The sequence below is a fragment of the Erinaceus europaeus genome, chromosome 20 (genome assembly GCF_950295315.1).
Source record: "Erinaceus europaeus chromosome 20, mEriEur2.1, whole genome shotgun sequence".
Lineage (NCBI taxonomy): Eukaryota > Metazoa > Chordata > Mammalia > Eulipotyphla > Erinaceidae > Erinaceus > Erinaceus europaeus.
Window position 1 is genome coordinate 9,434,157 of NC_080181.1, and position 60,948 is coordinate 9,495,104.

The window sequence follows — 60,948 nt, forward strand, 5'->3', positions numbered from 1 at the left end:
GTATAGGCTGCGACCTCCTGCCTGGATGGCAGCTGGCTGAGGCAAGGCTATTGTGCTGGGAAATGGGGCTGCTAGCAGCTCACCTAAAGACAGTGAAAGGAGAGTAGCTGGAAGGATGCCTGAGACCAGGGCAGCCTGCAGAGAAAGGCCCCATCAGACTTCCCCCAGGCCTCCTCTAGTACTACAGGCTCCCCAAAGACTCCAGGGGTTTACCTGCCAATTCCCTCCATCCTGAACAACTCTCTTCAAGCCTATATTTGGTTCTTTATGTCCCCTTCCCCATCCCAGCTGCCCTGACACCACACATCTAGTCCACATTCTTTGACCAAAGAGGTAATATAGTGGTAGAGTGCAGTACTTACATGAGTAAGGTCCAAAGTTTAATATGGAGTGGTGCTCTGTTCTTCTCTCTCATTCATTAATAAATGTTCTTAAAATAATCCACATTCTCGGGAGTCGGGCTGTAGCGCAGCGGGTTAAGCGCAGGTGGCGCAAAGCACAAGGACCGGCATAAGGATTCCAGTTCGAACCCCGGCTCCCCACCTGCAGGGGAGTCCCTTCACAGGCGGTGAAGCAGGTCTGCAGGTGTCTTATCTTTCTCTCCTCCTCTCTGTCTTCCCCTCCTCTCTCCATTTCTCTCTGTCCTATCCAACAACGACAACAACAATAATAACTACAACAATAAAACAACAAGGGCAGCAAAAGGGAATAAATAAATAAAATAAATATTAAAAAAAATAAATAAAAAATAATCCACATTCTCCAAGTCACCTGTTTTCCTTGAACATACTCAGAAAGCCTTTCCTGGGGGCTGGGTGGTGGAGCAGTGGGTTAAGCGCACATGGCACAAAGCGCAAGGACTGGCGTGGGGATCCCAGTTTGAGCCCCCCGGCTCCCCATCTGCAGGGGAGTCGCTTCACAGGTGGTGAAGCAGGTCTGCAGGTGTCTGTCTTTCTCTCCCCCTCTCTGTCTTCCCCTCCTCTCTCCATTTCTCTCTGTCCTATCCAACAACGAACAACATCAACAATGGTAATAATAATAACCACAACAAGGCTACGGCAACAAGGGCAACAAAAGGGGGGAAAAATGGCCTCCAGGAGCGGTGGATTCATGGTGCAGGCACCGAGCCCAGCAATAACCCTGGAGGAAAAGAAAAAAAAAAGAAAGCCTTTCCTATTTATATGATAATATATGAGAAACATGGACCAAGATTTAAGATTTTTTGTTTGTTTTTAAATTTCTGTATAATTTTTAAGCTTCATTTATTTTCATGAAAGACACCAAAACTCTGGCACTTGGCAATTTTGAAGATTGAAACTAGGTCCTCCCAGGTATCAGGCAGGCAAGTCTGGACTTGCTATCTCCTCAGCCCTATTTCTATCTTAACTAGATTACTTACATTTCCCCTGTTCTCCATTCCAGTTCTTTCTTACTTAATTGAAATGGCTTACTCCTCAAGGCACTTCTCTATGTTCCTACATCTGGTGATTTCTATCACTCTACAGCTGAGATAAAACCATTGGAGTCTTAAACACTAGGCACAGTGAGTGACCTCAGTGAGTAACAGAGATCTGGGGTTTTGAGGCCTGTGAGATGGCTTATCTGGGAAGGTACTGTCTTTGTCTTGTGAATAATTCAGGTTCCATCCTCTGGCACACCACATGGGAAAACTCAGCCACTGAGGGGAGCCTGGGTGCTGTGTTGTCTGTCTATCTGCCTGAAAAAGTTGGCCTAGAGTGGTAAGGGTCAGAAACACAGGGAAAAAGAAAACAAAAAAATGAAAACACATGAAGGGTTTTGTATGGTCCCACCTGGTCTTCCTCACCACTAGGAACCTGTGCTTCATGCTGGTGCTGCTGTGGACTCTCCATCCCAGGAGGCACCTGGATTTACCTTTTAGTCCTGCTGGTGAACTTATCAGTGCTTTGAGATTATGGCCATAGCACCCTTCTCAGGCTGACTAAGGAGATCTGGGGTGACAAGTAAAACGTATCTGCTCTTACAGAAGGAAATGGGTCAAAGGAGAATAGTCATGGGTCCAAGAGAAAGAACAAGAATAGAACCATTATACTCAGGTCCCCAAACCTCTGTCTTCTATTGTTAAAGTCCAGAGGTGCCAGCAGGCCGGGCTAGCTTCGTGGCAGTAGAGAGAGATTCAAGGACACACGGCTGGGCCGGGAAGCTGTATTTCTTTATTCATGAACAACGATTCATAAACTAAACCAAACTAATCACCACACAGATCTGTCCTGCATCCTTCTCTTCCAGTGGCCACACCAGAACTCTGGAACCACGTAGCATAGGGGGCGGGGAGAAAGAGAGGCGCAAAACTAGCAAGGACCAAACCAATTCTCCTGGCGGGGGGAGAGCAAGACCAAACCATTGTGAAGCATACAACAGTCTTCTCCAGCTGCCATGCACAGGGAGTCTCCCAAGTCCTTGTGGCAATCTCTCAGCCACAGTGATGCCATGCCCTTCCTTTGCCTTCCCCTCTAGTGCCTCTAGTGTCTAGTGGTGAAGTACTGTTAGCTGGCTGGCTTAGTTTGTCTCTGACATTCCCTCTTTATTTAAATTACCTGAACTTTGAAAGAAGTGATATGTTTAAAGTCTAAGCCTAATTAGGTGATGAGGGGCTGGAGGTAGAGGACGAGTTCTATCTTCTCTGTGTCTTCTATCAACTCCACAAGGAAGCCTAGGTAGCAGTCTAAGTGGCAAATGTTCCAGTGAACTAGAGAAGAGATGTTACCTGGGTATTATACCAGCCTACCTGGGACACCTCTAATCCAAAAATGAACACAGGATATTGAATGCACATGATAGGTATCCAGTAAATATGTATTGGGATAAATAAGTTCTTTATTTTTTTGGGGGGGGGTGGATAAGTAAGTTCTAATATCCTATATCATCTTACCATCTCTTTAGTATTTAGATTACCCTTACTCTGAGTAGACAGAGGCTGATAGAAACAGAAGAACTAAAATGAGTGTGGCTCCAAGAAAGAGTAAAATTTGTCTGAGAACAAGAGAAAAGTTGGGGCCTCTCTGAGTGCCCCAGACTCCCCATGTGTAATGATGACATAGGGGAGAAGAATGGCAAGCAAGAAAAGAGGGAACTATTTCCAACCAGTGAAGGTTTCTTCCACCTCTGTGATCCAAAGAACACCCAGGCCTGTTTTTGACCAGAAGACATGAGGTGAAAATTGCTTCTCAGCAAACCAAGTTTTTGCAGAGTAGGAGAACTTACTGTTTCACAGCTTTAGCCAAACAATGCTAGCTTGATCATCAAATATTAGAATTGGGAGAAACAAGCATTGATGCAAGTAAAAAAATATTCTGCTGCTGATTTAAAGACAAGTGAATCGCTAAATATTTTTATTAGCAGCAAATTTGCTGCTTGCTGGAACTAATTTCACGCCCTGTAGATATGGTGCTTAAGTTGGAAATGGCATTAAATTGCTCTCTCCTTGAGGCTGGTACGGATGCTGGTTGCAACAACCGCTAGGTGGCACAGGCAGGGAAGCTCTTCAAAGACCAGCATCTTTGGAGCCAATCACAGGAAGCAGGGGAAATTCCTCCCTCCACTTCCCTACTCCCAGAAATGTCTCAAATATCTAGAACTTTTAAAACAGGGAGTTGCCTAGAAAGGAACCTTCCTCCTAAGGCTCTTGAATTTCCCAATTCAATCTTTTCTCTAAGTTCCTATGACAGTTTGAGTTAGTCCATACAATGTGTCACTCACAAACTTTCTTGTGCCTTAGGGATGTGTCTTCAACTAGTACAGACAGCGCCCAAAAAGGAAAAATGACATCTCATCACCAGTCTTATTTATCTGGGATTGGTACAACTTGCAGGTCAAAGGACTAGAGTAAAAGAACTCAAAGAAAGTTCTAGAAAGGAAGAGACTAGGCTAGAACAAGGAGTAACAAAACATACAGAAGGCAGGGTGGGGGTACAGCATAATGGTTATGCAAACAGACTTTCATACCTGAGGCTCTCAAGTCCCAGGTTCAGTCCCCCATACTGCCATAAGCCAGAGTTGATCAGTGATCTGGTTAAAATAAATAAATAAATAAATACATACATACATACATACAGAAAGCATAGTGGACCTGGGATGAAAAAGCATGTGAGCAACCCTATGTGGAGACAAGGTAAAAAAAACTATGGCTCAGAGGCAGGCCAGAGCCAAATGACATTAAATGGTAATGGTCAGAGTGTGCTGCAGGTGGTCAAATGGACCAAAAGAATGAGGAGCACAGGTGCATAAGGGGGTGAAGGGGATGACAAGCTCAAAGTTCAAAAGAATAGTTAGAACACTTGTAGAAGCTGGAGAATAAGAAGAAGCATACACACACACACACACACACACACACACACACACACACAAGATGTTTCACAGTCATTTAGAACTACAGCCAAGATGTGTTCACCAAAAATAAGCTTTGTCAACTTGAATACATTTCTGTGTGCAACAGAATCATAAGGTTGATAAATCAGATAATGTCATTCTCTTGAAAACTTTTAAAAATATTTCTTTAATTTCTTTACTGGGGGGTTAATGGTTTACAGTTGACTGTAAAATACAATAGTTTGTACATGCATATACATATATATATAGTTGTTTTTTACCTCCAGGGTTATTGCTGGGGCTGGGTGCCTGAACTACGAATCCACTGCTCCTGGAGGTCATTTTTTTCTCTTTTGTTGCCTTTGCTGTGTATCGTTGTTGTTATTATTGTTGTTATTGCTGTCATCATTGTTGGATAGGACAAAGAGAAATGGAGAGAGGAAGAGAAGACAGAGAGAGAGAAATAGACACCTGCAGACCTTCTTCACCACTTGTGAGGTGACCCCCTTGCAGGTGGGGAACCAGGGGCTCAAACTGGGATCCTTATGCCAGTCCTTGTGCTTTGAGCCATGTGTGCTTAACTGGCTGTGCTACCGCCCAACCCCCTCATTAAAATATTTTTGTTTATGGGCTGGATGGTGGTGTACCAAGTTGAGCACACATATTACAATGTGCAAGGCCCCAGATTCAAGTCCTTGGTCCCCAACTGCAGCAGGGAAGCTTTGTGAGTGGTGAAGCAGTGCTTCAGGTATCTCTCTGTCTCTGTCTCTCTCTTTCCCTCCCTATCACCCCCTTCCCTCTCAATTTCTGGGTGTCTCTATCCAATAAATAAAGATAATAAGTAAATTAAAAATATATATTTTATTTATTATTGGGTAGCGACAGAGAAAAGTTGAGGGGAGGGGGAAATGGAAGGGGAGAGAGATATATATGCATCCCTGCTTCACTACTCATGATATCCCCCCTGCCCCCCCCCCCCCCCCCCCCCGCACACTGAACCTAGGTCCTTGTGCACTTTAATGTAAGCACTTAACCAGGTGCACCACCGCCTGGCCTTATTCTTGAAAACTTCTGATTTAGCTAAACTCTTCCTCCAGAAGAAAACCTAAATTCTGTGACATTGAATCCCAAGCCTTTCACAGGAGTCTCACTTCCTGGGCCCTGTTATTCTAGCACATCATAGTATTTGCTGCTCCTGAGCCAGTCCAAAGACATTCACTCTTCCATGGTAGACTTGTCCTGTTTCTTCACTCTGGAATATATTTCTTCTTTAAAAAAAATATTTATTTATTTATTCATGAGAAATGATAGGAGAGAGAAAGAACCAGACATAACTCTAGCACATGTCAGGGATTTAACTTGGGACATCATATTGAGAGTCCAATGCCTTAACCACTGCGCCACCTCCGGACCACATCTGGAATATATTTCCATCTCCATCTTTCACTTATCTCACAAAAATACTATGGAACTATGTCTCACAGTCCTGTTAAAATGTCATTTGTTGGGAGTCGGGCAGTAGCGCAGCAGGTTAAGGGCACGTGGCGTGAAGTCCAAGGACCAACGTTAGGATCCCAGTTTGAGCCCCTGGCTCCCCACCTGCAGGGGAGTCGCTTCACAGGCAGTGAAGCAGGTCTGCAGGTGTCTATCTTTGTCTGCCCCTCTCTGTCTTCCCCTCCTCTCTCCATTTCTCTCTGTCCTATCCAACAACGACATCAATAACAACAAAAATAATAACTACAACAATAAAACAACAAGGGCAACAAAAGGGAATAAATAAAAACATATTTTAAAAAATGTCACTTGTTTTGTAAAGCTCTCCTTTCCCTTTTTGTCCCATGAAGAAGTAATCTCCCCTTTCTCTGGGGTCTCTATATGTCTTGTTAATATTGATAATGTATAGTTGAATATAATGCAACAATATAGTATCTATTACATGTTATATTTAAAAATAAATACACTCAGTCACCAAAATAGCTCACTTGGATGGTATGCTGCTTTACCATGTACATGACCCAGGTTTGAGCCCAGCCCCACTGAACTGAAGGAAGTTCCAGTACTGTGGTCTCTCTCTTTCTCTCCCTCTCTTCCTCCCTCCCTATCTCTCTACATCTCTGTCTCATTCTTCCTTTTTTCTTTTCTTCTTTTTTCCACCAGATTTATTTCTGGGACTTGTCTGTAAGACTAATCACTGTTTATGGAAGCTATTTTTTCTTTTTCTTGATAGAAGGCAAGTGACAGAGAGGGAGACCAGAAGAGAGAGCAGGAGAGAGACAGGAGAGAGACTTGTAACACTGTTCCACTGCTTCTAAAGCTTGCCCCCTGTGAGTGGGGACAAGGAACTTGGATTGGGTGTTTAGGAGCAGGGTATGGAACCTGGGTCCTCAAGCATGGTATCATGTGCATTCTACTGAATGAGCCACCACTCTGCCTCTCTCTCTCTCTCTCTCTCTTTGAATTATTATTTTTCTTCCTCTTCTTCTTATTTATTAGTGATTAAATATTGATCTACAAAATTACATGTCAACAGGGGCATAATTCCATACTGTTCCAACCACCAGAGTTCTGAATTCCCGACTCCTCCACTACAGTCCACCACTGTCCTCCCAAGGTTGCAGACATGGGTTAACCATCATCTCTACTACTATCTGTCTACATTGGTACATAATTACCCCCTTTTTTTTTTCCAAGTTCAGTTCTCTCTTCCCCTCCAAGCCACAAATAACCCTATTACTACATCCAAATGCCCCTCCCTTTTCTTCCTCTCTCTCTGGGTACTGATGGAACTGTAGTACAGAGCCCTCTTACTCTTAGCCTCTTCCTCCTATCACTTCCCCCCTACTGGGAGTATGGATCAAGTTTATTTTAGGGTGCAGAAAGTAAGAGTTCTAGCTTCTGTAATTGCTTCTCCACTGGATATGGGCAGTGGCAGGTCAATCCATATTCCCAGCCTGTTTCTATCTTTCCCTAGCGGAGATACGAGGTTCCAGCTCACACTGGTGAGGTCGTCTGCTCAGAGAAGTCAGGGTACAATAATGGGAGCTACTTTCTGCCCTAACCCAACTTTCTTGCCCTTTTCTCTACTCTGACACCATTTTCTCAGATAATACTTTTAATCCAATTTCATCCTAGCTCTCAAACTCAAGCAAAAATTGTCATAGTTGTGGATCCCTAGAAACATACCTAAAATGGATTTCCAAGCTTTCTTCCACCCTAAGATCCCTAGTCTTAACTGCTCTGTTCCTAATTTTTGGTTCCTATTTATTAACTATTTTGTCTCATTTTATGTCCTGCCCTCTCTTTATTAATTTTTTAAATTTATTTTTGCTTCTAGGGTTATCACTGGGGCTCAGTTCTGGCACTACAAATCCACTGTTCCTAGTGACCATTGTCCCCATTCTTATTGGATAGGACAAAGGGAAATTGAATGGGGAGAGGAGATAGAGAGGGAAAGAGAAAGATAGACACTTGCACACTAGCTTCACCACTTGTGAAGCTTCCCCCTGCATATGGGGAGCCAGGGGCTTGAACCCAGATCCTTGAACTTAGTTCTATGTGCGCTTAACTAGGTGTGCCACTTCCCAGCCCCTATCCCTCTCTTTCTATTTGGAAGAGTCATCCCAAAGTAGTGAAGTCCTGAAAAATACAAAATAAGTAAATAAAATTATAAAATTCATATACTCTGGCACAAATTAGAAGCAATACATTCATTTACCCATATACTGATTTGGAACAGGTATAGATATCCTAAATGGTGAGCTCTCTATTTTTAATTTTTTAATATATTTATTTATTTTCCCTTTTTTTGCCCTTGTTTTTTTTTATTGCTGTTGTAGTTATTATTGTTGTTGTCATTGTTAGCTAGGACAGAGAGAAGTGGAGAGAGGAAGGGAAGACAGAGAGGGGGAGAGAAAGATCTGCTTCACTGCCTGCTTCACCACCTGCTTCACTGCCAGACCTGCTTCACAGCCTGTGAAGTGACTCCCCGCTAGCACCCGACTCCCTATTTTTCATTTTTAAAATAATTTTATTGGGGGTTAAAGGTTTATAGTACACTTGTACAATAATTCTGAACTCTTTCAAGTAAGAATATTAGCTAGGACACAACATAATGGTTATATAAAAAAAGACTTCAATCCCAGGTTCAATCCCTACCACCACCATAAACAAGAGATGAACTGGGATTGGGCAGCAGCACAGTAGGTTAAGTGCATATGACACGAAGCACAAGGACCAGCATAAGGTCTCAGTTCGGGCCTCCGGCTCCTCACCTGCAAGGGAGTCGCTCCTTGGGTGGTGAAGCAGGTCTGCAGATGTCTATGTTTCTCTTCCCCTGTCTTCCCCTCCTCTCTCAATTTCTCTCTGTCATATCCAACAACAATGACATTACTAACAATAATAATAATAACCACAACAAAAATAAAAACAACAAAGGCAACAAAAGGAGGGGGGAAAAAAGCCTCCAGGAGGCGTGGATTCATGGTGCAGGAGCCCAAGCAATAACCATGGAGGTCATAAATAAATAAATAAATAAATAAATAAATAAAATAAAAAGAGATGAACAGTACTATGGGAGGGAAAAAAAAAAAACCTTGATCATTTTATATTTCACTTATGTAAGAACCCAGCAGACAAGGTGAGAGATCAACAGTAAATATTTTTGAGGAGACTTCTGGAGGCGAAGCTACGAGCAGCAGCAGATCTGTTTCTCTCCTCCCCTCCCCTCCCCTCCCCTCCCCTTCCCTCCCCTCCCCTTCCCTCCCCTCTCCTCTCCTCTCCTCTCCCCGATCAACTAGGAATACCAAAGGAGACAACCTGGACCGAAACAAGACAGGACTAGAACGACTTCAGGAACCCACCAAATCACTGGTGAGCGCAAACACGTGTGGCTGGTGGACAGAGAGGAGCCTAGGGAGAGATTAAGTGGCTGTTAACAGTCTGGCAGTTTATCAGAGACACCACCTCCAGTCTGTTCCACCAACAAGGGGACAGCTGAAAGGAGGAGAGGACTCCCAGGAGACTCACCAAGTGCAACTCTGACTCTCCATTGCTACTACCCTCAGAATCTGAAGCAGCAGCAGGGAGGGACACCAGGGGACAGAGTTCTAACCAGGAAACTCAGGAAAAGATCTATACCTCGGTGGCATAGCTGAGGGGCTGAGAAAGTCTCTGCATAACCACTGGATTATCTCTGCCACACCCTGCTTTATCTCTTGGTCAGGAGTCAGTGATTAAGCTAAGAAGCCTACTTATAGTTTAAAAGCCCTCTGGCTCCCATAGCCTACAGGGAAGAAAAAGAACAAAAGAGACTTTTAAGCCACTGAGCTCCAAATCAGGGATTAAAATACTATTGAAACAACTGTTAACTTCCATCACTGTGAACCCTTTAATAACCTTACTTAGACACAAGTCAATCCAGGCAATACTGATCAGTAATTTGAAAAGTACTGAGAGAAGGAACTCATAACATAATATATAAAATGGTTAAACCAACAAGAAGAAATATTGGAAAAATGGACCAGGACAAGAGTCCAGCTAAAAGCCCCCCAAAGGGTGAAGCACAAAATAATGAGGTCAATATCCAAAGACTAGCTAAGGAAATAATCACAGGAGTGAGTAAAGAGTATGAAAGAATTGTAATCAGAAATACAAGAACAACAAATGAGGATATGAAAGAAAACACTAATTAATTATTTCAAGGTTATTAGAGAGCTAAAAGCTGAAATAGCTGAGCTAAGAACACAACTAGCTGAACAAGCTAAAACAGTATCAGAACAGGGTAACAAAATAGATAAATTCCATAAAACAGTAGAGGGAAAAGAGAACAGAATCAGTGAGGCTGAAGACAGAATTAGCAAGATTGAGGACGAATTATAGACAACTAAAAATGAAGTAAGAGATCTCAGAAAGACATTAAGAGATACTGAAAACAACAACAGAGTCCTATGGGATGACTTCAAAAGAAACAATATATGCATTATTGGCTTACCAGAGGAAGAAAGAGAGGGAGAGGAAGAAAGCATTCTTCAAGCCATAATAGCTGAAAACTTCTCTAGTCAAGACAACATCAAAGACATAAAGAATCAAGAAGCCCAGAGGGTCCCAAACAGAATTAACCCAGACTTAAAGACACCAAGACACATCCTGTTTAGAATTGCAAGGAATAGGATAAAGAAAGGATCCTGAGGGCTGCAAGAGAAAAACAAAGAGTCACCTACAGAGGAAAACCCATAAGATTAGCAGCAGACTTCTCCACACAAACACTACAGGCCAGAAGAGAATGGCAAGATATCTATCGAGTGTGCAATGAGAAAGGCTTTCAGCCAAGAATACTGTATCCTGCTAGACTGTCATTCAGACTAGATAGAGGCATAAAAACCTTCTCAGACAAGCAACAGTTGAAGAAATCAACTGTCACCAAGCCTTCCCTGAAAGAAGTTCTGAAAGGTCTCCTATAAACAGTCAGACCACCATAAATAGGCCATATATCAGAACACTCTAAAATTCTACAAGAATGGCATTAAAATATCTTCATCTTTGATATCAATAAATGTCAATGGCCTGAATTCACCTATTAAAAGACACAGAGTAGGAAGATGGATCAGAAAATACAACCCAACAATATGCTGTCTACAGGAAACCCACCTAACTCAACAAGACAAACACAGACTTAAAGTGAAAGGATGGAAAACTATCCTACAAGCTAATGGCCCACAAAAAAGGGCAGGAATAGCTATTCTCATATCTGACATGATAGACTTTAAAATAGATAAGATTTAAGGGAGTCGGGCTGTAGCGCAGCGGGTTAAGCGCAGGTGGCGCAAAGCACAAGGACCAGCATAAGAATCCCGGTTCAAACCCCGGATCCCCACCTGCAGGGGAGTCGCTTCACAGGCGGTGAAGCAGGTCTGCAGGTGTCTATCTTTCTCTCCTCCTCTCTGTCTTCTCCTCCTCTCCCCATTTCTCTCTGTCCTATCCAACAACGACAACAACAATAATAACTACAACAATAAAACAACAAGGGCAACAAAAGGGAATAAATAAATAAAATAAATATTTTAAAAAAAAGATTTAAAAAGATAGGAATGGACACTACTTAATGCTCAGAGGATCAGTCAATCAAGAGGACTTAACAATTATTAACATCTATGCAACCAATGAGAAGCCATCTAAATACATCAAAAAAGTAAATGTTGGTTCTTCGAAAGAGTAAACAAAATCGACAAACCTTTAGCCAGACTCACAAAACAAAAAAGGGAGACGACCCAAATAAATCGGATACTAAATGAAAGAGGAGATATCACAACAGACACTGCAGAAATTCAACATATCATGCGAGGCTTCTATGAACAACTATATGCCACCAAGCTAGAGAACCTGGAAGAAATGGACAATTTCCTAGATACCTACCAACTTCCAAAACTAAGTAAAGAGGAAGTAGATAATAAGAACAGGCCGATCACAGCTGAAGAAATTGAAAGTTATAAAAAATCTTCCCAAAAATAAAAGTCCTGGACCAGATGGTTTTACAAATGAATTCTACAAAAACCTTCAAAGAAGAACTAATACCTCTACTTTTTAAAAGTCTTCCAGAAGATTGGAGACACTGGAATACTCCCTGCCAGCTTCTTTGAAGCCAACATTACTCTGATACCAAAAGCAGAGAGGGACACAACCAAAAAAGAAAACTACAGACCAATATATCTGATGAACATAGATGCGAAAATATTGAACAAAATTCTAGCCAACCGGATACAGCAGTAGATTAAAAAGATTGTTCATGACCAAGTGGGGTTTATCCCAGGCATGCAAGCTTGGTTTAATATACATAAATCAATCAACGCGATCCACCACATCAACAAAAGCAAGACCAGAAGCCACAAGGTCATATCAATAGATGCAGAGAAAGCCTTTGACAAAATAAAACATCCCTTTATGATCAAAACACTACAAAAAATGGGAATAGATGGAAAATTCTTGAAGATAGTGGAATCCATATATAGCAAACCTACAGCAAATATCATACTCAATGGTGAAAAACTGGAAGCATTTCCACTCAGATCAGGTACTAGACAGGGCTGCCCACTATCATCATTACTATTCAACATAGTGTTGGAATTTCTTGCCATAGCAATCAGGCAGGAGCAAGGAATTAAAGGTATACAGACTGGAAGAGAAGAAGTCAAACTCTCCCTATTTGCAGATGACATGATAGTATAGAAAAACTTAAGGAATCCAGCATGAAGCTTTTGGATATCATCAGGCAATACAGTAAGGTGCCAGGCTACAAAATTAACATTCAAAAGTCAGTGGCATTCCTCTATGCAAACACTAAGTTAGAAGAAATTGAAATCCAGAAATCAACTCATTTTACTATAGCAACAAAAACAATAAAATATCTAGGAATAAATCTAGCCAAAGAAGTGAAAAACTTGTATACTGAAAATTATGAGTCACTACTCAAGGAAATTGAAAAAAACACAAAGAAGTGGAAAGATATTCCATGTTCATGGGTTGGTAGAATTAACATCATCAAAATGAATATACTACCCAGAGCCATCTACAAATTTAATGCTATCCCCATCAAGATCCCAAACACATTTTTTAGGAGAATAGAACAAATGCTACAAATGTTTATCTGGAACCAGAAAAGACCTAGAATTGCCAAAACAATCTTGAGAAAAAAGAACAGAACTGGAGGCATCACACTCCCAGATCTCAAATTGTATTATAGGGCCATTGTCATCAAAACTGCTTGGTACTGGAACATGAATAGACACCCTGACCAATGGAATAGAATTGAGAGCCCCAAAATGAGGACCCACACCTATGGACATCTAATCTTTGACAAAGGGGCCCAGACTATTACATGGGGAAAGCAGAGTCTCTTCAACAAATGGTGTTGGAAAAAATGGGTTGAAACATGCAGAAGAATGAAACTGAATCACTGTATTTTACCGAATACAAAAGTAAATTCCAAGTGGATCAAGGACTTGGATGTTAGACCACAAACTATCAGATACTTAGAGGAAAATATTGGCAGAACTCTTTTCCACATAAATGTTAAAGACATCTTCAATGAAATGAATCCAATTACAAAGAAGACTAAGACAAGCATAAACCTATAGGACTACATCAAATTAAAAAGCTTCTGCACAGCTAAAGAAACCACTACCCAAACCAAGAGACCCCTCACAGAATGGGAGAAGATCTTTACATGCCATACATCAGACAAGAGGCTAATTACCAGAATATATAAAGAACTTGCAAATCTCAACAAGACAACAAATAACCCCACCCAAAAATGGGGGGAGGACATGGACAGAATATTCACCACAGAAGAGATCCAAAAGGCCAAGAAACACATGAAAAAATGCTCCAAGTCTCTGATTGTCAGAGAAATGCAAATCAAGACAACAATGAGATACCACTTCACTCCTGTTAGAATGTCATACATCAGAAAAGGTAACAGCAGCAAATGCTGGAGAGGGTGTGGGGTCAAAGCAACCCTCCTACACTGCTGGTGGGAATGTCAGTTGGTCCAGCCTCTGTGGAGAACAGTCTGGAGAACTCTCAGAAGGCTAGAAATGGACCTACCCTATGACCCTGAAATTCCTCTCCTGGGGATATATCCTAAGGAACCCAACACATCCATCCAAAAAGATCTGTGTACACATATGTTCTTGGCAGCACAATTTATAACATCCAAAACCTGGAAGCAATCCAGGTGTCCAGCAACAGATGAATGGCTGAGCAAGTTGTGGTATACACACACACACACACACACACACACACACACACACACACACAAAATGGAATACTACTTGGCCAGGTTCCAGATGCCATCAGGATGCTAGCCAGGCTTCCCTGGATTGAAGACCCCACCAATATGTCCTGGAGCTCAGCTTCCCCAGAGACCCACCCTACTAGGGAAAGAGAGAGGTAGACTGGGAGTATGGACCGACCAGTCAACGCCCATGTTCAGCGGGGAAGCAATTACAGAAGCCAGACCTTCTACCTTCTGCAACCCTCAATGACCCTGGGTCCATGCTCCCAGAGGGATAGAGAATGGGAAAGCTACTGGGGAGGGGGTGGGATATGGAGATTGGGCGGTGGGAATTGTGTGGAGTTGTACCCCTCTGACCCTATGGTTTTGTTAATTAATCCTTTCTTAAATAAAAAAAAAAAAAAAAAGAAAGAAAATAACAAAAGAGTAACTTCTTAATAGCTACAAGAATTTTCCTTTAATGTATTTAATACCTTATAAATATAAATATAATAAATACCTTATAAATATAATAAGTAAAAAAAAAAAAAGAAAAGAAAAGGTAACAGCAGCAAATGCTGGAGAGGGTGTGGGGTCAAAGGAACCCTCCTACACTGCTGGTGGGAATGTCAGTTGGTCCAGCTTCTGTGGAGAACAGTCTGGAGGACTCTCAGAAGGCTAGAAATGGACCTACCCTATGATCCTGCAATTCCTCTCCTGGGGATAGATCCTAAGGAACCCAACACATCCATCCAAAAAGATCTGTGTACACATATGTTCTTGGCAGCACAATTTGTAATAGCCAAAACCTGGAAGCAACCCAGGTGTCCAGCAACAGATGAATGGCTGAGCAAGTTGTGGTATATATATATATATATATATATATATATATATATATATATATACACACACACACACACACACACACACACACAATGGAATACTACTTGGCTATAAAAAATGGTGACTTCACCGTTTTCAGCCAATCTTGGATGGACCTTGAAAAATTCATGTTAAGTGAAATAAGTCAGAAACAGAAGGATGAGTATGGGATGATCTCACTCTCAGGCAGAAGTTGAAAAACAAGATCAGAAAAGAAAACACAAGTAGAACCTGAACTGGAATTGGCATATTGCACCAAAGTAAAAGCTCTGGGAGAATACAGATCCAAGAAGGATAACAAAGGACCTAGTGGGGGTTGTGTTGTTATATGGAAAAATGGGAAATATTATGCATGTACAAACTATTGTATTTACTGTTGAATGTAAAACATTAATTCCCCAATAAAGAAATTTTAAAAAACAATAAATATTTTTCATATGGATGATATGGAGCATTAGGCAAAAGTGAATCTCTGAACACACCCAGACAGAAAGGAGAGCTCCATTGCTGTCTAAATAATATCTAGTTCAGAAGACACATTCATTAGTGACTTGATTTAAGACGTGCAAAGAGCATTTACCAAATGTGCAAGGAAACCCACTAATATTAAGGAAAGAGAATCAAAACTTCAAAAATAAATTTAATTAGCTGAACTCGAGTAGTCTAGAAAATATGCAAGGTAAAAGTTAAGTAAATATAAGGTCCTATATTTAGAGTTATATGAAAAATTGTATACTCAGTATGGTGGAAATTTCATTTGTAGTAATTCACATGCAGAAGAGTTCAAAGTTTTACTTAATTAAAAGCTTTCAAGGCAAACCATGAGTTATGAGCAAAGCACGACTAAGGATGGCAGTCTCTGGGACTTGGGGATGTCTGACCAGAGAGAAGAAATGATAGTGTCACTGTAGTCCTTGCATTTGAGCTCATTCTTTGTGTGCGAAATGATCTAGTGCTCAACTCTAAAGATCTTTTAATAAACCACAGTTCATCCAGATATTGTGACCTAGACATAAAGAAATCTAGAAATGGTAGGATCAACAAAGTGTGAGGCGACTTTGCACTTGATTTAGAAAATGAACAACTAGGGGGAGGTTTCATTGGTACCTTCAAATATGTCTAATGTGGTCATCTATTTATTACTATAGAGGGAAATGCTAGACATAACAAGGAGGAATTATGTGCAGAAAAGGTTTGGTTTTATGTAATAGAGAACTGCCTGAGATTTATAGTCACTTGAAAATGATGTGGGCAATTTGAGAGGCTCAGAGCTCCCTAGCCTAAACATCTTCAAGCAGAGGCCAGAAAACTAGATAAATGTCTATAGGAGATTATGAATGAGATTTATAACATATACAAAGTATAAATACCTGTTCTTGTAGACTTTCAGTGACTTCGCAGAACCTGCAGAATGTCAAGATTCCTTATTATTACATGCATATCCTTCATAACATGGGTCTTAAATCCCCTTTGCTCCTGCCCCACTTTATCTTCTGCCCTCAAGCCCTAGCACACTCCAGACTATATGCAGATCCCCTCCATCAGTGGTCTGCAAGTCAGTCTTATGCAGCTAAGTACTTGCATGAGATTGAAGTCCTTTTCTCTTTCCTTTACCTGTGGTCATTTCTCAGCCATTCATGAAGGCTCTGCTCCAGTGTTTCCATAAAAGCCTTCTGGGGAGACTAGGCAGTGGCACAACCAGTAAAACTCTTTACCATGCATGAGGACCTGGCTTCAAGCCTCCAATGCCCACCTGCAGGGGGGAAACCTCTGAGTGGTGGAGTAGTGCTATAGCTGTCTCTCTTCCTCTCTCTCTCTCTCCCTTGCTCTCTCTCCCAATTCCTCCCTGTCTCTATCATAATGTTAGAGGGAAAAAAGGCACTGGAAGGGATGGATTCATCATGCAGATAACATGCCCCAGCAATAATTTCTTTTCTTGGTAAAAGAAAAATCTTTCAGTAGTGCAAGCAAAGTAGCTCACTTGGGTAGGATGCTGTTTTTGCCATGTATGCCACCCAGATTTAAGCCCACCCCCCAGCGCATTGAAGGAAGCTCTGGTTGTGGTGCACCTATCTCTATCTCTCTCTACCTCTACCTATTTATTACTAGAAGCCATCCCAGATCCCAATACCCCCAAACTTATTTAGCACCCCAAATCAGGATCTGTTTCTGATGTAGCCTTTATAACACAGCTTGCTTTCTTCCCTTATTAGTCTCCAAAGTATAATGGGCAATTTGAAGAAAGGGACTGTTATCTTAGTTCAGAGTCCCCATTTCTAAAACACTGGATGTTGAGCAGCACACACTAGGGCCTTTGAAGGGAACTGCATCAGGTCTTTCTTGACCAAAGCACCAGGATGAATCTAGAATTTTCTGGGTGATGATCATCTCTAGAAGCAGGGGGCTTGTGGAAATGGCCAGATTAGGGAAAGACCACCTTTTCAAGTGTGGGTCACCACTTCCTTTATCTTTTTTTTAAATATATTTATTTATTTTCCCTTTTGTTGCCCTTGTTGTTTTTTATTGTTGTTGTTATTGATGTCGTCCTTGTTAGATAGAACAGAGAGAAATGGAGAGAGGAGGGGAAGACAGAGAGGGGGAGAGAAAGACACATGCAGACCTGCTTCATCACCTGTGAAGTGACTCCCCTGCAGGTGGGGATCCTTCTGCCAGTCCTTGCACTTAATGCCACATGCACTTAACCTACTGCGCTTAACCCGCCTGGCCTCTGCTTCCTTTCTCTTTAAGGAGTATGGCTTCTTTGCATCTTCTAGCCCCTCACCCATTTGTCACTCCCCTCCTTTCTGCTTCTGTCCCCTGATAACTAGCTCTCTGTCCAGCCCCCACCCCCACCCCCACCCCCACCCCAACCAGCCCAGCCTGGGAAGCTGGTTAACAAAGCAATAAAAGGATAATTCCATTTGCCTTCATTTATTTAGCAGGTTAACTGAGACCACATTCACTACTAAGTTTCCTAAAGGTTTCTGAGTCTATAACAAATTCCTATGCCATGATATTCTATATAAGATAGTCTACTGTGGTGCCCCAAAGGCTACAAAACAAGTTCTTAGATAGAAAACCTGAGAACTGAAACCTTCAAGGTTCTGTTCCTCTTTCAGCATGGTGGGTTAAAAAAAAAAAAAAAAAAAAGCAATATTTGTGAGACTGCTCTCTCAAGCCGAGCCCTATCTAGGAATCTGAGAGCCTGAGAGCTTCTGAGAGAATTATATTGCTAATCTCTATTTAGCTCTGAGATCTCCTTCCAAAGTAGTTGGTTGTTCAATCCCAGAAAATAGCACCAATCTATAAAAAGCCCTTTTTTATTTGGGCAGCTAAGAGCTCAAGTAAGATTTGTATCCATATTTGAAAATCCTCAGGTGCTGGGAGTGGACATGTCCTCTCACTGGAGGGCCTGGAGCTGTGGCTGCCCCTCCCACAGCCTCAGCTGGATCCTCTTCTGAAAGACCTGCAGTGAAGCCCAACTGTGAGCTTGGAGGTGTGACCCAGCTGCTTCTAGGGTGTAGTGCATTAAATATCTTAGAAGGAAGTCCAGGGTCCAGACCTGTAGCTGTAAGAAAGCCTCTAGATTGCTAACTCTGAAGTCCCAGGGTACTAATGCACTCCACTTTCTAGTAAAGCATCCTGATTACCTCCCTCACCCATAAAATGCTCCTACTGTGGCTCTAGCTGGGGGATATATATATATATATATACATATATATATATATATATATATATGTATATATATATATATATATATATTTTTTTTTTTTTTTCCAGCAGATGGCTGGTATTGGTCCTTCTTGCCAGGAAGGATGGCTGGGTTGTAAATCCAGCTTTGGATGGATGGGATGGGGGCAGATTCTCTTGGCTCTTTATATGCTAATGTAAAGAGGGTTTAAAGAGGAAAACAAAGGATAGGAGACTCAGGAAGCCCTTGGTTACCTGGAGAGGGTGGCCTGTCCCAGAGCAGAGAAACCTCACTTACAGTACAATGGAGGAGGCCTGACATGAGCTCAGGAGGGATCAGCAAAAGCCAGGTGGTGATTTGGCATCCCCAATCCTGAGTGGCCCCCTGCACTCACTGGCTTTTAGCACTTTCACTCTGGTTTCAGTGTTTGGCAGGTCAGATCATGGCACTCCTCTCCTCAAAAGTCCTCTCCAGAGTTGGAGAGATAGGCCACCAGATATGGAACATGCCTTGCTATGAATGAGGCCCAGGTTCAAACCCTGACACCATATGGAAGGTACCATGGTAGGGGGGGGAATATCCAAAGCTGGTGCCTGTCTCTGAATGAAACAGTGGGTTGGAGAGGTGAAATCACACATGTGTTAGGCCCCAGCTCCACAGCAAATTAATTAATTAATTAGTTAATTAATAAGTAAAGATCTGTCCAGTGACTTCCCTCATGATTCAGAAGAAAACTCATGCTAAGGTCGCCACCCAGCCAAAGCACCCTCCTCTGCCTTCAGTGATCATTGTACCTACCTACTATCTAGGGTCCTGAGGCTCACTTGACGCTTGCCTCTTTCTCTCTCACTTCCTTCAGGTGTCTGCAAAGACTAGCCAATATAAAATAACATCCCCATAGTCCTCCCCACTTTTAAAATTTTTTAAAATATTTATTTATCTCCCCTTTTGTTGCCCTTGTTGTTTTATTGTTGTTGTAGTTATTATTGTTGTTGTTGTTAATGTCATCCTTGTTAGATAGGATAGAGAGAAATGGAGAGAGGAGGGGAAAACAGAGGGGGAGAGAAAGATGCAGACCTGCTTCACCACCTGTGAAGAGACTCTTCTGCAGGAGGGGAGTCTGGGGCTCAAACCGGGATCTTGTGCTTTGCACCACTTGCGTTGAACCTGCTGCGCTACTGCCCGACTCCCCACATTTGACTTACTATTTCTCAGTGTCACAGTGGACCAAGTTTTATCTTGCTTGGGCAGTGCAGCACTTTGAAAACAAACTCTATGGCTCTCAACTGTTGTATGAACAGGTAAAAAAATCTAAAAAAAAAAAAAAAAAAGCAGAACTATGCTTCCTGTCTGGTCCATTTCTGAGTCCCCCAAAAAGCCAACTCTCCCCCTGCTCCAACACCAGCAGAGGCTTGGAATTCATGAGACAGGATATTGTCCAGTTGGCTTTCCGTTCCTTTGTCTGGGTCTGTCAGCTCCCAGAATCCAGACTTAATAATTTACTGTGGAAGACACTCAATACATAAACAACCAGCCTGGAGCTGTCAGCTCCTCACAATGGGCTGTCCGCCCACCTCTCCCACCCAGCAAGCTCCCCATCCTGGCTGGCTGGTTGCAGCTGAAACAATCCCATTTGCCATTTTCACAAAATTAGTTCCTCTGCAGTTTCTATTAATCAGAACGTTCTTGGGAGAGAATTAGACTGGGGTTTCATCATCAACTGAGTTCAACCGTTATATGAATCTGATGAATTCTGATCACCTCCACTGACTGACAGAGAAGGGAGGGAAAAAAAAAAAAACTTGGGTGAGCCTGAGAGCACTCCTCCCTTCCCATCAACTGAGGCCAGACAAACCCCAAATCAGGCCCCCCCAACACCATGTGAGCTGCTCTCACCTCTCCAAACACACAGGGACAGGCCAGGGCCACCACCTCTCCAAACACACAGGGACAGGCCAGGGCCACCACCTCTCCAAACACAAAGGGACAGGCCAGGGCCACCACCTCAGAGGGCAGGCAGGCCTCAGTCACCCCTCAGGGCCAGCGCTGACTCCCAGTCCTGCAGCCTTTCCCTCAAGTCCACAGACAGACGCCGATATTCCTTCCTCATCAGCAGGCAGCTCCACCAGGCTGAGCCTTGCAGTGGAGCCGGGCTGGATGTGAGGCCCCACCTGACAGGACAGAGACCAGCACAGCTGGGCCCGCAGAGAAGATGCTGGCTGTGCCATTCAAGCAGATGCATGAGTCGGTTAGCTTTTCTTCTCTCTCTCTCTCTCTCTCTTTCTTTCTCTCTCTCTCTTTAAGACTTTATTTATTTATTTGTTAATGAGAAAGATAGAGAGAAAGAACCAGACATCACTCTGGCACATGTGCTGCCGGGGATCGAACTCAGAACCTCATGCTTGAGAGTCCAAAGCCTTATCAATGCGCCACCTCCCGGACCACTCTTTTCTCTCTTCTTTTATTCTTTTTAATTTTATTTTATTTTCTCTCTCAGAGCATTGCTCACTGCTCAGCTCTGGCTTCTGGTGGTGCGGGGGACTGAACCCTGGACTTCGGAGCCTCTGGCATGACAGGCTCTTTGCAAGACCATTATGCTGTCTACCCCCTCCCCAGATTAGCTTTTCCAACCTCATACTTATTATTACTGTTATTGTTGCTCTCATTATTACTTAATGAGATAGGTGATGGGGAGGAGGATGGGGCGCCGCAGCATCTCTCTCACGCTTGCAGTGCCGGGGACTGAACTCAGGTCCTCGTGCTTGACAGCCCAACGCCTCCCCCACTGCACCGCCCGGGGCTGCGGCCCCACTCGCCTCACTGGCGTCCAGTGAGACGGCGACCTGCTGCGGCTCGTCCTCCCCGCGTCCGGACTGTCCCGTCCAGCTCCCCGCGCAGCCTGGGGTCTCGGCGCCAGGCCCCCGACGCCCCGGGCTCCCGCACCGCCCCCCACCCCCGCCTCCCGCGCCGAGCCCGACCCCGCGGGGCCACCGCCCTCTGCCTCGTAACACCCGCCGGAGGGGGGCTCCCCTGAACCCCGGCTTGCGCGTCCCCTTGCTCCCGGCCGGCGCCGCCCGCCTCCCCAGCCGCCCGACTGAGGCAACTTTTGGGCGCACGGGCCCGGCCTCGCTCGGGGGCCTCCGGGCGCTCCACCTGCCGAGCCCGGGCTCCCCGCGCGTCCCGGGCCGCGGGGACTGTAGGGGGGGCAGCAGAACGACGCGGGCCGCCCGGGCGCGCAGGACGACCCGGCGCGGTCACTGAACTTGTGCTTCAGACTCGGGGCCCTTCGGAGGGGGCGGTGAGGGGCCCTTGATGACTGGGCCTGGCCCCTCTCTAACTTACCCCCCAAAATCTGTGGCCCCCTTGAGCCACTGGGTCGAGGACTGAGCTGTCCATCAGACTCCGAAACACTGAACTTTGGGGCGCAGGGGAGGGGATGCCCAGTCTCTCGGCTTTGCGGCGAGGAGGCGCGGTCTCCATGGTAACAGCTGCGGCGACCAGGAGAAACACCTCTCTTCCGTCCAATAGCCCGCCCTCCGGCTGAACTATCCAATAGTAAGGAGAGTTACCTCGGCACGGTGTGATTGACAAGGGGGCGGGGAGAGGACAGGGCCGATAGATGGCGACCAATCAGAGGGCGTATCGGAGCACAAAGTACCCACCCACCAAGCTTCGCGTTGCCAGGAGCCGCAGAGAGCATCAGCCAATGAACCTCAAGATGGGCGTTAAAAGAGCGATGCTGATTAGCCAATCATGAATCTCCTAGATGAAATGACACTTGTGATTGGTGCTCAGAAAACCACCGGCCCAGTGAGCTGAACAAAGCCCGAAACTGAAGTGTGAGTCGGGGAGCCGGCTGAGGGGGCGCCAGGTTAAAGGGGACTTGGGGATCGGGGGTGATGCAAGTGAGGAAGGTGAGGGCGGCTGCAGAGCAGGGAGAAGGGCTGTGCACGGGGTTGAAGGGCCTGGGAGAAGGCACCCGTGCAGCGCATCTGGATGGGAGACCCGTGGCGGAGAGGGAAGGGGTGTTTTCCTTGGAAAGCGGACGCTCGCACCTGGCCGTCCAGTCTTCACCCGCCCTGCCGGGTCCCAGAAAAGACGACAGAGGCCCAGCTACTTGGGGTGGGGGGTGAGGAGTGGGGGTGCGGGCAGGGCCTCTGGGGGGCGCACCTGACTGAGGGCACCGTCCGGACAGGGCTGAGGGGAAGGGCACCCTCGGGATGGAGGGGCCGCCGCTGCCCGGCCTTAGCCCGCCTCTCTTGGTGGCGTGGACGTCGCCCGCTTCGGCGGACTTGCATTTTCCCGCGTGGCCAAGGCAGAGGCCGGAACCCACGGCGTTGGCGCCCAGGCCACGCGGAGTGTGGAAGGCCTGGGCCTAGAAAGAAAGAAAGAAAGAAAGAAAGAAAGAAAGAAAGAAAGAAAGAAAGAAAGAAAGAAAGAAAGAAAGAAAGAAAGAAAGAGAAAGGAAGGAAGAAAGAAAGAGAAAGGAAGAAAGGAAAGAAAGAAAGAGAGAGAGAGAGAAAGAGAAAGAAATAAAGAAAGAGAAAGGAAGGAAGAAAGAGAGAAAGGAAGAAAGAAAGAGAAAAAGGAAGGAAGAAAAAAGAAAGAAAGGAAGGAAGAAAGAGAGAAAGAAAGAAAGAGAGAAAGGAAGGAAGGAAGAAAGAAAGAAAGAAAGGAAAGAAGAAAGAAAGAAAGAGAAAGAAAGAAAAAGAAAGAAAGAAAGAGAGAAAGAAAGAAAGAAAGAAAGAAAGAAAGAAAGAAAGAAAGAAAGAAAGAAAGAAAGAAAGGGACAGAGGAGGTGGGTGGGGCAGGAGCATCCCTGCAGAAACGCCGTAGATTCCTGTAACCACTGTTTTCTGCTGCCTCCAGACGCTGGGCCTGAGCGCCCTGGGACCGCGGGGTGTCTCTCTGTACCCGGCCCAGGGCCTGTCCCCCTCCGAGGGCGCACACCTGGCTGGACGGCAGGCCAACTCCGGAGGCCGCTCTCCACCCGCCAGTGACAGTCACCCCCTGCCTCCTCCTGCTCCTCCCCCCACTCCCCCTCCTGCACCTCTCCCTCCCTCTCTTCTTCCTCCTCCTCCCCTCCCGCTCCTCCTTCCCCTCCTCCTCCTTCTCCTCCCCCTCCAGCTCCTTCCTCTCCTCCTCCCCCTCCTCCTTCTTCCCCTCCTACTCCTCCCCCTCCTCCTCCCCCTTCCCGCTCCTCCCCATCCTTCTCCTCCTCCCCCTCCCTCTCCTGATCTCCCCCTTCGTCCTCCCCTTCCTGCTCTTCCCCCTCCCTCTCTTGAGCCTTCCCCTCCTCCTCTCCTGAGTGCAAAGGTGAGAGGAGCCAGCAGGTAAAGAGCACACAGACTAAAAGAATTTGCACAGACTTTCTTCTAAAGACAAACCCCACCCCACCCCAGCATGAGCACAGGGGAAGGCTCCTGGGTGTTTCACACCTAGATGACTGCTCATACTTTGGTTTCTTCTTTAGTTGCCAGCAGCAATGAGTGAGATATATTCTATATCCAATGAGGTTGGATATATTCTAGATCTAGAGCTGATTCAAATCTTATATCCAAAACAGTAACAAATGACTTAACTAGATGTCTTGGTGAGGACAGTCCGGTCAGTTCAGCCAACCACTCAGGCTACCTGAGTCATCTCTCTACATCCTGTCAGTCTCCACAACCAAGGGCTTAGTTCATGACTGCATCTTTTTTTAACCTGGAGAACTGCAACTGTCTCCTAATTGGTCACTAGTCTCTTATCTCTGTTCTCAGCCCATATGCACCTGTCACCGTTTACTTTTGTAAAAATTAAAAACTATTTTAAAAAATCTCAGAACTATCTTAAAAATCAGTGGCATTCCAGCTTGGTTAGCCCTTGCATTTAGCCACAAGTGCCTAGGTTTACTTCAGGTTCCTCCTCTTTCCTGACTCCATGCTCCCTTCCTCCTTCCTCCTTCCCCAGAAGTGCTACTCTTCTGAAAGTGTTTTGTACCACTCAAGCCCATGTCTTTATGCTTTTGTGGTATATAGATAAATCATAAACAATGTAGACTTTTTTCCCCCAACTTCAGCAATTGAATCCAGACCCTGTCATATGTCTGATACCATTTCTGAGAAGTCTTCCTGGTCCTTTTTTTTTTTTTCATTATTTTTTAGAGTGAGAAAAGAGAGAAGAGAAAAGTAGATACATCATAGCACTGCTCCATCATCCATAAAGCTCCTCTCCCTCCAATGCTTTCCCTGATGCTCCCATGTACTGGGACTCAAGCTCTGACCCCAGAATTTAGTAAGGGGGTATGTTCACCAGGAAAACTAACTCCTGACCAACTATATAGGGCTTTAACTAAATACTAGCTTTTCCCCCACCTACAGGAGGGTCGCTTTACAAGACGTAAAGACATCTGCAGGTGTCTATCTTTCTCTTCCCTTCTCTGTCTTCCCCTCCTCTCTCAATTTCTCTCTGTCCTATTCAACAACAGTAACAACAACAATAATAACAGCAACAACAATGAGAAAAAAATGGCCTCCAGAAGCAGTAGATTTGTAGTGCAGGCACCACACCCTAGCAATACCCTGGAGTCAAAAAAAAAAAAAAACAAAAAACCCTAGGTTTTTAAAGCAAAAACTGACTTGTATCATACTATAAGCTTCATTTTGCAACTAGCTTTTATCACGCACCATTCTTTTTGAGATAAATTCATGTCAGTATAGATAGGCCAAGTACATTTATCTTGTGTTTATTATGAGTATATGATATTGTGTCCATTCCCTCATTGATGGGCTTTTTAAAGTCTTTTTTTTAAACAAGGTGTTTTGCTATTTTGAGCAAAGCTGCAAAGAATATTCATATACATGTCTCATTATGCAATTGTTTTTCTAGAACAGTGTTTTTCTAAGTTGGATAGTACAGCCTACTTGGTCCTTCTGAAATCCATGAGAGCATATATGTTATTCTTGTAACTTTGGAGACACTGTTGGGGTTAGAGTTGGGCAGGGGACCCAGAGGTTCTACATGGTGAGGAGTTGTCCTGCATCTGATAGAACTTTTGAGTGCCACACAGAATATTCATGTGTAATCTAGGCCTAGAACCCAACTCTATTTTTGGTAGAGATATAATGTATTTTTGGCACAGTTTAATATAGTAAAATTTCCAGGAACGCAACTCCAGTGTAAATCAAGGGGAAATCATACTTGTTTATGATTTGGAACTTAGCAAGAATTGTTCATCAGTCTAAAAATTCCTGTACCCGAAGGCAGCCCAGCTCGTGGTATTTGAGCTGCCGTACACCACACCTGCACCATCCCACTTTCGTAGCTCCTGCATTCATCATGGTTCTAAGTTTAGGTACAAGCATCTGACTGCTGTACTTTATTATGTATTCTGGTATAGTCAGCCTGAACACTTGTATATTTAAGCGTATGTTGTTTTATTATGAATTACTTTCCATTTTAAATTAGCTTCTGTGTATGACATAAAGTAACAATCTAGCTTAATAGTTTTTTTATTGGATAATAATATGCCCTAATAACATCTATTAAATCCTTTACCCAGAGTCCTAAAAACAATTCTGCCCCATGCAAAGTTCTCATAAGTACATGGGGCTACTTCTGGCAATTTTATTCTGCTGGACCATGTGTCTTCATGTCACTATCATACTGTTTGAGATACCTTGGTTTTATAATGTATCTTGTAGCCACTGGTAACAAGGAGAGTAAGTTTTTGTTTGTTTTGTTTGTTGTTAGCCTCCAGTGTTAATGCTGGGGCTAGGTGCCTGCACTACAAATCCACTGCTCCCAGAGGCCATTTTTTCCATTTTTTTATTGTTGTTATTGCTGCTGTTGTTGTTAGATAGGACAGAGAGAAATTGAGAGAAGAGGGGAAGACAGAGAGGGGGAAGAGAAAGACAGACACCTGCAGACCTGCTTCATCACCTATGAAGCGACTCCCCCTGCAGGGAGTCAAAAATCTTATACATCTTTTGTTGAATCTCTCCCTACTTATGCATATGTATACACATATCCTTTTATTGTGAGAGTTTGAGATATATTCAGAAGCATGGAAGAGATTATAGCAAGAGCTCATGTGCTCACCAGTCAACACCAATGAGTCTCAGTCTAGTTTCATGGCAGCTCTTCTGCTCCCAGGTAACTTTGGAAGTTCTGGATTTCATTTTCTGCTATCTGTGTTGTGTCTATGTATGTATATATGTATGTCATAAATAATCTATTAGCAACACAACCACTACTATCATGTTATAAAAACAGCAATCACATTTTTCACTAGAAAATTAACAGCAATTTCCTAATATCGTCAGATATGCAGATACTGTTCAGAAATCCACCCCATCTCATTATCTCACGCAAGGATTTTTATGCTGTTTTCATCAGAATCCATTTGGATAATGTCTCTACTCTCTTTCTTTAAACTTTTTAGTGGTGTATAACACATCCAGAAAACTATAGAAATCAGAAGTGTATAGCTACATACAGTTTAATAAAAATAACAAAACAATGTTTCCAACATCCAAACCAAGAAACAAAATTTCAGTAAGAAAGCTGGCCAGAGTCCCCTTCCTGCCTTTCCCCCACTGCACTAGTAGGCCCCCACACTCCTGATTTTAATCCCAAGGTAGTTTGACCTATGAATGTTGAATAAGTGTGGAATTGTACGACATGAGCATGTTTGTGCCTTGCTTCTCTCTCTCAGTAGTTGTAAAATGCACCCACACTACTGGGCATAGTGTAGCTTGTTCACCTTTGCTGCTTTTACTGTTTCACTATATGAACACATAGATCATGTCTCACCCTTATCCATTCCATTGATGGCTCTCTGGGTGACCTCAAGCTCTATTTAAGATACATTTATAGTAAAGTTTGCACCTGTCTTTCAGTGAACCTGTATGTGCATTTCTGGTGAGAATGCAGCCAGCAGTTGAAGCACTGAGTCTCAAGGACACGTGTTCAGCTTCATTAGATCCTGCCAAATAGTAACTGGAACAGTTCACACACCCCCACCACCCCAGCAGTATCTGAGCCATCCCACATCCCTGTCAACACATAGTGTTGCGTGTGGCTTTATTGTAGCCACTACATTTTGGTTCTCATGACCAATTTCCTGATGGCTAATAAAATTGAGCTCATCTTAACATATTGGCCACTCATATAGCTCCTTCCCCAGGTGCTGGCTTTTTGTTACATATCTGTTGGATATATCAGTTTCTGCTAGAGGTATGTTGCAGTCTCCTACCACATTTGTGGGTTTGTCCTTGGCTCACAGTGATTCTCTCAACTTTGGCTTAATGTATTTTGAGTCTGTGCTTTAGATTCCTCAGGCATGAGAGTCTGACTGCATAACCATTATGCTGTCTCCCCCAGTCCCCAGCTTTCTTTACAACTAAGTCAGCAGCAAAGATTCAAGTCCTGATTTCAAAGCAGGTGAACCCTGTCAGCTCGTTTTCTGGAGCAAGGTTGCACTATCCACAGAGGACTTGAGGCTCCGCCTGCAGCTGAAGCCCTGACCCTGGGCTCACTCAGCTCCCCACTGCCACTTCTTACCTGGGCTCTGAAATTCTGTTGATGGCACTCCCAGGTGTCCTTTTGTGCTTTCAACACACTGTGTGTTAGGCACTTTGTGTTGTGCTTTATAGAGGATTTCCGAGTTCTGCCCTTGTTAGCTCTGCCCCTCACAACAGAACACAGATGCTCATGGTGGTGAGACTAAAACCACCAGGGTGAAGAAAGGCAGGAGGAAGCAACTTATTTGGTGAAGACCTGTCCCTGCCTTTGAACTCAGACTTCCACTTTGTGTTTGAACACCTTGCAGACTTGTGAGCACGAAGGTCCCTTCCCCACTGCCAGCACAGATGGGGGGCACAGTGCTGGGCGTGGGTGCCGGCGTGTTCATCCTGGCACTGCTCTGGGTGTCAGTGGTGCTGCTGTGTGCGCTGCTCTCCAGGGCCTCTGGGACAGTCAGGTAAGAGCCTGGGGACAGCCAGCTAGGAAGGAACTTCACCAGCACAGGGGTGCAGGGACAAGCACTGAAAAGCCAAACTGCTGATGCTCCTCAGCATTCAGACCTCCAAAGCCCAGGTTTGCGATTGCTGGCAGTTTGAATGGAGTGGCAGTTCGGCCTCTTATCCCTGCACCAGGGGTGTTACTTCAGTTCTGACAGTGGTGGGAGGAGGTGGGATGTGACATCTTCACTCTCACTGTAGATAGGGGCCAGAAGAGATGAGAAGAACCTGCTTTCACACTGTTCTTGGTGTGTGTGTGTGTGTGTGTGTGTGTGTGTGTGTCCTGATTTAGGACAACTGCTCAGTGTGGACCTGGGCATAGGGAGGGGGAAGGTGGGTTACAGTTGCAGACCAATCAGGCTCTGGCTGACTCTGGGACATGAGAGAGTTGCATCTCTGGCCAGACGGTGTAGGGATTATGCAGTGATTTATGCAGTCTACCAGAAGATTCTGGTCTGAAATGAAAACCAGAAGTATGTGTGGGGGTGGGGGTGGGCTTTGATTTTCCATGATTTCGACTACACAGAGGCCAAAGCAAGAAATACTACTTTCCATTGTTAGGAATTAGGAATTTGAGGCTGGGTAGTGGCACACCCAGTTGACTGCACATGTTACAATGTACAAGGACCTGGGTTCCAGCCCCTGGTCCTCATCTACTAGGAGGAAGTTTCATAAGTGGTGAAGCAGAGCTGCGGGTGTTTCTCTTTCCCCCTCTCTATCTCTCCCTTCTCTCTCAAATTCTCTCTGTCTCTATCCAGTAAAGAAAAAAAGAAAGAAAGGAAGGAAGGAATCAGGAAATATCAGGAATAAAGGAGGATGCATCCAGCTGGGACCTCAATGAAGAGGGGCTTGGGGAAGAGTGAATGACACACAAAAGCCTGTGGGCTGGCTGGTGAGAGAGGAAACTGAGTGGTGCTGTTAACTCTGTTCTCTCACTCAGATTCTCGGTGCTTTTTGTGGTCCTTGGAGCTCTGATCATCACTGTCGTTCTGCTGCTCTTTCCTCGAGCCAGTGACTCCCCAGCCCCAGAGGTGGAAACAAAGGTACAGGTGTGGCTTCTATTTTCCTCCTGAGCTGTCACTCTTGTCCTTCTCCCTTCCTTCCCTGCCAGGTTCCCAGCATCAACCTGGTCAGAATGGTTAGAATAGTGGAGTTGAAACACAGGTAGACTGGGCAGGTTTGTTCCCCTGTCCCTCCACTCATGGGGCACCACTTGCAGCCCCCTGGATGTATTTTCATGACATGACCTTATCTCTTATTTGCATCCAGTTGATGAACAGTGTGTACAAAAGTCATCTTGCTTCACAGGGTGGGGAGGGGAGGGGGGTTGAAAGAGAAATGGGTTAGACATAGAACAGGCTTGGTCTTGAAATGAAAGGGTTCCCACTCCTGGTGTGGAGTATGAGCTCATGCTTTTCCATGCCCCTGTGGTTGAACTTATGGTGTGAGAGAATCATATCCTTGGAGAAGAGCAGTGAGGAAAGCAGAAGTCAGGGAGCAATGGCTCCAGAGCTCACAGCCTTCTGGGAGCCCTCAGGTCTCAGGCCCATTTCTATGAAAGTCTGTCTCTTAAGTGCCCACCACTCAGTATTTTTATGATTCCACATGCACATCATGGCTTCCACATGCACATCATGGCTTCCACATGCACATCTGAGCTCAGATCCCAGCAATCTCGTGAAGGGACTGACTTCTTTGACCTGCTTGGCAGCTTTTTCCTCTCCTCCTCCATTTAAATGTTTAAAGCTGTGTGAATACTAACTGCTAACAATTTCTGAGGTCCTGTGCTAAACACACTGTTTTCATTGCCTCATTTAATCCTTGGGATGACCCCAAGTGGGGTGAAGTAGTATCTGACTACCCTGTCTATAGGTAAGGACACTGAGACTGTGAGAAGTGACAGTCTCCTGTACAAGGTCATACATAGGTAGGAAGAAGCTGAGCAAGGGTTCAAGCTCAACCTGAGGTCTGTCTGCAAAGCCTTCACTGTTAAGAGACCCTGCAGTACACTAACGACCATCACAGTGAGCTCAGTGGTGACTCTGACATGGACTAGAACACAAAGGACTATATGGATTCTGAACTGAATCCAGCACACAGTCCATCTCTTTCTAGGGCCAACCATGGATAAAGGGCCCTAGGAAAATCCCCCAGGAAATACTACATACCACACAAGAAGGGTTTCCATACAGGCCAGGTTTTTGCCAGCATTTGAGAATCACTCAGTGGTCCCATAGCTCCTGTGTGAGCCAGAGGGTGAATTTCCACCTCCACTGCCCTGTCTCCCAGGGGAAGAGTGAAGAAGGCTGCTTTTATTTCTGGATTGCTACAGATGTTAATATCAGAAGGACACAGAACAAGCAGTGTTTTTGAAGTCAATCCCTCTCTCTTTCTCTCATTCTCTCCTGAGTTTGAGACCCAAGAGGGAAGGCTAGAATTTGAGCAAAATGTGTTCGCTCAGCATGGCCAGCAAAATCGGCATTCTTGTCTGCAGGTTTTGCAAGCCAGCCCTGCAGCAGCCTAGCTCAATACCGTATCAATAATACATGGCCTGGGCCTCCTGCACCCAAGGCCTGCTAATTGGCTAATTAAAAAGTGAAACATGTCGAACGAGCAAACATGTAGCCCACGAGAGACTTGTTCAGTACTGGAACCAAGGTCAAAGAGATGTTCCAGCTGTTTTATCAAACTGACCTTTGTTGTAAGTTGGCTGTTGGGGATAATCTCTGGAGTAACCCTTTTCTTCCCCATGTCTTGGGAACCTTGCCATCACAGCAACACCTAGACTTGGATCCTTGCCATCACAGTAGCACTTGGACTTGACAGGTGCTCTGTTTATCTCGTATGAGTTTCTTCTTGCTGCTATAACAAATGCTTGCAAATCTAGCAGCTTGCAGCTTACAGGACAGAGCGTGAGAAGTCCCAGAGATGAAAGCAAGGGCTTGGTAGGTAATGTGTGCTCCTCTCCAGAGCTTCTGTCAGGGAGCTGCTTCATGGATCTTCCCAATTTCCAGAGGCCACCATGACTGTGAAGCCCTGGTTCAAAGGTCAGAGCCAGCAGGTGGCATATCTTTGCTCCCTCTTTGTCCTCACATTCCCTCTGGTTCTCTCTTGCCTCCTTACTTCCACTTCCAAGGACCCTCTTGATTACCTTGGGGCACCTGGCCTAGGTAATCTGGTGCACTTCCCTATTGTAGGGTCACTTGGTTAGCTGCCCTGACTCCATCCTTTGCCACATAATCTAATATCCTCAGTGTTTCTGAAGATGAGGGTGTGGCCACATAAGGGCTATTATTCCTTCACAGTCACCTTTAAGGGATTTTGGATTCTCTTTTAGGAACTGCATTTCCAAAGCTTCTAGAAACTTGAATTGTTGCTGTCCCCCTTAAGATCTGTAGATGAAATTGCTTTTTTCTGCCCATGTGGAAAACAGCACCACTGAGATCTGTGGAGAATAGAGCAGTGGCAGTGAAGAGTAGATGAGTGAGTAGACTCAACTCCTGTTATAGGTGTTTGTCAGCAAAAACCTGTAGCCTCAGGACAGGGCCTCAGAGCAGCCAACTGACTCCCTGAGCTAGTGCTGGGCTACCTATACTAAGATCCAGAACTCTCATTCTGATGAGAGTTTGAAGGTGTCATCTTTCCATTTTGAAAAAACAAACAAACAAAACAAAACCCAACCTCCTGGATAGGTAGTATGTTGATTTGGTACTTGAATTTGGGTAATTGGTTGTCTATTATACTATCTTAAGCATACTTTTATGTCATATTCAAAAGTTAACACAACACAAACAAGCCTCAGACCAAGCAAGGAAGCTTCTCATGAAGTCTTTTAGAAACACATTACAGAACAGGAGAGAACTCTTTCAAGGTCTTCAGAGTATTTATGAACTTTCTAAATCTCTGCTTCTGTAATCCTTTATCTTGTATATCTGTCTGTCTCAGGGACTTAGGAAAGGCTTGCTTAACCACTGATGGAATGTTATGAAAAGTTACATGTCTGAGCAAATTCTGGGCCCTTTTGTCAAATATTTCCACAAGACACAGCCTAGGCACTGAGGTGGTAGTAACTGCATTTTTTTTTATGTTTCTTTTTCTAGACTGTGGATACATTTTTCATTGGCCGCTATGTCTTGTTGGCTCTCCTCACTGCTGTCTTCCTTGGAGGTCTCTTTTTGGTTCTAATTCACCACATCCTGGAGCCCATCTATGCCAAACCACTGCGGTCCTGAGTACTACTAGAGAAAACCAAGCCCTATCTTCTCTTTGGACATCACTTTGATGTCCTTGATGGGCAGACAGACTCTGTGTCCAGTCTTCTTTTCACAGCCCTCATGCCTTGAGAGCAAGTCTGATCTGAACATTGCTAAGAAAATCCCAGAGGCCTGGCTTCCAGACACAAGCTTCCAAAGTCCACTTCACCTGTTCTGACAGGGAATAGTAACCATGATCTGCTCAGAGTAGGCTTTCCATCAAGATGCTGGAAGTGGGTCTGGGGATAAGGAGCACACGGACTCTGCTGTCAGAAAAATGGAAGAATGTGGTCCTTTTTGATAAGACGCAGACTTCTTAAGTACAAAGTCAGGATCAAATTTCAAATGTTATTATGATGAGATGAGTTGGAAGATTTGTCCAGATATTGGTACTGATGACTCTGTGCATATCTATCTACAAAACTCAATGAAGGGGGGGTTTTCTTCCCTCTGCTCTAGCAGAGCGACATAAAACAGTCAAAGACCCGCTTTCACATTGGACTCTCAGCCACAGCATTCTGAATCTAGTATTTCTGTATTTCAGGTTTACTTGAGGATTGGAGGAAGGACATGGTAATGCTGATTATTTATCTTGCTTCTATGTAACTATGGATTCTTTTTACAGGATTTAGTGACCTTTGTGTGCTTTATTTAACACATAAAACTCTTTTTGGGGTGTTTTTTGTCTTTGTAGCCCTTCCTCCTAAGCTTGTACAGCTGTGTACATCCCCAGGATCAGACAGAATCCATACTCTCTGAGAGTCCAGTTCCAGTAAAGTCTGGAGGAGCTCTGGGCTGGTTCCACTTTGGAAATTTCAGCCTGCCTCCCTAGAGCTATTTTAAGAAGTATCTTCAGGCTTAAAACCAAGAACCTGAAAACAAATGTGGAAAGCACAGAGTATCTGCTCTCTCCCAGTAGCACATCAGTTCCTCCCATACATTTTCAGTTCATTCTGAAATTTAATTTTTACAATCTATTATCACCTCTGTTTCAAAGTAGGGGGGGGAAGACTGAAAGAGATTAATTAACTTGCTCAAAATTCACAGCATAGACATACTCCCAGATGTGGCCAACTCCAGGATCTGCCTAGAAATAAAAACACAGTTTTGTGAAGCTGTGAGAGCTTGAGAAAATGAGGGCCATGTTTCCTTGGTCCTATTAGTGTGGAAAAGGTCTGAGTTCTGTCACTCCACAGTGGGAGTGGGGCACTTGCAAGGAAAAGAAGAGAGAAACGATGACTTCTGAGAGTCAGGCTGCTGCACACCAGCTTAGCTATCCTACTCTGGACCTGGCTCCGTCTCATTCAGTCCGGGAGAAAGTCCAGATAAAGCTTTGGGGAAAAAGAAAAAAAAAGTGTTTCAAAGGATATAGTTGTGTATTTTTTTTTTTTAAGATTTTATTTATTTAGAAAAAGATAGGAAGAGAGAGAAAGAACCAGACATGTGCTGCTGGAGATTGAACTCAGGAACTCGTGGACCTCCCGGACCACAGGATATAGTTTCTTAACCTGGCCTGGGACCCACAAGTATGAAGAAACACCCTTCCCAGCAGATTGGAGGAAGGAAAACAGAACGTTTTTATGCTGCAGGAAGTGAGATGAGCTGGGAGTCAGCAGTGAGCCCAAGTAGAATGCAACTCCTCACAAATATAGCTGCCATTTGTCACCTTCTCCTGAGAGACTTGCTGAAAAAGCACATCTGGGAAAGCTCCAGGAAGTTCCTTTCTTTCTTAAGTCCATCTTTAAGTCCATCTTTCTTATTTCCCAACAAAAATGGATAATAGCTCTGCAACTCCAGGTGAGTGTCTACTGGGAGAAAAATGTGTGAAGATGGAAATCCAAATCCCCACCCAGGTACCAGCACTACCTAAATTTATTTCTCTCTCCTTATTAGAGTTTTGCCACTCTGGGCAGACTTTCACATAGTGAGAGAGCCACAGAGAAAGAGGGAGACACCACAGAACCAAAGCTACCGCCAGTGTGGTGGGGGCCATACACATGGCAAAGCAGGTTCCCCCTTAGGTGAACCATCTATCCCCCCTTTTCTTTTATTCTCTTTTCTTCTTCTTTTTACTTTCTTTTTTTTTCTTTTTCTTTTGCCTTCAGGGTTATTGCTGGGGCTCAGTGCCTGCACCATGAATCCACTGCTCCTGGAGGCCATTTTCCCCCTTTTGTTGCCCTTGTTGTTCTTCTTATTGTTGTTGTATTGCTGTCATTGTTGTTGGATAGGGCAGAGAGAAATCAAGAGAGGAGGGGAAGACAGAGAGGGGGAGAGTAAAAGATAGACACCTGCAGACCTGCTTCACTGCTTCTGAAGCCACCCCCCTGCAGGTGGGGAGCCAGGATCCTTGTGCTGGTCCTTGAGCTTTGCACCATGTGCGCTTAACCCACTGCACCACTGCCCGGGCCCTCACTCCCCCCCTATTCTACACAGATGTAAATGATAGGTTTGTGTGTTAAGGGCTGATCACTGTGCAAAATGCATTTCAGTTCTATCTTTATAGACCCCAAGCCAGTCATTTTCAGCTATGGTGAAGAGACTGTTGATCATTTCTGTCTGCATATTCAAAACAATTATGTCAAAACTAAAATGTCATAGAATACAGGTTAGAGGTCAAAGGCAAAAAGGACACAGAATGAGTCTCACTGAGTTTTCTCCTTGGGGTGCCCCTATTATCAAAGACATAGTACCCCACATATTCATGGCCTTCTTTTTAAAATTTTTTTTCTTTTTTCTTTATTTACTTTCCCTTTTGTTGCCCTTGTTTTTTTTTATTGTTGTTGTAGTTATTATTGTTATAGTTATTGATGTTGTTGTTGTTGGGTAGGACAGAGAGAAATGGAGAGAGGAGGGGAAGACAGAGAGGGGGAAAGAAAGACAGACACCTTCAGACCTGCTTCACCACCTGTGAAGCAACTCCCCTGCAAGTGGGGAACCGGGGGCTCGAACCAGGATCCTTAAGCCGGTCCTTGTGCTTTATGTAACATGCGCCTAACCCACTGCACCACCACCCAACTACCTACTCATGGCCTTCTAAGAGGAAAACCTCTAGTCTGTACACACAACTCCACCCTTCAACAAACTAAATTAGCAGGACACAACCCAGCTCCCAGATGGAGATATCCATTTGATCCACCAGGTGGTGCTGCATTAGCGTTTCAGAAGTCAAGCTGACAAACCATCAGGTATTGTTTTTTGACAAGATCCTTTAATGTCTTATTTGTAAAAATGGAAGTAAACTGATATTCTTTACCAATGCACTGTATCATGTATTTAATCTAAAGATTCACCAGAATTATGCCCATGTTCAGGTACCAGGGGCCACACAGCTATTCATTAATACACACAACACACTGCTTTCACTCAACCCTGGTAGGAAGGGGCAAACCAGCCCAGAAGTGGGCTCTGAGGTGTATCTGTCATCCTCCTGACTGTTCCTAGAGTTACAGCATCCAAATTACTTTTTGGTGCCTTTTTGTTCTAACATAAAGTAATCCGTTTCTTATGCTGTTCGTTAAGACACAGACATTTTTGTCAGCCTGCCATGGCTTCTGCAGGTGGAAGTATTTGTGTTTCACTTTGACTTCTGTCTGATGTGACCTAAAGCCCACTGCAGCAGTTTTACAGATGGAAAACAGGCAGAGAGACAAGGGCATTTGAAGTTCTACAGCTGGTTAGTAGCAGGGCTCAAGCCCAACATCAAAATTACTGACATTTCTTTTTCAGTTGGCTTTAAAATCCTTTTCTTGGGGGGGTGGTGGTAGTGCAGTGGGTTAAGTGCACATGGCGCTAAGTGCAAGGACCAGCTTAAGATCCTGGTTTGAGCCCCTGGTTCTCCAGCTGCAGGAGGGGTTGCTTCACAAGTGAAGCAGGTCTGCAGGTGTCTATCTTTCTCTCCCCTCTCTCTGTCTTCCCCTCCTCTCTCAATTTCTTTCTGTCCTGTCCAACAACAATGACAGCAGTAACAACAACAAAAGTAACAACAATGATAAACAACAAGGGCAACAAAAGGGGAAAAAATTGCCTCCAGTAGCAGTGGATTCGTAGTGCAGGCACTGAGCCCCAGCAATAACCCTGGAGGCAAAAAAAAAAAATTTTTTTTTTTTTTGGTGGGGAGCAGGTAGTGGTGCACCTAGTAGATAACATACATTAATTGCCATGTGCAAGGCTGGGGGCTTGAACCTGTAGAGGGGAAGCCTCAGAAGTAGTGAAGCAGTGCTACAGGTGCCTATCTACCCCTTTCCCTTTGAATTCCTGTCTCTATCAAAGGAAGAGTGGGAAAGGAGAAGAAAAGAAGGAGAAAAGGAGAGAGAAAGAAATGAAGGAAGGGAGGGAGAAAGAAAATGACTCTCAGGAATGATGGATTCGTTCCGCAGGCACCAAGCCTCAGCAGCGACAATTTAAAAAGGCATTTTGGGCTTTCATACATGTTCTTATTTATATTGCTTAATGCTCTGTCTTAATTATTTGAACCCCTCAGTTCCTTATATTCAGAAAAAGGTAAAAAAATTCAAGAAGTCCTAATGAGCATTTACACTAGATTAGCAAACATCCTGTCCTAACTTGTTGGCCAAACCTTGAAGTATTAGGCTGCTGTTACTTGGCAGCATATGGGGAACCATGGGATAAGAACCTGGAAAAAGCTGGTCATCCCCACAGGGACATAAACATTCAGGATTGAAAGGGGTGTTGTAGTTCCATCTCAGCACTGTAAACATCCTATTCCTAGCGCTGAAATCACAACATTTAGCTTATGTAGCAGACACATGCTGGCCAGTGATCTCAGAGCTTGACAGTGCCCCTGTGTGAGAACCTGGGCAGCACACTGTGGGGCAGCACACTGTCTACTCCATCACACAGATGGGACAGGAAGTAGGAGGTGAACCGGGTAGACTGGAGGCAGACTCTGAAGTCAGGCAGTCTGGCTCCAGTCTGAGCTCTTAACTATTTCATTTAAATGATGTTGTCCCATAAGGTTAAAAAAAATGGGGAAGGACTAAGGCCAGGAGTGAGTGCAGAAGCAGCTGAGGTAGTGGAAAATCCAAGTTCTGGCTTGGCCAGGTGTTTGGGGCAAGGCAGTTAAAGGCTACCTGGCCTCAGAGCAAGCTCGCTGATCAACCTGTGTTTTGGCAGGTCTCTGGTCTCCCTGCTCAGAAACCCTGAACAAAGGAGCGACTCATGGACTGGGCTTTAAGAGCACACACCCAAGCCAGCCCTTGGCTGTGCTCTTGTAAAGCTGGATACTTAGGTTATTTCTCAGAGACACCAAGGAAAGAACCAAAGCCATATGCCCACAAAGCTGGTGTCTCTTGCTCCCTGCCCAAGCAGGTCATGAAGGTTGTGTTTCCAACACAACTCCCACTCTTAGTAAGTTAGGCCCTTTTTGTCTTAACTTCCTAAGGCCTAAGAAATTACAGGCAGGATCGAAATCAGAGCCCAGCCCTGCAGGCAGAATCAGGAGTTCCACACTGCTGGCTCCCAGGGCATCATGGGTGGTGGCATAAAGGCAAGCACAGTATGGGGTCCAGCATTCACTCAGCACTCCTGAGCTGTTCCTCAATGCCACACACCCTTCCCCTCCACCCTCCTTCAGCCTTCAGCTTCCCAGCACCCAACTACTAGTTCACAAGGAGAAACTCTTCCTACCATTGCTACAACCAATTACCACAAACCAGGTGGTTTTGAACCATACAGATTTATTATCTTCTAGTCCAAGAGGTCAGAAGTTGGCAAGGGCTTTCATGAAGATAAGATCAAGGCCTAGGAGGTTCTAGGGTAGATCTGTGCCTTGCCTTTTCTAGTTTCTAGAAGCTTTCTCCTTCCATGGCCGACAGGCACCCTTCCTGTGTCTCCACTAGCAGCCACACCCACTTGCCACCTCTTGGATTTAAAAGGAGCATTGGGATTCGTGTCATCAGGGTACCCCACAGCCCTTACTATCTATCATCAGCAGAGTCTCCACCCTTCATGTGAGGAACACAGGTTTGGGGCTCTTGCTGGGGCCGAGAGCATCATTCTGCTAGACCAGGACAATGGTTCATCTCCCTCCACCTCCAGGCCCCTGTGTCCCCCAGCCCCAGACCTGCAGCACCACTGCCCCTCCAGCTGAATCCTGTTCTGGGGCTACACCTGACCCCTCTCCCCATCACATCTGCAGCTGGGGGAGCTGCAGAGTGCTGACAAGCACCAGGAGTCTCCCTCCCTGCCTCCCAGTGGGGTCGCTAAAGGAGAAATGCAAAGAGTTATTGCTTTTTAATTACAAGTGCTATTGTAGCATCTATAAGGAAGAACACTTTAAGCTAATTGAGACCAAATGTGAAGTTAAATTAAATGAATAACTAATTAGCGTAATGCTCTTGCATTAGCCCCCAGTGAGTGCTGAGGCCTGGGGGATGTAGGGGAGGCAGGGAGGTGTGTGGGGGGGAGATGTAGGTGCCAGCCTTAGGGGAACAGGAGTGCCCAGAGCTGAGGGGTGCAGAGACCCCCAGGTCAGGGCCCCCTGACCTATGTTGTTTGCCCCCACTGTCATCTCCAGCCCAGGTGCTGGCTCCTGAGGCCTCTGAGGCAGGTGGTGGTCACCATGCCCAGCGCCACATGCTGCTCCCCCCCACAGCCCAGGAGTCTGGGCTGTCCTCCCTGTGCCCTGTGCCTGGAGCCCTGGGTTCCCCTGTGTGCAGCTGCCTCCACTTCCCTCAACTGCTTGCCCAGGCCAGCTCACCCTTCCTGTGGGTTTAGTCATCTCTCTCCTAGAGCCACTCTCTGGCAACCTGCCCCTTCAGGTCACCCGACAAGTGAACAGAGAAACCCCCACCTCAGCCAACACCTGCAGGGGTTTTCTTAAGATTGCCCACCTTCCCCTCAAACCCTCTGCTGAGCCAGCTCAGAGAGGTGCCCAGAGCTGAGGGGACTCCCCATACCCACACACAAGTTTCTCTAGAAGGGGAAAGGGGGGAGCGCTCATGAGCATGGAGGGAGGAACAGCAGTCTCTGCTGAAATGAGTGGAAAGTGGACACCTGGACTGCCCCTGCGCCCTGCAGGGCTCTGCCATGGGGTCACAGCGCCACCTAGTGGCCCCAGAGTGATGCCGGCAGTGTTCCTGAACGCTGAACAGAAAAAGTCTGGTTGAGAGCACCTGCTGGGCTCCTGGCTGGCTGCTCCTTTCAAAGCCAGAGTGAATGCCCTTAGGCATGATGCCCACCCCTCGTCCCTGCTGGAGTGTGTATACTGGGGTGTACTTGGAGGGGGCTGCACCCAGTTGATACAGTGGCCCTGACATTGGCCCAAGTAATGCCATTTTATGTCACCAGAGTCCCAGTGTCGCTCGGGCCCAGGAGGCTTTCTCCTCCAGGCTAGTCTTATCCTCCTGTCTTCCACATTGTCCCTCTGTGAATTGTCAACTCCACCCTGGAGCTGGCTAACTCAGGAAACCCCGAAAGCACTGGCAGCTCACTCTCAAAATACTCAGCACACACACAAGAGTCTGGGTCACGCCCAAAGTCAACCCTTCACCTCGCACTGCCCAGACAGTGCCCGCAGGACTCACAGGGCAGCGGGACCCCAGGAGACGCCTCCCTGGGTCTGGCACCTCCCTTGCGTCGCCCTCTCCTGGCTGCAGAGGGCACAGCAATGCTGCTTCCATCAACATGAATCAGCCAGAGGGTTGAGCTGGGCAGCCACAGAGAGCTCAGGTTCGTGGACAAAGGGACAGAGGCAGGTGGTTGGAAACAGGATCAGACACCCATCTATAGGCACCAGCAGGTTACAGAGGCTGAATTCCACAGAGAGGACTCACTCTTTTTCCAGGCCTGGGCCTTATTGAACCTCTGCCTGTGTCCCAGTCGTAGCAAGCTCGGCCCCATGCCCAGGCCTCTGCCCACAACTCCCAGAGCTTGAGCCCTGCATGTCCAGTTCAGGGTGGCTCCCACCCGCCACTGTCTTCCAGCCCTGAGCCCTGCCGGCAGGGCTGCGCTGTGCTGTGTGTCTAAGCAAGAGGTGTGGCCTCACCCAGTGTGACCAAGTCCAAGGTCTTGTCCCGGGGGGCACTTTGGGCTCTTCTGTGCTTCCCTTCCAAACAGGGCCTCAGATTTCTTTATACCTGTAGGAGGAGGGAGGGGAGGGGGAAGAGAAAGAAAGTGAGCTTCCCTCTCCAGAGGTAGGGTAAGAAAGGAAGGCCATGTGGACATGAAAATGCACAGGGGAGCCAGCTCAGCATTACAGCACAAAACTTGTGTGCTGGGGCTCCAGAATTCCCCAGGATCAGTCCACTGCCACAACTGAATGGTGCTCTGCTCTCTCCCTCTTTCATGAAAATAATCAAGGGTGGGAGTAGATAGCATAGCAGTTATGCAAAGAGACTCTCATGCCTGAGGCTCCCAAGTCCCAGGTTCAATCCCCCACACCACCAGAAGCCAGAGCTGAGCAGTGCTCTGGCAAAATCAATAAATAAATAATAAAAAATTTTAAAAATCCAATACCTTTTAAAAGATTTGTTAAGTTGTCAAAGAAGTCATGATGTATATTTGCATGGAATAACAGAAAAATATGTCACGACTTTTCCAATAACCCAATATTTACTAGGAATGGAAAGAAGCAGAACATCATTCTGGGCACATGAAGTTCTGGAGACTGAATTCAGGACCTCAAATCCTGTGCTCTCCTACTGTGCCAGCACCCCAATAAAAAATAACCTTTTAGAAGAAAAAAACATTGCAGAGGTCTGGGATAAGACTTGTTGACCTCTGAGGGGAACATGAACAGAAAAGTTGCCTTGTGCAGGGATAGGCCTGGCTGCAGCAGCCTCCCTCACCCTCTCAGGGCCTCCCAAGAGGTCACCAGCTGGCCCTGGGCACGGGGCTCACACAGAGGTGGCCCCACTAGGACTGATGAGGCTGAGCATTCTGAGCCCATCATGGTACCTAGAGTCTGCTGACATGCCTCCAATATCAGAGTCAAGTTCAGAAACAAAGCAGAAGCCCTCTGGACACCCACTCATTCCCTTCCTGCTGCCTCTCCTCCCTCCTGACCTCCCCTCAGGCCCAGAGACCTGTGTGGAGGGGGCGCTGTGTTGGGGTGCCTGGCCCCCAGCACCCTCCCCTGTAGTGCAGACACTCTTTAGTGACATGCTGCCCTGTGCCCCGGGAGTCACCAGCAACCCACTTCCACTGTTCATGCTTGCCGGCTCCCCATGAGCAAGACACCCACCACCGCAACGCCAGCAAGTACACCAGCCCACCACCAACGTGTGGCTGTAATTGCATTCAGAGGATCTGCTCCCGGCAGAGTCTGGGCTCTTGTTCAGGAGTCTGAGCTCCGGGGACAGCTGCTCCCTGGCCTTGGCCTCCTCTGCCCCAGGGACTCCCACAAAGGGAAAAAGGCAGCTGTCTGAGCTCCGGACCCCAGAGGAAATACAGCCAGAGCACCATGCTCTGTTGGGACTCAGTCTCTGCAAGGAAGCCTGGAGGCAGGCGGAAGCTAGAGAGAGCATGGTGGAGAAAGGTTTGCGCACAAGCTCGTCCTGGCTTGCAGGAGATACTCACAAAAGTGATGGGGCTGGAGGGAAAGACTACCGCGGGTGGGTAAGGGCCAGACTAGAGCTACGGAAACACACAGGGACAATAGAGGACAGGTTAGGGCAGGGGGGCAGCATCTGGCAGGTTTGGGTTCAGGCCAATGACACTGGGTTCTACACTTTGAGGAGAGAGATGAGAGGCAAAGGCAGGGGGCTCGCTGGAGCACTCACCCTCTGTCTCTGCCCAGGGACACCTTCCAGCCCAGGATCTCTTTGTATACTAGGCGGCAGAGGAGCTGGGGGGGGGGGGGCAGAAAGGAGGCCATGTGAACAGGGGACACCCCAGTGTGAACAAGGGGAATCCCAGAACTGGACCACAGTGGGCTGGCAGGGGGAGGAGGGAGCGAATGAGGAGGCTTTCACAAGGCAGAGCCCAGGAACACAAAGTGGGTGTGAGCAAAGGGCAGCCGTGTTCATTGGCCCAGAGCCCCTCCAGGTCCCAGCATGGCCAGACACGACACCACCACATCTCTGCCCTGCACCCCTGGCCCCCACCCCTGCCCCGCACCCAGGGAACTCTCACCAAGCAGGCCAGCACATCAGCAGAGATGAGCATGTAGAAGACGTTGTTCCAGCCCGTGGGGGAAATGAGCCCGGCCAGCAGGGGCCCCAGGGCCGCACCTGTGGGAGCTCAGGGTCAGGGCAGCCATTGCAGGGCAACCTCCCACTTCCCACGAGGGCAGCATTCCCAAGACCAGGCTGTGGGTGCATCACAGACCTATGGAGCCCGTGCCGTCGATGATGGCCGTGACAGTGGACAGGGCCTTTGCGTTGCCCTTCAGGCTCTGGTGTGTGCCCTGGAGAGAGAGCGAGTGGGCAGGACCAGCACATTGAGAGGGAGAGGTTGAGAGAAAAACGGGTCACGGTGGCTGCTGGGGTGCTCCAAGGGTCTGCCGCCCCAGGAGGGGTGTGGAGGAGTGGACCCTGAGACCCAGGCCTTTACCAGGTCTGCCGAGACGGCCGTGGTGATGAGCGCGTAGGGGCCATTGACCAAGGCCCCGCAGACAATCAGCATGACTGTGGCAAGACAAAGGGGCTGCTAAGGCGGACACCCATCCAGCCCCCCAGCACGGAGACCCTGCTTTTGGGTGCTCCCCACCGATGCCTAGGCGGGGCCCCGGGAGTGCCACCTCACCTATGGAGCTGACCAGCCCCCTCTGGCCAATGTAGTTGTACAGGTACATCTGTGAAGAGGAGGGAGTGTCACACCTGGGGCCACCCTGAGTCATGAAGGGCTCAGTGTCTGGGCCCCAAGGTGGCCTCCTCCTTCCACTTCTCTACCCAGACCACCAGAGCTATGTCCTGGGTCAGAGGAGTCAAGGTGCAGTGGTGGCTGTTCCCCTTGCCCAAAGCCAGCCGTCCTCCCCTGGGAAGGGAGCAGAATGGGACTCCATCATCAGAGGGGCCAGAGGCGGAGCCTGGCCCACATACAATGGGCATCTGCACCGTCTGCCCAGAGCCACCTTCCTGGCACCCGATAAGTCTTCTCTTGTTTCCGACCTCCCAATTTTGTCAGGCCATGTTTCAGTCAGCCCCCTATCAGCTCTGCTGTTGGTGCAGGGGCCTGGGTACAAGTCCTGGGCACCACCATTGGGTGGCCCCCTGGCTCTTCCTTCCTGGGAATCTGCAGCCACCCTCCCCCCCAACTCCCTCCTGTCTCTCCCCAAGGCCACCCAGGGCACTGAGCACTTGCCACAATGCTCAGGCTGTTTTCTCCTCCCTGGCCATGCACCAGGTGCCCACACATGCACACACATGGGTGCACAGGCCCCCGGGCAGCACGTACCATGGGTGCAGCCAGGATGAGCATGATGCAGCAGGTGGTGGCCCGGCCGCCTGTGGAGTCGGAGATGAGCCCGGCCACGATGCCACCTGCAACACAAACCAGCTCCCAGGGCTGGCCCCCACCCCCACCTGCCTGCCACCCAAGCTCTGCCCTTCTCTCTGCCTGGGCACCAAGAGCCAACATAGCTGCCCCTGCACCTTGCTGGGGGAATCTAACACTGAGGCCCCTTTGTTGGGGCAGCCCAGCCGGGCAGGAGCAGAGTCAGGACAAACCCTGCCTGTTCCTCTACTGCCACTGCCCAGGTCACACCCTGTTCCTTCTGTGTGCTTTCCTCAGGAGAGGGGAAGCCCCTCCTGCCCCACTCGGCCTCACCTATGATGCCCCCAACATCGAAGAGTGTGGACAGGTCTCCAGCCTCCTTAGCTCCAAAGTGAGCTGTGGATACAAATTTGGGGTCATCCCTGTGACTCAGGGCAAACATTTGGCAGAGCCCAGACTTGTCCTGCTGAGGATGAGGGCTGGGTTGGCCGGTCCATGGGCACCTGAGGGGGGTTCTGAAGGCAGTGGCTTCCTATGCCCTCCAGTCCATCAAGGGCCAGTAGCCTGGAGCCAGGGCCCCTGCACCAGGGATACAGAGCAGGGCTAGGATGTCCTGACCCCCAGCTCTGCCCCAGTGGACAGAGGGATGTACTTAGGGTCCAGGGGCTAGTGTATAAGCTTCCCACTTTGCAAACAATCTCCCTCTCCCCTGGGAGAGGCCGGGGACACACCCACCCAAGACCCCCTGGCCCCTCTTTCCCCCCTTACCCACATTGAAGATATAGAGGGGCAGCCAGTAAAGGAAGGTGTAGCTGACCAGCTTGGCAAACAGCAGGCACAGAGAGAACTCGATCACGCCCTAGGGAGCAGGGCAGAGGGCACGGTGGAAAGGAGGCAGCCTCAAACACATATCCACATGCCTGCTACCCAGACCCGCCTCCCAGCACCCCTTCCACAAGCCCCCTCCCCCACTGGTGGAAGGAAATTCTAGAAGCCACAGAACACCAGCCCTTGTCCACCAGCGGATGCCCAGGAAAGCCCAGAGGACATGCTCCCTTTCCTCCCCACCAGGTTCTCACCGGAATCCTGAGTGCCCCAAAAAAGCTGATGGCCATGGGCTCAGGGTTGGGCGCCTTGGAGGCCCTGGCTGCCAAGTCCACACTGCTATCCCTGTAGGGCCCATTCCCGGCCTCCTCGGAGCTGTCGGGGCTCTCCTCTGACACTCCCTGAGAAGAGAGGGGCAGCCCTCTGTGGGCAAGGCCCCAGTTCCCTCCCACCAGCCACAAGAAGACCCCCGCTGATAGGGGGTCCAAGCCGGAGAGGGGTACCCCTGCTGCAGTCAGCACAGCAGGGGGAGCCCACTCCAAGGCTTATGAGTACCCGCCCTCCCCGCACCTCCTCACCCAACCTGGATTGGGGGTACACACTCACATGGTGCTGAGGGGGGGCACAGTCCACATCTTCTGGGTCTGGAGGAAAAACTATCTGAGAAGCTCCCCAGCAGGCCAGCACCTCTTGCTCTGGGTTTCATGACCACTTCCCCCGTCCCAACCTAGCACTGTGGGTTTTTTTTGGGGGGGTGGGGTGGCAGGGCTTAGTGAGCCTGGCATCATGGCCTGGCTTTCCCAATACCCAATGCCACTCCTGCCCTTTCTTGTAATGCAGCCCAGGAACCCAGGGGGAGAGTGACACAGGAAGGCCTGGCTCATTGTGGGGGTCCCCTAGACCCATGTGAGCCCCTTACCCTGTGTCCCCACAACTGCAGGAAGAGGCTACCTATGCATCTCACTTTACAGATGGGAAACTAAAGCTCAGAGAACAGGGCATCTGTCTCCACCTGCATCTGGGACTGCCTGCCCTACCCCCAGGCACAGGTAGCAGAGGTTGGGTCCACTCACACTCGATGAGGAAGAGGAAGGTGAGCAGCCCCATGGCTGCCGTGATGACACCGGGCACCACGAAGGACAGGCCCCAGGGCCCGCTCACCCAGATGCCGGCCAGCAAGGAGCCCAGGATGTTGCCCACCGAGGTGTGTGAGTTCCAGATGCCCATGATGAGCCCCCGCCTGCAGTGGGGAGGAGGGGGAAGGACAGAGAGGGTGAAGGGAGTTTGCCAAGGTCAGGGAGCTGGCTGGGGCTGGAGGGGATGCAGCAGATGGAGCACAGGACTGTGAGGTCCTGGGGGCCAAACCCTGCACTGCCTAGGAAGGAAGGAAAGAAGGAAGGAAGGAAGGAAGGAAGGGAGGGAGGGAAGGAGGGAGGGAGGGAGGGAGGGAGGGGAAGGTCAGGGATAAGTGAAGGAATGAATTCCAAAGTCAGGTACCTACAGTCTTGGTTCCCAAAGATACATGGTAGAGAACCAAGAGTGTGTGTGTGGGGGGGGGGGTGGCAGAACCCCCCTTAGGGCTCCTTCAGCAAGTACTCCCTGGCTCCCAAATGAAGCTCCTGCCCCTGAGGTCATTCAGCTCCTCTTTCCTGGAAGCTTCCAGAAAGCACTGGGCCCAAGTCAGGGGCCATTCTACCCTCAGGGGTCATGGGCAGTGTCTGCAGGCTTGTGACTGTCACTACACTTGGGGTGGGACATTTCTACAGTCAGAGAGCCCCCAAACAATGAAAGATTCAGCACTCAAGTTCCCCCATGGGGCCAGAAGAGAATGCTCTGACGGATTTGCGCACAAGGGGGCCAGGTGATGGCGCACCAGGTTAAGCGTACATAGTATAAAGCGCAAGGACCCGCTCAAGAATCCTGGTTCAAGCATCCAGCTCCCCACCTGCAGGAAGGTCACTTCACAAGTTATGAAGCAAGTCTGTAGGTATCTCTCTGTCTCTTTCCCTCTCTACCTCCCTTCCTCTCCCCTCTCAGTTTCTCTCTGTTCTATTCACGAAAATGAATTAAAAAAAAAAAGGCCTCCAGGAGCAGTGGACTTACAGTACTGACAGTGAGCCCAGGCAATAACCCTGAAAGCAAAAAAAAAAAAAAGGATTTATGCACAAAAGCGAGTTCAAGGCTGAATGCATAAACACAGCCACACCAGGATTCAGTGGGCCTGCTTCCCTGCGGCTCCCGGCTCCATTCCCAGCACCCCATATACTGGAGGGGAGTCCCAGCTTTTCTCTCTCAAGCTCACGTGGAATGAAGTAAGTCATTTTGCTTGCCACCAGGGTTCTGCTAGGGCTCTATGGTTCCACCTCTCCTAGGAGACTCTCCTTTCTTTTTTTCTTTCTTCCTTTATTTATTTATTCATTTTCATGCATAACATTTCTCAGTTTTGCACACAACAATACAACCTTTTTCTAGATGGAGGAAGAAATCTAAGACAGAGAGGGGGAGAAATGGAGAAGCACCCCAGCACTCCCCACATCAGGCTCAACCTGATGCTGTTGACTGGCTACAGAAGAAGGGCAAACGCTAGAAGAAGAAGAAGAAGAAGAAGAAGAAGAAGAAGAAGAAGAAGAAGAAGAAGAAGAAGAAGAAGAAGAAGAGGATGGAGCTGTCCTTGTGCTCTGTGGCCAGGGGCTCAAGCCCAGCTCAACACGCATGGCAATGTGTATACACTCTACTGGATGGATGGGCCATCTCCAGTGCCCACAATTCTTTTTTTTCAGTGCTGTTGTACAGACCTCCCTCGTGTAGTATGAGCAAGCTTGTGATTACAGTCACCTGCTTCGTGGGTGACCCTGATGTCAGTGAGAAAATGGGGTTGGGGGTGGGGACTGGAAGACACTGAGTTACTAAGACATCAGCCAGATGGGACAAGTGTGTCATCCTGAACTGAAGTCTGAGAGATACCTCCCCCCCTACACCGTGCACATCACTCTGGTCACTCACTTCCCCTTCCCGAACCAGTTGCCCACGCAGGTCACCACAGAGGGCCAGCCTGTGGTCTGGACCAGGCCGTTGCAGATCTGGAGAGAGGAGGGGAGGAGGTTAAGGGGTGCTTCCAGTAGGGGGCTCACATGCCAGGAGGGAGAAGCTCTGTGGCTGCAGAGCCTAGGGTCTCACAGGAGCCTAGGAGTTGTGGTGGTGGTGGGTGCCCAGTGCAGATAGACGTAGCTGCAGACTTGGGGAGGTGTGCTGGACTGGGGGTCAGCTTGAATGGGGGCAGGGGGCAGGGTGTGCAGCAGGAAGAGCAGCCCCATTGCTTACTGGAACTCAGGCTCATTGCAAGTCAGGCTCCTACCTGGATGACCACAAAGTACCAGAGGAAGTGGATGTCCCAGAAGTATGCCATGCCCAGGAGCGAGGTGAAGAGGCCACTAAGCAGCATGCCAGCCGACAGGTAGTACCTCAGAGGCAGCCGCTCCCCAAAAATCCCACTGTGGGGGCAGAACGAAGGGTCAACAGAGGGACCCTGTATCCCTCCACACTTCAACCAATACACAAGACTATGCCCAGGAGGGGGGAAGGGGAACTGCCGGTGACCTCATGCCAGGGGCTTCAGGTGTCCCTGCTGAATGTGACACAGCTGACCACCTTTCTTGAGCATTCTTTCCCACCACCCTCCCCTGGCTGTTTCCTCTGGGGACAGGCCCTGGTTTTCAGAAACCCCACCACCACCATCACCCACAGTCCCTCCCTCCCTTCCCCTGGACTGCAGGGCCTCTCAGACATCCTGAATTGGATGCCCCCCCAACACACTGGACTCAGTGCTCTGTAGGGCAACTCTCCCTCCTGCTCTCGCAGCCCTCTGCTTGTGCCCCACTGAGCCCCACTGATGGCTGGACACCATGCTGGCTGCCCCCTATGCCCAGGTTCCCTCTCAGCTCCCCAGCAGAGGGCGCCCGGACTGACTTTCCAGCCTTGGTGGTCCCAGCCCAGCTCTGGATAGTGATCAGATCTGGGTCTTCTCACCACCAGGCCTTCACTCTCACCCACTCTCATCTACAGTGGACGTCCTTGGCATGACTCTGGACAGCACTTGCCTCATCAGCTCCCCACCCCGAAGCCCCTGGCCTGGTCCTCGGCCCTACCACCTGCTCCCACTTCCCACAGACCCCAGCTGCTCTTTTTTTTTTCTTTTCTTTTTTAAAAAGATTTTATTTACTATGAGAAAGATAGGATGGAAGAGAAAAAATCAGACATCACTCTGGTACATGTGCTGCCGGGGATCAAACTCAGGACCTCATGCTTGAGAGTCCAAAGCCCTATCACTGTGCCACCTCCCGGACCACCCCAGCTGTTCTTTATCCCTTTCTCTCCCCTCAGCCTCACCCATCCACCCTGTACCCAGGAACTGTTGTCTCCCCAAAATGTCCCCTAACCCTCACCTCTGGCCCCAGCTCAGACCATCTGGAACTCCACTGGGGCCCAGAACCTAGGGCTGCACAAGCCTACAGCCTGTCCTACACCCCTGGGTTCCTGGCCCCAGCCATGCAGGTAGGAGTCCTGCTCTCCATGTCCCCCCCTCCCTTGCCCCCAGGACAGAAGGGGCCACCCTGCCATGCTTGTGCCCCATCCCCCAGTCCTGCTCTGGGCATGGGCTCTGCGCCCTCTTACCTGATGAACATGCCCACAGCATAGGCCACGAGGAAGGCATTGTCCACGCCCCCCAACAGCTCCTTGTAGTTGCTCTTGTCTGAAAGCAGATGGGAGGGAGAGGAGGTGGGCTGCCTGGGGCCTGCCGACAACCCCAACACACACTCTGAAGACACTCCTCTTACCAAATGGAGCCCAGCTACACCACGTGGTGTCATTGAGGTCATGGGTGTCGTTGATGGGGCGGATCAGCTCTGAGCAGTTCTGGTGCAGGCGGCTCTGGAAGGCAACAGGGTACACAGGTCAGGGGGTACCCCCTGTGCCAGAGCCCACAGAGGCCAGGGGAAGGGTACAGGGTCCTTCTCACTCACTTACCACAGCTCAGGTAAGTCCACACAGAAGTGGCCACTAGGGACTGGGCTCTGCATGGCGGGTGAAGGGGCATGTCCATGGGGACACAGTGAGAAGGGAATGGGAGGGAGTCGGGCTGTAACGCAGCGGGTTAAGCGCAGGTGGCACAAAGCACAAGGACCGGCATAAGGATCCCAGTTCGAACCCTGGCTCCCCACCTGCAGGGGAGTCGCTTCACAGGCGGTGAATCAGGTCTGCAGGTGTCTTTCTCTCCCCCTCTCTGTCTTCCCCTCCTCTCTCCGTTTCTCTCTGTCCTATCCAACAATGACGACAACAACAATAATAACTACAACAATAAAAAACAACAAGGGCAACAAAAGGGAATAAATAAATAAAATAAAAAAATATATATATATATAAAAGAGAGAGAAGGGAATGGGAAGGAGGGTGTGCACTGATCTTCAGGCCCTTCTGCTCCAGTGGATTTCAGAGGAACCAGCATCCCATCTCTCCCCCTAGCCTTACCTTAACAATGCTGATGGGCTTGCGGGACATGTGATAGCAGGTGTAGATGAAGAAGGTGATGAGCAGGATGAAACCTCGGTACCTGGGGGACAGGCAGGAAGGGGCCCAGCCTTAGTCGGCACTCCCCCACTCTGCATGGAGCCCTGGGGCCTCTCACAGCTTCACCTCTGGGGTCTCCTTCACACAGTGCCTTGGCACAGTGGTCTGGAGCAGGGGATCCCAGGGACCCAGCTCGCTGAGCCAGCTCAGCCCCTGCTGCCCACACCACAGAAAAGCGCCTCCCTCCACAGCCAGACAGGGCTCAGCAGGGAGAGAACAGGACCACACGCATAAGGTCCTGGGTTCAATCCTAGGTACTGCATAGGCCAGAGTGCTCTGATCTCTCCCTCTTTCCATTTCTCTCCCTCCCTCTCTCTCTCTCTCTCTCTCTCTCACACACACACACACACACACACACAAACACACAAATAGGGACCAGGTAGTGGTGCATCCAGTAGTGACTTTAAAGCAATTAGGAGATAGGTTACCTGGGCTTGGGACCCAGCACTATATCAGATACCATGGATGGGTGGTGAAGTGAAGCATTGCTGTATTCTCTCTTTCTCCCTATCCCTTAAAATAAAAGAATAAAAATTGGGCCAGAGACTGAGACTACACAGAAACATTCAACATGAGAGGCCCTGGGCCTCTCATTTTAAAATTCATGTTGAATTTTAAAAATAAATAAATAGGGCCAGGCAGTGGCACACCTGGTTAAGCACTCACAGTGCACAAGGACCCAGGTTCAAGCCCCTGGTCTGGTTAAAGCAGACCTCAAACAGGACCCCTCCCCCCAAAGGGAAGACCTGGGCTCCATACTGCTCACCCAGAAGGAGGGGGAGTGGACTTGAGTCCTCCCATCACCTGCCTCCATGAACCCACGGGTGGACAGTGGAGGCCCACTCTACCCTCCAGGGACCTCCCCCAAGTCCCAAACCCACTTCCCTGGATGTGTGGAAAGGGGAATTCAGCACACCCTGGGCCACAGGCCCCTTGCACTCTCTCTGCCTTGAGCCTGAATGTCCTGTGTCTGTGTCCTGTGTCCTGTGTCCGGCTCCCTCGAGAGTGGAGGTACACCTTCAGCCTGTGTCTCAGCCTCCCCAACCCCTACCTCTCCTCCACTGCTCAGCCTGCTTTCCTGAGGCTCCTTACCCGCTGGCTCATGGGGAAGCCAGGGGTCAGTCCAGCCACTGTCCCGTGGCCCACGCCAGCCAGCAGCGGGTATCTGTGTCCCTTCGCTCCAGCCGGCCTATGGCTTATGACCCGTGGTTAACCTGGGATCCACGAGAGGCTCTGGATGGAGAGGATGACTGGGTGGCTTCTTCAAAGGTCAAAGAAAAGGAAACTCAGTCCACACGATACAGCAACCTGCCTGCTCTGCAGAGGTTGAAAGCTTGCTGCGAGGCCTCTGACTCACTGTGGAAGCCTACGCACTCCTGGGACCCACAGAAGAAAAGCTTGGGGTCCAGCAGGAGGGGAGCAGGGTTGAGAGAGGGCCCCAGAGACAAGGCTTCTAGGTCTCTAAAAGCAGACAAGGAGAGTCCTCTGGGCCTGGGGTGGGTAGGAAGCAGGTGCCAGGGTGAGGGGACATGTGTGCAAGAATGAGGAAGCGTGGGATCATGAGCCTGTGTGCAGGGTATCTGCAAGACAGGCTGAGAAAAGAGCCAGGGGCAGGGCCCGAAGGGCCTGGGTGCCGACGTGTGGGGTATAGATGTGTCCGAGGGTGAGGAGAAGTCACTGAGTGGGCTTGATTTCCCAGGTCAGAGAGCTTGGCCACCTCCCAGACAGTGCCCGTGAAGACTCTGCAACCTCGTGCATGTGAGCCCTGCATTCTGCCCACTGAGCTAGCTCCTCAGCCCTGCTGGCTGCTTGGGAAAGTCTTGACTACCAGCACTACCCCCAGGCACATGGCAGAGTTACAGGGGGTGGGGGCTGGCAGTGCAGCTCAGTGCACTGAGGGGTATGAGGTGAGCAAGGACCCAGGAACTGAGCCCAGTCAGTCTCACCCTTATGCCTGTCTACTAGCAAGGCCAAGGCTCTGCCAGATCTCCAGGCACAGAGGAAGGGCTGGGAGTGGGGTGGGGTGGGGGGTCGGCAAGCAGGTTGGGGCTAGCACTCGGGGCTTCCAGATCCTGGGTCCTCCTGGAGGGCAGGGATCAGGAGGCCAGCAGGGCCCCTTGTGCCCACACCCCTGGACTCAGGCCTAGGTTGCATCAATCCAAAGGTGTCCACAGGGTGCACAGGGTGCTGCAGTGGTCAGGACCCAGGTGCATTCAACAGGCAGGGAGGCTCAGCACTGGCTTCTCAGACTCCCACCCCTAGGAGGACATTGACCACTCCAGGTAGCAGGAAGTCCTGAGGCACTGTGATGGAGGGACACATAGTTCAGTGGTCAGAGCACTCCTGCTGGCCTCCTTGATCCCACCCTCTGCCCAGTCGACTTTGGCAGCTGACCCACTGAAAAGGCCAATGAGCCACCGTTCCCAAGGGGCTGGGGATGGGTCTCAGGCTAAAGTCATGCAGTCTGGGGGCCAGCCCCTGGGCCGGCAGAACCACAGGTTTCACTTCTCCTTAGAAGCGAGAGGCCCCAGAAGGAGCAGGGGGCCGTATACACAGCTGAGAGAGGGACAGAGGATGGGAGAGACTGGTGACTGGGGGCCCCAGGGATGTGCACCCCCGGCTCTGGACGGTTCCAGGTGGGGCTATTGCCCCCTGACCTGACAAAGCCTTGTTCACAATAAGTGGTGCTCTGGAGTCCCATGGGCTGCTCAGGACTCTGTTATTGAGTAACCAGGGCAGATAGAACAGGGGACCAGCTATCTTTAATGCCCAGTGGATAGGCCAGTTTATTTTTGTCGAGGAGCACGGTAATAGCTTTATCGATTGGGGTAAGACTTTGTACTTGGAGGGCTCGAAGGCAGGAAGTGGGGACAGTGTGTCCCAAAGCAGTCCCTAATGAAGAACAGACAACCCCCCTATGGAACCCACTGCCACCAGCAGAGCCACAATTCCACATGACAAGAAACAGCAGCAGAGGCCAGCAAAGAGGCCCCATTCCTAGGGGGCCCCATCTCCCCCAGTCCCTGCACATCTCCCCCTTGCTTTACAACCATGCTACTGCCGTCTGCACCCCCACACAGGGCCAGTGGGGACCCCACTCCTTTAATCCCACCACCCAGCTTGGCCAGGGTCACACTGAGGCCACGTGTAGGACCAGGCTGCTGGTGACCTTAGCACTGGCCCCAAGGAAGTGGACTTAGAGGCCTGTCCCTGAAGGCGCCTGTTCTGGGACTCAGCAGTTCTGAAAGGGATAGAAGGCTGGGAATAAGAACCCAGCCAATGGTGCCAGTGCCACAGCTGTGCTCTTGTCAAGCCCTCCACTGCCACTAGAAACATCCTAGTAGGAAAGACCAGCTGGGGACAGACACCCCCAGGTACAGACTGAGTCCCAGGTCAGGCTGTCAGTCCAGGTGTGGGCCATGGCCAGGCCAGGCCTGGAAGGTTAGGCAGCCTCCCCAGGGGCAGAGAGAAGCCCAGGGGACCCCCACACATTACTCTCCTGCTGGGAGACAGCAGGCTGGCTGGGGCTCTGGCTTGGGGCCCAAGATGTACACACACACAGATGAGGAGAGGAACAGTCCAGGGGAGAGGATGATTTAAAAGTGTTCTGAGAGGGAAGCAGAGTCAGGACTGAGTGCTCAGCCCATATGAAAGGGTAGAGTGGGAGCTGCAGGTTCTGGCAAGGTGGCCACAGGCAGTGGCTGGCCTTCCTCCTAGGGCAAAGCCATCACACAACTCAGGCGGAAGGAACCAAGTGTGTCAGGGAAAGCAGAATGGGGGGTCCTGCATGGGGAGGTAAGACGATGCTCCCCCCCCAACCTCATTCCCTCCTTTCCCTGAGCAGGAAGGATTAGGGGTGAGGTAGAGGCCAAATGCCACAGGACATGGCCCAACCACCTCACTCACATGCCAATTCAGCGATGGTCACGCAGGAGTAGCAGGAGTGCCCTGGGACCATCAGGGTCTCCACTCTCCATTCCCAGTGTCTGCCCTCCATTCTTTAAAAAGTAATTACTTTATACTTGGAGAGTGAGACTGGAGCAACACTCAGCCCTGGCATGCGGTGTTGCTAGAGATAAAGCTCTGGGCCTCAGGCAAGCAAGTCCTGTGCTCTGATACTGAGCTATCTCCCTGGCCCTCTCCTCAATTCTGTTGTTATTCTGGGGTGAGTCAGCTCCCACCCTGGCACCTGCAGGACTGATGTGGCTGGACCGGAAGAAGAAATCTGGCCATCCCACCACAGAGTAGGCCACAGCCCCATGTCCCTGATCAGCCAGGGGCTGAGTCATGGCCCCACCCAGAGCCTGGCCACATGCTGCCTGCTGTCAGGAGGCAGAGAGGAAGCAGCAGGGGGAAGAAGAAGTGCAGCGGCTGGCCTGGGGGTGGGGTGGCCCCCAAATCACATGCCAGAAGGACAGGTCTGACCCTGCCCCAGGGGTGGGGGTAGAGGAGTGAGGCTTAGGTCCCCAGGGGATCCCCTTCCTCTCACTGGTCCAGTTCATTCCCAGGGATGCCTGCCCAGAGGTCATCACAGAAGAGAGAAACAGACTAAGACCAGAAGGGCTGCGTCTTGGCTTCTGGCTCCACTGCTTGGTGTGACTTTAGGCATGGCGTCTGGCCTCTCACCCCTCAGTCTACTCTCCGTAATAAGGCCACACACTCCTGCCCTAGAGACTGCAAGGACTAAGATGGAAGGGCTGTGCAGAAGCCTGGGATGTCTCCTGGGGGCCTTCCTGGGGGCGGGCAGAGGGCCTCACTCCCCACCCCAGGGCCTCTCCAGATCCCAGGGGAAATCAGGTGTAGGGGACCTGGCCACGCCTGCTCTTCCTGTCTACCTGCTCTGAGTCACCTTGTTCCTCCTCCCACAGGCTGCTCTTCCCCAGGCCCTGTGCTGCCCCCCCAGCCCACCAGGCAGCCCCTAGGTCCAGTCACCTGGTCTCTAGCAAGAGGTCCTTGCATGTCCTTCGGGGACACCAGCCCAGTGCCTGCAACCAACTCTCCTCCACATGCCATCACCCTGCCATCATCCTGTCCAGGATCCTGCCAGCTGTGCTTTTAGGCTAGCAGTCCCTCTTTGCTGGCAGCACAACTTCTCATTATGCTATCTTCCCAGCCCTCTATCTTCACTCTTAGATGAGGGACCAGAGCTCAGGGGCAGCCAGTCCTGCTTTGCAAAGGTCCGGGCGGCATAGCGTGCAGCCTTCATTCCCACCCACCCTCCATGGGCCTTGTGAGGGCAGTGAGCTCAGCAAAAGCCCACACCCTATACCCATCTGTCCTCAGGAGCAGGCCTTAGTCATCTTTATGGTCCTCAGGGTTCAGGGTGAAAGGAGCCACAGGAAGGTCCAGGGTCAGGTGGGAGCCCAGACCTCTACCCAGGATGAGTGGAGCGGAGGGACACTGCTGCACACCCTCCATCCACCTGACCTGGGCCCCCGTGGAAGCCATAAAAGCTTGTTGGCAGGGGTAGCAGCTGCAGGCACACCCTGAGGAGAGTGTGAGGGGTGAGGGGCCACAGTCTGGGGACAGGCTGCTTATGATGACCCACCCTCCCTGCCCTCATTTTTCTGAAGGATAAGCTACTTTGATTAAAAGATATAATGAAGTGGCCTGGGAGGTGGCACAATGGATAATCAAGCATAAGGTTCTGAGTTCAATCCCAGCAGGGATCAATGTACTAGAGCGATGTCTGATTCTTTCTCGCTCTCTCTCCTCCTATCTTCTTCTTCTTCTTTTTAAAAGATTTTATTTATTTATTAATGAGAAAGATAAGAGGAGAGAAAGAAAGAACCATACATCACTCTGGTACATGTGCTGTTGGGGACTGAACTCAGGACCTCTTGCTCATGAGTCTAATTCCTTAGCCACTGCTCCACCTCCCAGACTACTTTCCTCCTATCTTCTTCACGAATGAATAAATAAAATCTTTTTTTAAAAAAGATATAATGAGGGCAGGGATAGACAGCATAATGATTATGCAAAAAGACTCTCATGCCTGAGGCTTTAAAGTCCCAGGTTCAATCCCCTGTGCCACCATAAGCCAGAGCTGAGCAGTGGTCTGGTAAAAAAAAAAAAAAAAAAAAACCATGATTAATACCTGAGTGAGACCCTGCTGAGAACCACAGTGATAGGCCCATTTTCAGACAAACAAACTAGTAACATATTTTTACTAAGGGGGAAAAATGAAAAAAAAACAAAAACTTTTTTTGTCATCACCAGGACTTCACCACTCTAGGCTAAGCTTTTCAGAGACAAAGACAGGACAGAGATGGAAGCATGCTTCATGGAGGTCCAGTTGTAATTGTTGGTCAGAATTGTTATCTTTCATACACCAAAGCCATCACACACATGGCACTCTCTCTTATACAAGCTTCCAATGGTATCATTTTGACGGCCTGAGGAACATGCCAGAGTCAAGATTTCCTGAATTCTGAAGTCAAGGATCAGAAGCATTTATGGGATGACTAACCCAACATTCAGCAGTGCAAAAGTCAGTCGCAGAGGACTGGAGAACTGGTGAGGATACTTGTCATTTACACCGGCTGGACTGTCAGTGTGTTCTCATCCTATTTTCTGGCTGTAGAAAGGCTGCTTCCCTTCTCAAGCTATCTTAACTCAGAACCATTTAGTAGATTCTGGCTTTATCCACTGAAATGAAACATTTGGAAACATCTTCTCCTTAGCTGACTCCCCAGGATTCAGAAATTTCTGCTGAGTCCTCTTGCTTTTCATAGATATATTACAAAAAGTCAGTAAGAATCTGGCCTTTTTGTTTCTTTAAGCTAGAAGATAATTTGAAAGACTGGTTATGCAAGCAAGGCCTTGTCTGGAATGCTGTATATGAATGATGCTTGTTTAATGGGATGCAGACAACCAGCTTCTTTTAGAGAACTGAGGCTGACTGTGTGGAGCCAATAGCAATAAAGTCCTCTCCAGAGAGCCGGCTTCCTGTGTGTGCCTGCGGATGGACTCCGAAGGTCATTTCCTGACAGCAGCTTAGTATATGTTTTGAGAAGCTTAGGAAAAGGAGAATCTGCCCAAACATTTAAGTTCAACAGGTCCAACCTAGTAGAGACAATTTCTTGGCGTGGCTCCTTAATCTCAGAAAGGGAAAATCTAAGATTCCTTATGAAAATTCACAGCAACACAAGCATAACAAGGCCTGCGTTGTAATGTAGCACTACAGAAGGAGTCAGATCACAGCTAATAAGATTATTTTGTGATCAAGGATAATCTTCCTTGGAGACTACTTTTGAAGAAAGCAAGGGAGACTGAAGAAACCAGCGTGTCTCTCACTGAGAAGATGTACCTTGTCTAGTGGAGGATCTGTGGGCTCTCTCCTTCTCAGCTCACACTAACCTTTAGCTATTTCAGTTTTTGAAGTGGAAAGTTATACAAAACAAGCCTGTATTAGAACAGATAGTAGCAATCATTGTCCCTCCCACACTGTACAAGAAACCACTTTTGCCTCAATATTCCTTATTTATTTGCCTCCAGGGTTATCGCTAGGGCTCAGTGTCTGCACTATGAATCCACTGCTCCTGGTGGCCATTTTTTTCCATTTTACTGGACAGGACTGAGAGAAATTGAGAGGAGAGGGAAGAGAAAGACGGAGAGAGAGAAATAGACACCTGCAGGTCTGCTTCACCACTTGTGAAGTGACCCCCCCTACAGGTGGGGAGCTGGGGAGCTGGGGGCTCGAACCTGGAACCTTGTGCAGGTCCTTGTGCTTTGTACTATGTGCCCTTACCCTGGTACACTACTGCCTGCCCCCCCCAGTATTCCTGATTAATAAATGGATATGATCTCTAAGTTCTCTATTATAAATTATAGTAAAATATACATAGCTTAAAATTTATCATCTTTCAGTATACAGTTTGGTGACACTTAAGTGCCTTCACCACTCTCACTTTTCCAAGAAAAACTCTGTGTGCCCACTGGACAATAGCCCCCAGTCCCATTTTATTTTGAATCCATTATAACATCTTCAGGCTCCTTTAGTAAGAGAAAAACAGGGTTGGGTAGCTTTGACCAGAGTAGTATACAAGCCTTGCCATGCAAGAGATCCTAGTTTGATCCAATATTACCAGTGACTGGTGGCATCCTGGTTAAAAAAATAAATAAATGAGATATTTAATACAGGTTCATTTTTATATCCCTGAGTCCAGGTTTAGCCTATATTAAAAATATATATTGGGCAGGTGAAATAGCTCACTTTGGTAGTGCACTGCATTGCTATGTGCAACGGTTCGAATCCAGCCCCCACCACACTGAAAGAAGCTTCAGTGCTGTGCTCTCTCTCACTCTCTGCCTTTCTATCTCTTTCTAAAGAAAATAAATAAATAGGGGGTCAAGCAGTAGTGCAGCGGGTTAAGCGCATATGGCATGAAGCCCAAGGACTGACGTTAAGGATCCTGGTTCAAGCCCCTGGCTCTCCACCTGCAGGAGAGTCGCTTCACAGGCGGTGAAGCAGGTCTGCATGTGTCTATCTTTCTCTCCCCTTCTCTGTCTTCCCCTTCTCTCTCCATTTCTCTTTGTCCTATCCAACAACGAACGACATCAACAACAATAATAACCACAACAAGGCTAAAACAACAAGGGCAACAAAAGGGGGGAAAATGGCCTCTAGGAGCAGTGGGTTCATGGTGCAGACACTGAGCCCAGCAATAACCCTGGAGGCAAAAAAAAAAAAAAAAAAAAAAAGAAAGAAAGAAAGAAAGAAGGAAAATAAATAAGTAGTTTTTTTAATAGTCCCAAACTCAGGAAGGCCCAAGTAAGTAACCTAAATGAGTAAAAGGTTAGGAGAGGGAGAGAACCCAGCACAGACTGGGCATATGCAGTGCATGGAAACAAACTCCAGGCCTCATACATGCAAGTCCTGCACTCCACAAACTGAGCCTCAACTACAGCTCTTCTAAATCTTAAAACTGAAACGAAGTTATCATCTTAAAAGCACAGAGTCCTCACCTCCCCAACCTGACCCTGGAGACACCTGAACTTCACCCTGGCATTGCTAAACGAGAAGCCAGGAACCTGGCTATTTAAGTTTGGCAATTTGTAAACCACAACAATTCACACAATTCACTCAGCACACTGCTCCAGCCTGTGTCCTCCATAAAGAGGGACAAGACCTCCGAACCCCTACACATAGGCAGAAAGAGGGCTGCCAGCTCCCCTCCAGAGGTGTGGGTCGCCTGTGCGGAGGCAGGGCTCCAGGACCCCTGAGATCTGCCCTGGGCAGACAGCCCCTGGGGTCACCATGCAACATCCACACTATCCTCCTGGGCACTGGCTTCCCAGCTGGCAAGTCTGGGTGTCCCGTCCAAACTCAGACACAAGGGGAGGCGCTGGGGAGGGCTGCCCCGGGTGTAAGTGTGGGGTGTCTTTGCCCCTGAATGCACCTTTGGAGAAGAGTCCCGGTGGGGACTCTCCCAGAATGTGTGGGCTGTGGTCCCCCTGTGCGGGTCCCAGCGGAAGGAGGCCGCCCCCACCAGCTCACCAGCTGTCCCTGGAGAAGGCGCGCAGGAAACAGACGCCGGGAGCCAGGGAGGACCGCATCTTGCAGGCGGTGCCCAGGAGGACGGGGGACGGAGGGCCGGCGAGCCCCAGGCCGGCTGTCAGCGGGGTTTAAATGCCGCGCCGCCCGCCCGCCGATCCTGCAGCCCCAGGCCGGAGCGCCGCCCCCTCGCCCAGACCGCCCTCCGGCTCAGGCTCGCAACAGCGCCCAGTCTCCGCGCATCTGCCCGCAGCGCAGAAGCCCGAGCTCCAGGGGGCGCCCTGGAACCGAAAGTCACCACTCACTGCTGGCTCTCGGCGGACCCTGCCTGTGCCTTTAGCGCCCTCCTGTCCGCCGGCTGGCCCACCCCCACTCCGAGCCACACCGAGAAGTGGAAGCTCCATCCCCGCTGGGTCAGAAGTGGCATGCATGCCCTCCTCCACCCTAGGAGACTAGGGGCAATGTGGGCGCTCCCTAAGAGACAAGGCGTTGTTCAGGGAGTGAAGCCCCAAACAGCTCCCAGAGGCCCACCCACTTCTGTCCCGCAGAGAGAGTAGACTGCTCTGGGCCAGCGGGTCAGCCCCTCACCCTCCCCACTCCCTGTGGGGGACTGTGTGGAGCCACTTCCTGCCCCAATGAAGCAGCAGCAATGAAAGGACACAACA

General features: G+C 48.5%; 2 protein-coding genes across 6 annotated transcripts; one reads left to right on the forward strand and one right to left on the reverse strand.

Moving 5' to 3' along the window:
- The first annotated feature begins 22,383 nt into the window (after window positions 1-22,383).
- TMEM218 (transmembrane protein 218) lies at window positions 22,384-36,199 on the forward strand. Of its 3 annotated transcripts, none has more exons than XM_007520651.3 (4): window positions 22,384-22,557; window positions 28,501-28,650; window positions 29,631-29,733; window positions 32,791-36,199. In XM_007520651.3, the coding sequence occupies exons 2-4, from the start codon at window positions 28,541-28,543 to the stop codon at window positions 32,920-32,922; spliced, it is 345 nt and encodes a 114-aa protein (XP_007520713.1). In that variant the 5' UTR covers window positions 22,384-22,557; window positions 28,501-28,540; the 3' UTR covers window positions 32,923-36,199. The 3 variants fall into 3 exon arrangements, with proteins under 3 accessions (XP_007520713.1, XP_016042594.1, XP_060035792.1); XM_016187108.2 differs by having other exon boundaries at window positions 22,384-22,525; XM_060179809.1 differs by having other exon boundaries at window positions 22,533-22,600.
- A 4,463-nt stretch (window positions 36,200-40,662) lies between these two features.
- SLC37A2 (solute carrier family 37 member 2) lies at window positions 40,663-60,664 on the reverse strand. 3 transcript variants are annotated; one of them, XM_007520653.3, is made up of 19 exons: window positions 60,287-60,664; window positions 50,689-50,770; window positions 49,998-50,091; window positions 49,834-49,912; window positions 48,518-48,653; window positions 48,166-48,242; window positions 46,236-46,402; window positions 45,769-45,806; window positions 45,417-45,563; window positions 45,106-45,196; window positions 44,671-44,733; window positions 44,299-44,384; window positions 43,648-43,696; window positions 43,456-43,529; window positions 43,231-43,309; window positions 43,036-43,133; window positions 42,684-42,748; window positions 42,481-42,537; window positions 40,663-41,039 (listed from the first exon to the last, which is right to left on the reverse strand). In XM_007520653.3, the coding sequence occupies exons 1-18, from the start codon at window positions 60,343-60,345 to the stop codon at window positions 42,507-42,509; spliced, it is 1,515 nt and encodes a 504-aa protein (XP_007520715.1). In that variant the 5' UTR covers window positions 60,346-60,664; the 3' UTR covers window positions 40,663-41,039; window positions 42,481-42,506. The 3 variants fall into 3 exon arrangements, with proteins under 3 accessions (XP_007520715.1, XP_060035794.1, XP_060035793.1); XM_060179811.1 differs by lacking the exon at window positions 60,287-60,664 and adding an exon at window positions 51,880-52,005; XM_060179810.1 differs by lacking the exon at window positions 42,481-42,537.
- Between the last annotated feature and the right edge of the window lie 284 nt (window positions 60,665-60,948).

Coding starts and splice junctions, on each gene's coding strand:
- TMEM218 (XM_007520651.3), top strand. CDS start 28,541: ATGGGGGGCACAGTGCTGGGCGTGGGTGCCGGCGTGTTCATCCTGGCA. Junction 28,651..29,630: donor AGGGCCTCTGGGACAGTCAG/GTAAGAGCCTGG, acceptor TCTCTCACTCAG/ATTCTCGGTGCTTTTTGTGG. Junction 29,734..32,790: donor CCCCAGAGGTGGAAACAAAG/GTACAGGTGTGG, acceptor TTCTTTTTCTAG/ACTGTGGATACATTTTTCAT.
- SLC37A2 (XM_007520653.3), bottom strand. CDS start 60,345: ATGCGGTCCTCCCTGGCTCCCGGCGTCTGTTTCCTGCGCGCCTTCTCC. Junction 48,654..49,833: donor GCTGTGGGCATGTTCATCAG/GTAAGAGGGCGC, acceptor CTGCCCCCACAG/TGGGATTTTTGGGGAGCGGC. Junction 43,134..43,230: donor CGACGGCACGGGCTCCATAG/GTCTGTGATGCA, acceptor GAGCTCCCACAG/GTGCGGCCCTGGGGCCCCTG.